Raw genomic sequence first — 68,879 nt, 5'->3', positions numbered from 1 at the left:
TCACTGGAGAAGGAGCACGCAGTGTCCACCAACACCCTCGAGATTTTCAGGGAGAGGTGGGCACCACAGGGAGTGGAGTGTATTATTTCCCCCTCCAACTCTATTTTCATTTAATCCTTACCCTCCCCTTCACTGTTTGATCACACAGCATTGCCCTTTGATGAGAAGGGCACTGCTTGTCACTGGGTCACTCAGTGTTTCCTTTCTTCCAGATGGTGGAATATAAATAAAGATTAAAGCAATTGTTGTGCTTCACAGGTTCTGACACCTGCACGCAGGGGTGCTGGGGAAAAATAAGCACTACCGCGATTGGGTGGTAGTGTGGGGGGGTGAAGAAAGAAAAGGAAATCCCATTGAATTCACCCTCACCCTATTTGCAAAAGCTATCTCATGTCCCATTTTTATTTTCCTGATTTCCCTCATGTACACTTCTACTGCCTTTATATTCTTTTAGAGATTCTCTCGATCCCTGCTGTCTATATTTGACATCCACTTGAACAAAGCCTCATTTTCTCTAGTCATCTATCATTCCCCACACCTACCAGCCTTGCCCTTCACCCTAACAGGAACATCCTGTATCTGGATTCTTATTATCTCATTGTTGAAGGCTTCCAGCTTTCCAGCCGTCCTTTACCTGTGAATACCCACCTCCAATCAACTTTTGAAAGTTCTTGTCTAATGTCATCAAAATTGGCCTTCTTCTAAATTTAGAACTTTAACTTTTAGATCCAGTCTGTCTTTCTCCATTAATATTTTAAAACTGCCTGATTTGGAGGTGCTGGTATTGTACTGGAGTGGACAAAGTTAAAAATCACACAACATCAGGTTATAGTCCAACAGGTTTATTTGGAAGGATGAGCTTTCGGAGCACCGCTCCTTTATTAGGTATAACCACCTGATGAAGGAATGCTGCTCTGAAAGCTACTATTTCCAAATAAACCTATTGGACTATAACCTGGTGTTGTGTTATTTTTAACTTTATTTTAAAACTAATAGAATTATGGTCCCTGGCCCCAAAGTGCTCCCCCACTGATACCTCAGTCACCTGCCCTGCTTTATTTCCCAAGAGTCGGTCAAGTTTTGCTCTTTCTTCAGTAAGTACATCCACATACTGAATCAGAAAAAATTCTTGTACACACTTAACAAATTCCTCTCCAACCAAGTCCTTAACACTATGACAGTCCCAGTCTAAGCTTTGGAAAGTTAAAATCCCCTACCATTACCACCCTATTATTCTTACAGATAACTGAGATCTCCTTACAAGTTTGCTTCACTATTTCCCACTGACCTTTGGGAGTCCACAGTAAAATCCTAATAAGGTGATTATTCCTGTGAGTACATCCAGGGAAATTATTCCCTCCCTACCGGCATTGTGGGTCAACTCACAGCAAGTGGACTGCAGTGATTCAAGAAGGCAGCTCACCACCACCAAGGGCAAATAGGGATGGGCTATCAGTGCTGGCCAGCCAGTGACACCATTGTCCCATAAATGAATAAAAAAGAAGCAATTTGGGTGGAACCGAGGAATAAGAAAGGGATAATCACCTTAAGTACAGCCTTAATATTATCCCTCATCAAAAAAACACTCCACTCCCTCCCCTCTCTTGCCCCCTTTCAATCCTTCCTCTCGCATATATTACCCTGGAACATTAAGCTGCCATGTCCATCCCTGAGCCACATATGTGGAATTGCAATGATATCCTAGTTCCATGTTCCTAATAATGCCCTGATTTGTAATGCCTTATCTATTAGGCCACTTGCATTGAAATAAATGCAGTTTATTTTCTCAGTCCTACCTCGTTCTCTGCTGTGTTCCTGCCTGCCCTGGTGTAATTGACAAGCTCGTCTTCCCAACGATACCAGTCTCAACTGATCTCTTTCCCCACTATCTCCCTGGGTATCAATTCCAAACCCCTCCGCCCCCAACCTAAGCACCTTGAGCAAACCTCCTCAACAGTATATCAGTCCCCTTGCAATTCAGGTGCATCTGTCCCTTTTTATACAGTTCTCTTCTACCCCAGAAGAGACTCCAATGATTCAAAAATGTGAATCCTTTTCCCCTCCACCAGCTCCTCAGGCGTGCATTCATCTGCTCTCCCCTCCTGTTCCTACTCCCACTGGGACATGGCACTGGGAGTAATCCAGATATTACTGCTGTAGGAGTGACCGCTGTCTCTGAGGCAAGAAGACTCTGAAGGCCTGGGCAATTCAGCAGGAACAGCAGTTTATTCCAGCGGGAATCGATTACAGCCAGGAGAGGAACTCCAGATCATCACACAGGACAATCGAGCTCTCTCTGTCAAACACACGCACAATACCAATCTTACACTTTCTGACATCAAAGTTATGTCAGTCTAAAAACTAACTGTTATTGTGCAGTTGATGATATCAAGTCCACAAGTCAACCAACTGGGTGATGATTATGTCAGGTCTGTAAATCAGTTGGCCAGGCAGTTAATTCCATCAGGTCTGTAAATCAGTTGGCCAGGCAGTTAATTCCATCAGGTCTGTCAATTAATTACATCCAATTAATAATCCAATTAACTCGGTTTTTTTGATGACATCAGGTCAGTGTCTATTACATATCTCCCAGTCAGGCTCAAACACACGGGGCCTGTTCGCTGATGTGGTCACTTGTTTATCTTGTAACCTTTGTCCCTGAATACCCTGTGATCTGCTGAGGTTCTGCCCTGCTCCCCCATATCAGTTAATCATTACCAATGTCTCCGTGGGCTAGCTGGCGTGTCATTACGGATACAGAGAGTCAATCACCTTCAAACATCTTATTCTATGGTTTTGTGAGATATTGTACTATATGTTTCTTTATTTTTATATGAAGGCCCTTTATTTGCCAACCCACTCACAATCGCTCGGTATTTACTCCTTCCGCATTTCATTCAGTCATTCATCAAACTGTGGTCTCCCCACTCCCCAGCGCACTATCTCACCCGAAACTATGAAAAGATGAGAATACTAATCCCCCTCAGAACCATCTACCGGGACTTGAACAGCTTGCAGGACACCAAACAAGTTGTCTCCATCAGCACGGGCCTGTTAGATACAGATTGAATGGGGTCTCTGTCCCCTTTAAGAAAGTTATTGTCAAATCGCGCCTCCGTGAAATGGAATGAATGAGGGAGGAGACCGACAATAGGGAGTGAAATCTCCAAACCCAGCCGCGGGAATCCGTTTACTCACCCCTCTGCTTTTAATAAGGACATCTATAATTTCTGATTTGGTTAAATCATATAAGCCTGATATTCTTTCTCATACTCTCTACCCTAAAAGGGCTCACACCCTCATCCCCCTCCTACAACTACCCTCGGGGATTGACTTTTTAAGTTCCTGCCTAAATTCCTATTTTCTCTCCCCAGAACCTCGTCCTTTTCCCATCCTGTATCATGGGTTCCAATGTGTACAGCAACATCCTGCTGGTCCCTCTCCCCTTTGGGAATATTCTGTACCCTCTCTGAGATAGTTCTGAATTGTCTGGAGTGAGGGGATATTTGAATAACTGTCTGGACCCAGTTTGGAAGCTCTCTGGACAGATTTCAGATCCCATCATTGACTCACTCTTTATTGGAGGGACAGTGAGGTGCAGCAGCACTATATTTGAATTCAGGCCTTTCTGAAGCCGTTTTCAATGTATTTGGTCGGGCAGTGTGTTGGGAAGGTGACCCAGCTGGTTACTGCAGTTATTGAATTGAGAAATAATCGGATGTGTACTCTGATTATTGAAGCAAACGAGAACTAAATTATCTTCAACTGAGAAAAACAATTGAGTTCCGTTTGATTTTAAAATTGAAAGAAATCAAGAGGTGTTAACTCTTTCTTGTATAACACTTAAAACTGCCCTACAGTATATTCCTCACAGACTAATCCAGCAACAATCGAAAATAGTCACACTCACAGAATCCCACTTTACAGACAATGTCCCAGACAACACAATGACCATCTCAGGGCAGGTCCTGTCCCACTGGCAGGACAGACCCAGCAGAGGGAACAGCTCCGTGGGATACAGTCAAGAGGGCTGTGCTCTGGAAGTGCTCAGCATTGATGCCAGATCCCATGAAGCCTCATGACATCAGGTTAAACATGAACACGGAAACATTCTGTGTGTCTTAAAAAGTATTCAGATAAATAAGTCCCTGGGTCCTGATGGGATCGATCCCAGAATATTGAGGGAGACAAGAGAACAAATTGCTGCAGCATTGACAGGCATCTCTGTATTCTCTCTGGCTACAGGTGAGGTCCCAGAGGACTGGAGACTAGCTGATGTTGTCCCATTGTTTAAGAAGGGTAGCAGGGATAATCCTGGGAATTACAGACCTGTGAGCATTATGTCAGTGTTAGGGAAATGATTGGAAATGATTCACATGGACAAGATCTATTTGCATTTAGAAGAAAATGAATTTATTAGTGACAGACAGCATGGTTTTGTACGGGAGAGGTCGTGCCTTCCTAACTTGACCACGTTTTTTAAGGAGATGATGAAGATGATTGATGAGGGAAAACCAGTTGATGTTGTCTACATGGACTTCAGTAAAACCTTTGACAAGGTCCCTCATGGCAGACTGGTACAAAAGGTGAAGTCACATGGTATCGGGGGTGAGCTGGCAAGATGGATTTTCCTATTTAGAACTGACTCAATCATAAGAGACAGAGGGGAGTGGTGGAGGATGCTTTTCAGAATGGAGGGCTATGACTAGTGGTGTTCACAGTGATCAGAGCTGGGACCTCTACTGTTCATGGTCTTTATAAATAATTTGGAGAAAAACGTGATGAGTCTAATTAGTACGTTTGTGGATGATACAAAGATTGGGATGATACAAAGATTGGTGGAGTTGCGGAAAATGAGGAAGATTGTTAGAGGAACGTAGATCAGTTGGGCAGAAAAATGGCAGATGGAGTTTAATCTCAGCAAATGTGAGGTGATGCATTTTGAAAGGTCAAATACAGCTGGCAATTATATAGTGAATGGCAGAACCCTTCAGAGCATTAACATGCAGAGGGATCTGGGTGTACACATCCACAGATCACTAAAGGTGGCAGTGTCACAGTATCATAGAGTTGTAGAGATATGCAGCATGGAAACAGTCCCTTCCATCCAACTCATCCATGCCATCCCAAAACAGTCTCGTCCCACCTGCCAGCACATGGCCCATATCCCTTCATTCCTGAAGAAGGGCTCATGCCCGAAACATCGATTCTCCTGCTCCTTGGATGCTGCCTGACCTGCTGCGTTTTTCCAACAACACATTTTCAGCTCTGATCTCCAGCATCTGCAGGCCTCACTTTCTCCTCATATCCTTCCAAACCCTTCCTATTCACATACCCATCCAGATGCCTTTTCAATGTTGCAATTGTACTGGCCACCACCACTTACTCTGGCAGCTCATTCCATTTACCTAAAACCCTCTGAATAAAAAAGTTGCCCCCTAGGTCTCTTTTATATCTTTCTCTTCTCACCCTAAACCTATGCCCTCTAGTTCTGTACTCCCACACCCCAGGGAAAAAGACTTTGTTTATTTTTCCTATCCATGCCCCTCATGATTTTATAAACCTTTATAAGATCACCCCTCTGCCTTCGATGCTCCAGGGAAAGAAGTCCCAGCCTATTCAACCTCTCCCTATAGCTCAAATTCTCCAACCCTGGCAACATCCCTTCAAATCTTTACTTAATCCTTTCAAGTTTCACAACATCTTTCCAATAGGAAGGAGACTGGAATTGCACACAATATTGCAGCAGTGCCTTAACCATTGTCCTGTACTGCCACAACATGACCTCCCAACTCCTGTATTTAATACTCTGACCAATAAAGGAAAGCATACCAAATGCCTTCTTCACTAACCCATCTACTTGAGATTACCCTTTCATAGAACTATGAACCTGCACTCCAAGGTCTCTTTGTTCAGCCAGACTCCCTAAGACCTTACCATGAATCTGTATGTCCGGCTAAGATTTGTTTTCCCAAAATGCAGCACCTTACATTTATCTAAATTAAGCTCCATCTGCCACTCCTCGGGCCATTAGCCTATCTGATCAAGATCCCATTGTAATCTTCGCTGTCCACTACACCTTCAATTTTGGTGTCTTCAGCAAACTTACTAACTATACCTCTTATGCTCACATCCAAATCATTTATATCAATGTTGAAAAGTAGTGGACCCAGCACCGATACTTGTGGGACTCCACTGGACACAGGCCTCCAGTCTGAAAAACAACCCTCATCCACCATCCTCTGTCTTCTACCTTTGAGCCAGTTCTATATCCAAATGGCTAGTATGAGTGGTTTTAGCCATGAAGAAAGTTTGGATAGACTGGATTTGTTTACATTGGAATGGAGAAGTTTATAAGATTGTGAGTGGCATTGGATGAAGTGGAAATATGAGGCTTTTTCACTGGTTGGGGGCATCAATTACAAGGGACACAGGTTCAAACCACAAGGAGGGATGTTTAAAAGAGATGTGCAAGGCCCGTTTTTCACACAAAGGGTGGTGAGTGCCTGGAATGTCCTGCCAGAGGAGGTGGTGGAAGGAGACACATTAGCAGCGTTCAAGGAATACCTGGACAAATACACAAATAGGAAGGGAATAGAGGGAAACGGATCCTGGAATTGAAGACGGTTTTAGTATGGAAGGGTAACATGTGTCAGCGCAGGCTTGGAGGGCCAAAGGGCCTGTTCCTGTGCTGCATTGTTCTTTGTTCTTCTCTGTTCAGTGAGCTCTTCCTGCATTTAAAACACTGTAACAGGGATGCTATGAAACAACTCCAGGTCACTGAGATACAGACCCACCTTGGAGGATACAGTCCCAGATGTGGCTTTCCCAGACTAGTGCACATGGAAGTTTGATTATTGAGTTTTACTTTTAAAAAGACACCTCCGCTGGATACTATTGAGACAAAAATATCAGTGCAATCACATTTTCAGAATTCCAGTGGTTTTCCAGTCAGATCACTACTTCGAATCCCTTGATTAGATTCCAGTCTGTAACTCACTCCGGGGTATTTATTATTCTAGATATAAACCTCTTGGAACACGCCAAAAACAAATCACTGGAGAACCGCAGCAGGTCTGGCAGCATCTGTGGAGGGATAGGAGAGTTAATGTTTCTAATCCAGGTTAATTGGAGTTTTGAAACAAGGATCTCTTCCTCCCATGAACTGAGACTTCTCTGAACTGCTTCCAATACAAGTATATCATTTTCATAAAGGAAACCAAAACTGAGCGCAATACTCGATGTGTGGTCTAAACAGTGACCTTGCAGTTGTAACAAGACCTCCCTCCTTTTATACACTACTCCCTCCCTGAGGGGTAACATTTTCATGCAGAGGGGGTGTGTGTATGGAATGAGCTGCCAGAGAAAGTGGTCCAGGCAGGTACAATTACAACATTTTGAAGACTTTTGGACAGGGACATGAATAGGAAAGATTTAAAGGGATAAATAAATATTGAACCGTTTCCAGAACACTGAAAGTAAATGTAATCTTGAACAACTCTATTGCAATCCTTGTCCAGAAATGCATGTGAGACAATCTATTTTACTGAATTTGCCTGCGCCAAGGATGTGTTTTTGGAAGGTTATGCTATTGGAGCAGTTGCTGTTTATGAGATAAATAACCCATTATCTTGCTAAGTTTTCCAATAGTTATTCCAACTCTTCTTTTTTTTCTCTGTAATTTGATTTTGACTTTATTGTCACGTGTACTCAGTACAAAGGTACAGGAATACAGTGAGAAGTGTAAAATGTCACCACACAATGCACCATCTTAGGGACAAATACCTTGGCACAGAAACTTAAGAAGAAGGTATGAAGAAAGAACAATGTTAAAAATTCAATACTTTTTATTTTTAAAGTAAATTTACTATAACATAAAACATATGATGTAAGTTTAAAAGTTGCAGACATTTTTACTTTTAAGTGGAAAATAAAGGAATAAAGATGCAGGTTCCAACATTACAGTCTTTCTTAAGTGCTTAATCTCAGTTGGACCACACTTCAAAGAATCACCTTGAGATCAGAGGTCCGTGCTAAGGCGACAGCTGGCCAAGAGACTGCACATGCTGGGCCGAGAGATCACCACACTGGACCGAGAGATCATCAGACTGGGCTGAGAGATCATCACACCGGACTGAGAGATCATCAGACTGGGCTGAGAGATCATCACACCGGACTGAGAGATCATCACACCGGGCCAAGAGATCATCCCACCTTGATGAGAGATCACCACAATGAGGCTGGGAGATCGCCACAATGAGGCTGGGAGATCAGCACGCCGGGCCGAGAGATCACCATCCCCCCAGCTGAGAGTTGACCATGCTGGGCCAAGAGATCACCAAACTGGGCTAAGAGATCATCATGCTGGGCTGAGAGATTACCATGGCGGACTGCGAGATCCCCACACCCGGCCAAGAGATCACTACGTCAGGCAGAGAGATCAACACACCTGGCCAAGAGACTGCACATGCTCAGCCATTGAGAGAGCGGCACCTTGGGCCGCTGAGAGATTGCTCAGCTGGGCCGAGAGATTTGTGCACAGTCTGAGGCCAGGAGTCCCATGGCCAGGAGAAGAAAGAAGAGGGGAGAAAGATCAAAAGTGGAAAAGCGAAGAAGGAAAAGAGAAAATTGAAAAGGGAAGGTATGTGTGTGTGGACTGGGCTGCTGGGGGAGGTGGTGGAGGCTGGTACAATTGCAACATTTCAGGGGCATCTGGATGGGTATTTGAGTGGGAGCGGTTTTGAGGGGTGTGGGCCAGGTGCTGGTGAATGGGACTTGATTGATTTTATCTAATACAATTATTCTCTCATTTAGTTTGAAAATCCCCTTTTCAAATGAAGGAATACTCACAGAGCTCCCATCTGCAGCATATGAGACAATGCTGAAGCAAACCAATATTCTGTTCCTCCTTCATTGAGTTTGAATAGTATGTACTACTTCGATAGTCAAGTAATTCTCCTCTTTTGAACAAGGCTGAACTAATCCCACTAATTATCCCTCTAATCTGCAAGGGCACATTGCAATGCTGCAGTTGGGAAGTTGTCACACAGGGGTTGACATTCTTCAGAGACCATAAAGTGCATTAGGCCCGTATTCTATCGGCCAAGAACTCATGGTAAAGCTATGCAAAAATAAATTTTCAGGGAGGTTGTGCAAAAGTTTATCAACTGTAAAGTAGTGATGGTAGGAGCCATTTTGGGAAAGCAAATATTAGGAGGAATTATACACTTAATGGTAAGGTCCTAGGGAGTGTTGCTGAACAAAGAGACCTTGGAGTGCAGGTTCTTGCACCTTGAATGTAGAGTTGCAGGTAGGATATGATAGTGAAGAAGGCGTTTCATATACTTTCCTTTATTAGTCACAGTATTGAACACAGGAGTTAGTTGCAACTGTACAGGACATTGGTTAGGTCACTTTTGGAATATTGTGTGCAATTCTGCTCTCCTTCCTTTTAAAAGGATGTTGTGAGACTTGAAAGGGTTCAGAAAAGATTCACAAGAATGTTGCCAGGGTTGGAGGATTTGAGCTGCAGGGAGAGGTTGAACAGGCTGGGGCTGTTTTCCCTGGAGCGTCGGAGGCTGAGGGGTAACTGTATAGAGGTTTATAAAGTCATGAGGGGCATGGATAGGATAAATAGACAAATGGGGTGGGGAAGTCCAGAATTAGAGGGCATAGGTTTAGGGTAAGAGGGGAAAGATATAAAAGAGACCTAAGGGGTAACGTTTTCACACAGAGGGTGGTATGTGTATGGAATGAGCTGCCAGAGGATGTGGTGGAGGCTGGTACAATTGCAACATTTGAAAAGGCATCTGAATGGGTATATGAATAGGAAGAGTTTGGAGGAAGATGGGCCGGGTGCTGGCAGGTGGGGCTAGATTGGGTTGGGATATCTGGATGAGTTGGACCGAAGGGTCTGTTTCTGTGCTGTACATCTCTATGACCCGATGACCCGATGACTCTAAGTGGGCAGAGTGGACAAGCTCGATCTCAGGTGTCCTACTCCACCTCCATCTTGGAATTGCCGCTATTTTAAAATCACTATTTTAACTGCAGTGTAAGAATAAAGTGCGCTTTGCTTCAAGCAGATCAATTTGTCCAAATGAATTGCCTCTGGAACACAATGACTTATACTTGCCTTTAGAAAATAAGAAAAAAACTATTCTTTCGCTAGTTATTCTTACTCTTTTTTACTTAAAGAACCTCTTTGGATGCATCCTAACCTTCTCAGCCAAGGCCATCCCATGCCCCATTTTGGCTTTCCTGATTTCTTCTTCAGTAAAACCCTGCATCCCCTGTACACATCCAGGGATTCCCTTGGTCCCAGTTGCCGGTACCTCAGCAATACCTCATTCGTTTTCTGGTCAAGGCCTCAATATCTCTTGTCATTCAGGGTTCCCTATTCCTGTCAACCTTGCCTTTCACCTTCATAGGAACATATAGACCTTGAATTCCAGCGAGCTCACTTTTAAAGGCCTCCCACTTGCTGGAGGTCCCTTTACCTGCAAACAAACTACTCCAATCAACCCTTGCAAGCTCCTGGCTAATTCCATCAAAATTCACCTTGCTCCAATTTAGAACTTGAACCTGTGGACCAGTTCCTCTCCATAACTACTTTAAAATTAATAGGACTGTTCCCAAAGTGCTCCCCCACTATCACCTCCATCACCTGTCCTGCCCTATTTCCCATGAGTTGGTCGAGTTTTGTCCCTTCCTGAGTAGGATCCTCTATATACTGCTGGAGGAAACTTTCATGAATGCATTTAACAAATTCATTTGCTCTCTTGAATCTATTCCACTCTTTCATAAGTTTATGGCTAATAAGTCTATGTTTTGAGTTCCCATCTTCCCAGTTTAACCTTAGATTCTTGTTATGCAAGGGAATAAATCTACCCGTGACTTAAAAATATCCATTGTCCTCACCCTTCCCACTTTCTGGGACAGACAATTCCAAAGTTACACACACAAAAAAAGAATTCTCTCCACCTCCGTCCAAAAAGTGTGACCCCTCACTAATTTTATAAACATGGTCCCTAATTCTGAACTCACCCACAAGAAGAAACATCCATTCCATATTCACTGTGTCAACATCATTCAGAGCATCTATACAGTTTGATCAGATCACTCTTAACTCGTCTAAACTCCAGCAGAAACAAACCCAGTCTGAGCACCTATCCCGATTGCACAAGCCACTCATTCAAAATATTCATTGAGTAAACCTCCTCTGAACTGTCCTTAATGCATTTACATCCTCTTTCAAAATAAGGGACTGTTGAAATGAATTATACAGTCAGGGTTAAATTGAATTATTATACCGTAGTAATAGAAAAATAGCAGGTTTCAATTAATGAACCTTGTACCAAGTGAACCTTATGCATCCTCGAGGTTGGTGTCAGTAAGAGTCTACAAACAGCAGTTAGTGCCATCAAGTCATTCCAGATAGGCCTTGGGGCCAGAAGAGGTTTAGAGGCAGGGAGGTGATGGTCACTGACAAGGGATGGGGCAAAACATTGACAGACTAAGTGATCTCTGACTGAGTGAAGTCTAATGAATCTTGGGAAATTCAAAGAATTTGCATTAGTGCATCTACAACCGATTTAACAACCTCTTTTAAGACTCTGGGATGAAGACAGAAGGTGATGAGACCTATTATCAGTTTGCTGAGTCCAGCCTCCTTAGTGACTGTAATTACATTGTGTTCATCCCTCCCTCCTACTTCCTGACTTACAGTTGGGTTGACACTGAGGAGCACATGCAGTATTCTCTAGGGAGATACTTACTCATGCATGGGTGAATGCGATTGGTTGAAGTGTTTCAATCATGCATCTTCGTTCCATGTCTGCTCAGTTTCACTGGATGTTGAGATTTGGAGGGGTAGAATGGGGGTAGGAGAGAAAGTCTGAGGGTGATAGAGAGATTGTGACCTGGAGAAGAGAGAGATTGATGTCCAGTTTGATGGTGGTTGGGGCTGGTGGAGGTGGTGCGGAGAATGGTGGTGATGTTCAGATTCAGAGAGGAGGGGAGAGGGTGAGGGAGATTGGGATGATGATGCAGACAATCTGGGACTGTGCATGTGCTCAGTTCTGAGTCAGCATGCAGACACAGTTAGCCTGAAGTTTAAATGTCAGCAAAACAGTGTCTTACCACTATTATTGAAATGCTTTTTGTATCTTCTATAGTGAAGATAGAAGCAAAATACTTAGTCATTTAATTCACCATTTCCTTAACATCTATGGATGAAGGGTTTATGCCCGAAACATCGATTCGCCTGCTCCTTGGATGCTGTCTGACCTGATGTGCTTTTCCAGCTCTGCACTTTTTGCCCCCTATCATCAATCAATAACTCCCATATTCTCACCCCTTAGAGGATTAGATTCGGTTACTTACAGTGTGGAAGCAGGCCCTATGGCCGAACAAGTCCACACCGACCCACCGAAGTGCATCCACCCAGACCCATTCCCCTACATTTACCCCTGCACCTAACACTACGGGCAATTTTAGCATGGCCAATTTACCTAACTTGCACATTTTTGGACTGTGGGAGGAAACCGGAGCTCCCGGAGGAAACCCACGCAGACACGGGGAGAACGTGCAAACTCCACACAGTCAGTATGAGGTGGGAAATGAACGCGGGTCTCTGGCGCTGTGAGGCAGCAGTGCTAACCACTGTGCCACCGTGCCGCCCAAACATGGCACTCACATTGCATACATGTTTTGTTTTTAAATACCCATGGAAACTCTTACTTTGTTGTTTTTAACATTTTGAGTTGGGTTCTGAGATTCCAATTTCCTCCTTCTAATTAAACTTTTTCTCTGCCATACTTTATTTTCTAATCAATCATCTGACCTGCCACCCATCTTTGCAATATCCTCAAGTTGGACGGTTACTTCATCATTTCAGTCACCCACAGAAAGTGAGTCCTCCCTTTAAAGTCTCTTTTTTCAGTCAGAATATACTTCTTCTGAGGTATCCTCTTAAATCTCTGCCATCACTGTCTCTACTGATCTCTCTCCGAGCCAGTTATGCCATTCACTTCAGCTGGCTTAGTTTACATGCCCGCAGAGTGGACCTTGTTTAAGTTTGAAACACTTACCTCAGAGTCAATCTTCTTCCATTCAAATTGGATGGAAAATTGAATTATATTGTGATGGCTGCTACGTAGGAGTGCCTTTACACTGAGATTGTTTCATAAATCCTGTCACATTACACAGTATCAATAAGATGATAATAACATAACCTTCTGTCTGGTTGCTTCAGAACACACAGCTCTAAGATACTTTCTCGAAGGTCATCAATAACCTCTCATCCACGTTACTGCTGCCAACCTGATTTACACAGTCTTTGTGTAGATTCAAGTCAGCAGTGATGATTGCCATCTAACTATCACAAGCAACCAATATCTCTTCATGTCTAACATCAGGGGGCCTATCGATCAGCCCTTGAGTGGCTGCTTTCCCTTAAATGTCCTCATGCTGTATTTAGTTACATCAATGTGTGCTGTGGATTTATTTAAGTTGACACAAAAGCTGCCCACGTTCAGATACAGAGCTATTATTTTGATTTGTTTAAATACAAACATATTGGACAGGCTCATATGAACAGAAACCATTTATATTTGTATCTTGGGAAAACGGTCTGTCTTTATGTTGCCCATCAAAAAAAGCCAAAGCCTTTTCAACAGGGCAAATGAGAGGGATTTAAATTGCATGGCCATTTCCAAAACACAAACTTTCATGTCTGGAAACTGAGCTGTCTGAGTTGATGTTACTCAGCAAATGAAGATTAAAATATCTGCTCCAAAATGGGGGTGGCAGAGCTGCTTATTGAAGCCAGTGGAGAGAAAGTAGAGTTAACATTTCAAGTCCAATTCTGCAAAAGGGTCAAAATATTAACTCCACGGGTCTAGCAGCATCGGTAGAGAGATTGCAGAGAGAAATATCCAGCAATTTCTATTTGTGTTTCAGATTTCCAACATCCACAGTTCTTTCTTTTATATTATTGAAAACAGTGACTGTCCATTTGATTATCTCCTGTTTGCAATATCTAATTTATCCAGACTGCGTCATAATCCAAACTTTTAGCACCAAATGCCAATGAGCATTCAATGGGCATTCAATACTGTCTCACATGGCTCCTGACTTACTGTCTGTCTGGCCTGTTGCATTAGCCCTTGAGTAAGTCAGTTATGCAGCACAGGGACAAAGAGAGTCAGTATTTCACAAGTTTACAGGTGGACAACTGTTCGTCTCTGTCTCGTAGTAATTGGCTATTTGAACATTTTATATTGGACAAATGCTGAGCATTCAGGTCCTTGATAATCAAATAAAATGGAAGGAACTGCAGAGATGTAAATCAGAAACAAAAACAGAAATTGCTGGAAAAGCTCAGCAGGTCTGGTAGCATCTGTGAAGAGAAATCAGAGTTTACATTTTGAATCCAGTGACCAGAAACCAAACTTTGGTCTCAAGAATTCTCGTTGGAAATCCATCGAATGTGACAATTCTGTCCCCGACCCAGAGTTCTAATCTCTGAAACTCTCCAGAGCAACTTGATGGAATGTGGCTGTGACAGATTCATCGCACATAATCATGGAATTCTGTCGTTCAGCTGGTACAGAGCTGCAATCTTCACAGAAGACTTTTGTCAAATCTATGTGTTTCCTGAGTCACATCCTTCCTTCACATTTCAGAGGATGGCTTTGAGAAATAAACGAAGATTGGATAATGCAGATTGCTGAGCTGGTACAAGGATGGGCTGGTCATTCTGCCTTGAGTGTATCCGGATCATTGGGAAAAGGAGCAGTATAATCAGGCCTGACTCTACTGTGTCAATGCATTTCAATGGGGGTAATTGTGTCTGTTTGGGGGCAAAAGCTGGATGGTTGAGGTTGAATTGCAGAGTCCAGTTGGTGGGAGTAATTAGAATATGTGGGTGGTGGTGTTTTCTGGTCAGTTCTGGGTTGGAAGATGGTTCTAACAGTCAAGGTGTTTGATAGGTCAGATGGGAGGGGGGGGGGGGGGGTGGGCGGTAGAGGGTGGGGCTGGAATTGGATGATCCATGATGTATGTTTGTCATTTCAGCTGACAGGGTTCAGAGGGTCTGCAGGTTTGTGGGGCTGGATCTGGAGGTTAGCTTACTCACTCGGTCACTGAGTATTCAGAAGGTAATGTGTGGGTTTGGACAGTAATCACATGGACAAAGGAACAGACTGATAGATGGGAAAGGGGACTCAGTGTGTGTGATGATGCTATCAGGAGTTTAGTTACCCAAGAGGTGGTTGAAGCCTAGATTTAGCAAACAGCTACCAGGAAACTAACAAGGACTTTGCAATGTCTGTGACTGAAACTCAGTGCAGAAGGCAGAGGATTGTTTTGAAATGTCTAAATAAACCAAGGTACGATATCACAGGCTGGGGAGCTGGTACACAGGGAGCTGGGTGTTAAGCCTTGGGTGTTCTTGATGGTCAGGGAGAAGGGTCGACAGAGGGTCATGGGAATTTGAAATGTGCAAGTCATATCATCAGGATTTCCATATTTATCTTACTTACATCTCTAATCTTTAGTGATCCAGGGGCTATGATAGTTCCAAAATATCCCATTCACTTCCATCTGTGTTTCAAATGTCAGCACAGAGAAAATATTCACTGTCCTGTGTCCTCAGCAAGATTTTATTGCTCACTGTACAAAGTATTTATTGTTGAAATAAAACCAATTCTAGAAACAGGTGCATTGTTCATTGCAGTTTATTATGTTCAGAGGGAAGGGCAGACTAAACTCAATGATGAAACATTCTTGCAATCAATTTATTTTGTTTGTTTGCCTTGTTCTGAGCCAATGGAAATGCATTATTTTCAATTGTAGTTTGATTTGGCTTGGTAGCTGGGCTTTAATTGCAAAACCCTCATATCCATTCCCCAAATTTACACAGGCTTTAACTGCTTAAACTGTAGCCATTTGAATAGGATCTGGCCCTTGTACAAAACTTGAACATGAACATCAGTCCTGAGCCACCAGAACAGAACTAGGGGGAGGTTCTGTCCTTCAGAGGAGACCTTAAATTGTCATGAAAACTGAACATTGAACTCAAAATGTTAACTCTGTCTGTCTGTCTGTCTCTCTTTCCACAGACGCTGCAAACTTGCAGCATTCCCTCAGCACTTACTCTTTTTCCTTGTTTTAAATTGTCTCCCACCTGCACTCTCAAATGTCTTTATTGTTTAATGTATCAGCCATGGATTACTTGTGAACAGTGTGCCCTAAGACACAGATATGAACGGCTTTATCTTCAGATCTGACTAAAGGCAAAAACTGTGGATGTTGGAAATCAAAACAAACATCGAAAATGCTGGAGAAACTCAGCAGGTCTGACAGCATCCGTGGAAAGAGAAACAGAGTTCTGAGGAACAGTCACACTAGACTCAGTGTTAACTGTGTTTCTCTTGCCTCAGATGTTACCAGAGCCTCTGAATTTCTCAGGCATGTTTTGAATTTGGTTCTTTCAGATCTCCAGTTCCATCTGCAGTTCTTTGTTTTCCTTTCTATTTGCAATATATTATAAAATATTTCAAAACACAAAATAAAGCCCCATTTCCGATTCAAAAACTGCAGTCATTCCAAAAACAAAAAAGACTCAGCAGGTCTGGCAGCATCTGTGGAGAGAAATCAGGAGTTAATGTTTTGGGTTTCAGTGATCCTTGCTCAGAACAAAATCTGTCAATGATTTTTCTTACAAACGAGCACAATATAACAAATAACCATTAATATTCCAGGAGGCACATTCCCCCTTTAAGTCAAGGTTCCAAAAAGACACACCTAGATAATTATTAACTGCTTTCAAATAATTAGGACAAAACATTAGTTCAAAATCTCATATGTTTTACACACACATATATTTTACATCGGGTCTTTTGTAGCATCTCCCAGTTGAGGCGACCTGCAAATACATCCAAGCTGTTACTGATGCCTCTTTCTCCAGATTAGACTTGTTTATATCATTCACCCATAACAAGGAGAGCCAAGCAACCTGGGCAGTGGGATTCTCTGCCATCACTACCTTCCCCCTGCTGTCGGGTGCCATAGCCTGTACCCATGTTACTTTCAGACTGCTCAATCACCAACCTGCAGAGCTGGAGAGTGGAAAGGTTTTGTCACTTCAACAATGTTTAACTTATATGGAACCATCGATGCCAGAGTTTGGAGGATTGTTTCAGACCGTCTTGGAGCTGCCGTGATGTTGATGTAGAAGACAAGTCCCGAGATCCTGCCTCCTGCCAAAGGCCTTGGGCGACAGAAGAAGAGCTGCAGGGAATTAAATGAAAAATTCTCTAAATTTGCTTCATAACATGTTTCTTTTCTTGTTATTCTTTCCTGGGATGTGGCTTTTTTGGTAAGGCTGCCATTTGTTTTCCATCCATTATTACCTTTGAACTGAGTGTCTTACTTGACTATTTCAGATGTCAGTTAAGAGCCAACGTAATTGCCATGGATCTGGAATTTCACTAATAAACTGGTAATCTGAGAATCAACATGGTTATATGGTCATCATAGGCTAGTTTTTAAATCCAGATTTTATTGAATTCATATTTCACCATCAGCTGTGGTAGTATTCGACACCATGATTTCCAGAACAGTGGGTTAGTGCTCAGGATGGCCACATGACAATAATGCCATAAGAAACAGGAACAGGAGTAGGCCCTTAAGCTCTTGATCCTGCTCCACTATTCAATAGGATCGTGACTGATCCAACATTCCTCACTTTCACCTTCCTGTGTTTTCCCTGGAAGCCTTGATTCCCTGACTGATCAAGAATCTATCCATCTCAGCCTAAAATATACACAAGGACTCTGCCCCCACAGGCACTGTGACAAGGACTTCCAAAGACACAAAGAGAAGAAATTCTTCCTCGTTTCAGTCTTAAACTGGCAACCCTTGATTCTGAGACCATGCTTTCTGGTCCTCGACTCCCCCATGATGAGAAACCTCCTCCCAGCATTTTCCCTATAAAACCCCTCAAGAATTCCATATTTTTCAATTAGATCATTCTTCTAAGTTCCAGTGAGTAGACTCCCAACCTGTTTAGCATTTGCTATTTAGACAATCCCTGCTCTCTGGGGATTAGCCTAGTAGACGTTCTCTCAACTGCCTCCAATGAAATTTCCCCAAACAAAGGGACCAAACCTGCCCACATTACTCGAGACTGATAGAAGTTTATAAAAGAATGATGGGTATGGATAGAGTTAATGCTCGTTGTCTTTTCCCAAGGGTGGGCATTTCAAGACGAGGGGGCACATTTTTAAAGTGAGAGGAAAGAGATTTTAAAAAGATGAGGAACTTTCTTTATGCATAGGGTGGTTCGCACGTGGAATGAACTTCCTGAGAAAAGGGAGGATGTGGGTACAATTATAAGGTTTAAAAGACATTTGGATAAGTACATGAGTGGGAAAGGGTTGGAGGGCTCTGGGCCATGAGCGGGCAGGTGGAACGTGTTTAGTTTGGGATAATGTTCGGCAAGGCTTTGTTAGACCGGACAGTCTGTTTCCATGTTGTATGGCTCTATGTGGTCTCACCTGTAAGTATTCCCTACTCTTACACTCCAATCTCCTTGAAATAAGGGTCTATGAATGTTATCAAGCTGCTAGTGCGTCCCTGAGGCAACGGCAAAATGAAGATACAACACTGCCCATGCTTCCACCAGGGCCATAGTTGAACAATCATAACTCAACCACTTCAAGATGAGTTGGAAGCTCCAGTGGGGCATTGCAGTATCGATCAGAAATGGGGCACTATGCCTTTCTCAAGTGCAGTCGACAAACAGGGTGTGGACTGTAGACAGGGGAAATAGGGGATCAGCAGTAATCTTCTGAGAGTGAAGATGAAGATAAACACAAGGACATAGAACAGGGTGAACATACATGAGAGCAGACATACCTACATTATAGGGTAATGCACTGTCAAAGACAAGAAAACAGAAAGAACCGAATTGCAACACACGTCTAGGATGAATAAACTGGGTTTAGACTTCCTCATGTATAATTGTTTTTGGTTATATGGTAACAACCATGGTTCAGGCAAAATATATGTGGACCAAGTTATTTTTGTAATCATCCAACATTCCTGTTGTTGAGTAAATGTTTTCTTAATCATATTAATGTATGCTTGGTGAAGGTAAAGGTAAAGTCCACATAGTCTGAGTAGACCATGGGTTGTTCTCATTACAGAGAGATGTGTATGCTCAGTTTGTACTGTTTAGTATCTACACATCATAGACCCTTCAAACTGTTGAGAAGATAGCAGCAGCAGTCAGTGAGAAAGGGACACTAACATAGCTTGCTGCTAAAGTTCGGTAGTTTTATAGCCTGTAGTCAAAATATGTAATTCAGTGTAATGTCATCTCTCACAATAGTAAGTTAAGAGCATTCCTGAGGCATTTTATAAGAATGATCCCAGGAATGAAAGGCTTGTCACATGAGGAGTGGCTGAGAACTCTGGGTCTGGACTCAATGGAGTTCAGAAAAGTGAGGGAGATCTGATTGAAACTTACAGAATACTGAGACCCCATGGTAGACTGGATATGGAAAGGTGTTTCCACGAGTAGGAGAGACTAGAACCAGAGGACATAGCCTCAGAATGAAAAGGTGATGCTTTAAAGCTGAGAGAAGCTATAGACCGGGAAGCCTGACATTGGTGGCTACTTGGGTGCCCATGCGGGTGCCCATGGTCCCCAGCTATGCCTGCCTCTTCGTAGGATATGTGGAACAGTTCATCTTCCGCAGCTACACTGGCACCACCCCCCACCTTTTCCTCCGCTACATCGATGACTGTATCGGCGCTGCCTCGTGCTCCCACAAGGAGGTTGAACAGTTCGTCCACTTTACCAACACCTTCCACCCCGACCTCAAATTCACCTGGACCACCTGAGACTCCTCTCTCCCCTTCCTAGACCATTTCATTTCTATCTCAGGCGACCGAATCAACACGGACATTTACTATAAACCAACCGACTCCCACAGCTACCTAGACTACACCTCCTCCCACCCTGCCCCCTGTAAAAACGCCATTCCATATTCCCAATTCCTTTGTCTCCGGCGCATCTGCTCCTAGGAGGACCAGTTCCAATACCGTGCAACCCAGATGGCCTCCTTCTTCAAAGACTGCAATTTACCCCCAGACATGATCGACGATGCCCTCCACCGCATCTCCTCCATTTCCCGCTCCTCCGCCCTTGAGCCCCACTCCTCCAATCGCCACCAGTACAGAACCCCACTGGTCCTCACCTACCACCCCACCAACCTCCATATACAGCATATCATCTGCCGTCATTTCCGCCACCTCCAAACGGACCCCACCATCAGGGATATAGTTCCCTCCCCTCCCCTATCAGCATTCCAAAAAGACCACTCCCTCTGTGACTCCTTCGTCAGGTCCACACCCCCCACCAACCCAACCTCCACTCCCGGCACCTTCCCCTGCAACCGCAAGAAATGCAAACTTGCGCCCACACCTCTCTCCTTACTTCCCTCTAAGGCCTCAAGGGATCCTTCCATATCCGCCACAAATTCACCTGCATCTCCACACATATCATTTATTGCATCCACTGCACCCGATGTGGCATCCTCTATATTGGGGAGACAGGCTGCCTACTTGCGGAACTTTTCAGAGAACACCTCTGGGACACCCGGACCAACCAACCCAACCACCCCGTGGCTGAACACTTCAACTCACCCTCCCACTCCACCAAGGACATGCAGGTCCTTGGACTCCTCCATCACCAGACCACAGCAACACGACGGTTGGAGGAAGAACACCTTATCTTCCGCCTAGGAACCCTCCAACCACAAGGGGTGAACTCAGATTTCTCCAGTTTCCTCATTTCCCCTTCCCCCACCTTGTCTCAGTCAAATCCCTCGAACTCAGCACCGCCTTCCTAACCTGCAATCTTCTTCCTGACCTCTCCCCCTCCACCCCCACTCCCATTCCAGCCTATCACCCTCACTTTGATCTCCTTCCACCTATCGCATTTCTAACGCCCCTCCCCTATCCCTCCTCCGAACCTTTTATCTTAGCCTGCTGGACACACTTTCCTCATTCCTGAAGAAGGGCTCATGCCCGAAACGTCGATTCTCCTGCTCCTTGGATGCTGCCTGACCTGCTGCGCTTTTCCAGCAACACATTTTCAGCTCTGATCTCCAGCATCTGCAGTCCTCACTTTCTCCTCAATTGAGTCAAGATTAGGTTAGGAGAACTGGTTGGCATGGACAAGTTGGATTGATGGGACTGTTTCTGCATTGTATATCTCTATGACTCTGTAACCCCCTCCACCTAGTTCACTCCTCCCTATCTCTGTAACCTCATCCAGCCCTGACACATTCCCTATCTCCAGAACCTCCTCTACCCCCTACACCCCACCCTATCTCTGAAACCTCCTCCAGTCCCAATAACCCTGTCTTAGCTGTAACATCAATGCTCATTATCACTCCATGATGTCAGCCCTCCTGCGATTCCAGCCTCTTGGCCATCCCCTAATTCCATCACTCCACCGGCCTTCAGCTGCTTGGGCCCTCCATGTTATCATCTCATGAGACTTTGAGCAATTTGCATTTCCCTTCTCTGATGAATCCTGTCCATTTTTTTCCTGGAAACAATGTTATACCTGTTGTGGATTTACTACAGTAATTCAGGAAGGGTCCCTCAACAGCACCTTGTAAACCCAACATCAATATCATCTTGAAGGCAAGGCCAGCAATATGACGCAACACTACTCCTTCTGCAGTTACTCTCCACTCCACCCTTAATCCCAACTTTGAAAATAATCATCCTTCCTTCAGTTTTTCTGGGACAGAATCCTGGAACTCTCTCCCATGTGACTTTCTTAAAACGCAAGGACAGTAGAGTTAAAGAGGAGAGTTTGTTATCATTTATGCCGGAGAGATTAGGGGGATGGGTAACAAGGCTGTCCCAGTCAGTGATGCCCACTTCATGTGAATCCACAAACAAGTATATCATTGTGATGTTCCATGGGAATGCACATTACATTCCTGTTCTGAGGGATACACAAGAACAGTAGGAAATGAGACTTGGTTGAATTAGTCAAAGAGCCAAGATGTTTCACATCAGTGTTTTAGCGAGATGTGGACAGTTACAAGGTGAGTCAGGGTGAAACAATACCTGCTGGAGTGTGATGACCTTCATTGTTCAGCTCTCTGAATATTGGAGTTGGGATGGTGTGCTGAGGTTGGACAGGAAGTTGGTAAGACCAGTTCTGGAAGACTGTGTCCTGTTCTGCTCACGCTGCTGTAGGAAGGATATTATTAAACTGGAGACGGTTCAGAAAAGATTGACCAGGATGATGCCAGGAGTACAGGGTTTGAGATATAAAAATAGACTGGAGAGGCTGGGGACATTTTACAAAGAACATTACAGCACAGGAACAGGCCCTTCAACCCTCCAAGCCTGCACTGACACATTTTGCCTTCCATATTAAAACTGTCTTCACTTACAGGATCCGTATTCCCCTGTTCCCTTCCTATTCATGCCTGCTGCTGGATGCTTCTTGAAAACTCCAATTGTGTCTGCTTCCATTGTCTGTTCTGGCAGTGTGTTCCATGAACTCACCACCCCTTCCATGATAAACATGCCTCACATATCTCTTTTAAACACCCCCCCCCCCCGACCCCTCCACCTTGAACCTGTGTCCCCGAGTAACTGACTCTTCCACCCTGGGAAAAGGCCTCATACTTTCCACCCTATCCATGCCATTCACAATCTTATAAACTTCTATAAGGTCGCCCCTCAACCTCCTGCATTCCAGTGAACACAAACCCAGTCTATCCAATCTTTCTTCACAGGTAAAATCCCCCATTCCAGACAACGTCCTGGTAAACATTTTTTGTCCCCTCTCTGAAGGATCCACATCAGAACTGAATGTGTTTTTCACTGCAGCATAGGAAATTGAGGGGTGACCTTGCTGAGGTTTATAAAATCATGACAGTGATTGATAAGGTGAATGACAAGGATCTTTTCCCTAGTGTGGGGGAGTCCAGACTCAGGGCCATGTTTGTAAGGTCAGAGGAAAAAGATTTAAAGATTGAGGAGCAACTCTTTTCCCAGAGTGGTTTGTGATGGAATGAACTTCCAGGCGAAGTAATGTATGTGGGCACAGTTACAATGTTTAAAAGATGCCATCTCTCGATGCCAGTCGTTTTTTTTCTCCATTCTGTGCTACTGAATGCCAAAATTTCTGTGACATGCATTTCCGGAGGACTAACATGGCAAGGGAGTACACGTTAAATAGGAGGACCCTGGCAAGCACAGAAGATTAGACGGATCCTGGTTTGTGTGTTCCAGCCATCCGTGAAGGCAGCAGGATAGGCAGGTAAGGGAATTAAGAAGGGTCAAAGCCACTGAATACATGAGCAGGGAGGTGTCATGTTGGAGCTTTACAGGATTTTGGTGAGGCCACAGCTGGAATACTGTGTGCAGTTCTGGTCACCACATTATAGGAAGGATGTGATTGTACTGGAGGGGGTGCAAAGGAGAACCACCAGGATGTTGCATTAGATTGAGCATTGCCTAAACCTGCAGTGTGTGTGTGTGTGTGTGTGTGTGTTTGGCTATGGTAACCCACCTAGCCTGCACATCCCTGGACATTATGGGCAATTCAGCATGGCCAATCTACCTAACTTGAACATCTTTGAAATCAGAGCACCTGAAGGGTATCCAAGCAGACAACATGCAAAACTCCACATAGCCACCCAAGGCTGGAATCAAACTCTGGTTCCTGGCACTGTGCTCCAGCAATGCTAACCTCTGAGCCACTCTTGGCCAGGGGATTTTTTTTTGGATTCATATCAACTTGCTGTGCTCAGATTCACAGCTTTATTATGAATGGTCAAATCACCATAATTCCAATTTCGCATGAGAGAGAGAGAGATGACGGGTGGTGAAGTTTGATTTAATTTGACTTACTATTGTCACTTTTTTTCAAATAAATTCATGGGATGGGGGCACCATTGGCCAGGTCAGTGTTTATTGACCATCCCTAATAGCCCAGAGGGCAGTTAAGAGTCACAGTACAAACAGGTCCTTCCCGTCTTCTGGTCCTCTCTTCATCCAAGGGTTACCCCTCCCACATTGTTGTGGGCTCGATGGAAGGTTCCTTCCTGAAAGAGCATCTCAGCCCAGGTTGGGGCGTGGGTTATTGGGCTTGGCTGGCTCTGTGTTCTCTCTGGTTGTCGGTTCTCCGATCGCGATCCTCTCGTTTACTTCACCCGGGCGACATCGGTCCAGGAACGGCCGGAGAGAAGCAGAGACCGGGAAAGGAAACGCCTGTAGCCAAGCAGGCAGACAGGAGCGAGAGGAGCCCGGACTCCGAGAGAGCAACAACGGAACATTGGCTGGGTATCATCCAGAGGAGGGCGGGAGGAGTTACTGAGAGAGACAGAGGGAGAGGAGTTACTGAGAGAGGGAGAGAGTTACCGAGAGAGGGAGAGAGGAGTTACCGAGATAGAGTGTTACCGAGTGAGGGAGGAGAGGAGTTACTGAGGGACAGAGAAAGAGAGAGAGGAGTTAATGTGTGTGTGAGAGAGAGAGGAGTTACAGAGGGAGAGGGGTGAGTTAGTGGAGGAGAGGGATTACGAAAGGGAGAGGGATTATAGAGGGAGAGGGGTTACAAAGGGGTAACGGAGAGAGGGAGAGGTGTTAAAGTGGAGATAAATTCCAGAGGGAGAGCAGTTCCGGGGGAGAGGGAGTGAAAGTCGGAGTCATTCGTTGAATCTTGGGGAAAATGAAAGACAAGAGTCTAACAAGGAGAGGGGACTGGCTGCTGCGACCTCTCCAGCAAATTGCAGTCACTCCTTCCCCACGGCCTGGTGGAGGCAGTGCTGCCCAGCACAGAGAGCATCCATTCTGCATTTGCCTATCGCCTATAGGCTGGGGACACTGCCCTCTGGAAAGCGCTATGCCCAAGCTGAGCCAGCATTGTACCCGCTGGTCCTGCCTCTGTGCGTGTGTGCTCAGTGTGGTCTTGTTGTGCCAATAGCTGCTGGCCCAGAGAGGAGGGGGCCGGCTGACCCTCAGGCTGATGAAACCAGGCGCCAGTCCAATACAGGAACACCTTCTCCAGTCGAGGAGAACTCCACCTGCTGGCAGATCATCCAGGGGGACAGGCAGGAGGTGGAAAGGACCCTCCTCAACTTCATTACTGTCTCCCTCAAGCACCAAGCCGTCACTGAGGGAGATTATCTGAACATGACCCGAAATTGCAGATCGTTTGTGAGGGCCCGCAAGTATATCACTGTCCCCCTGAGCCCTGAGGAGGAACACTTCCCTTTGGCTTACTCCATGGTCATCCACCAGAGCATTGAGATGTTCGAGAGGCTTCTACTGAGCATTTATGCCCCACAGAATGTCTACTGTATCCACGTAGACCGCAAATCCCCGAGTCAATTTCATGCGGCCGTTCGGGCCATCGCTTCGTGTATCCACAATGTCTTTGTCGCAGCCAAGCTGGAGTGGGTCACCTATGCTGGCTGGAGCAGAGTTCAGGCAGATCTCAACTGCATGAAGGAGCTGCTGGAGAGCCCTGTTCCCTGAAGGTACTTCATCAACGTGTGTGGCCAAGACTTCCCCCTGAAGACCAACCGGGAGATAGTCCGCAGCCTCAGAGCTCTGAACGGCTCCAACGTGATTGAGTCGGATCCTGCACCAGGGTTCAAAAATGTAACCGCCTTCCTGTCTGCTGGGCCTCTCTCCATCCAAGTGTTTCCATCCTCCCTCCCTCCAACATCTCTCTCTCTCCCCCCTCCAGTTCTTTACTCCTGCCTGTTACAAAGGGGAAACGGAAGGGTAACCCCTTTGTAACCTCTCTCCTTCTATAACCCCTCTCCCTTTTGTAATCCCTTTCCTCCACTAATTTATCCCTCTCCCTCAGTAACTCTTCTCTCTCCCTCTGTAACAAAAGAGAGACAGGTTTGTTAAAACAGTTCAATTGCATGGAGGGAGGTTCAGCATGTACAAAGGAATATAGAGGAGTTGGAGAGTTGAGCTGCAAACAGAATAGAAGGGCAATTGACGTTTCAGGTCGGAAACTTGCATCAGAACCCAGGGAGAGGAAGGGGCTGCAGAATGGGGGTGTGGGACTGGGGAAAGGTAGGTGGGATGGCGATTGGTGGATGCAGGGAGAAGGTGGCTGTGATTGGACAGTGGGTGGGGTGGAGCAGATGGGTGGAAGGGAACATGGTCAGGTGAAAGGGTTGGGGTAGAAAGAGGGGCTGAGCCTGGGATAAGGAGGGATATAGACTGATTACGAGAGTATACGGGAATGTAGGTAGGTTAAGAGTGTAGGAGAAAGTGAGGACTACAGATACTGGAGATCAGAGTCAAGAGTGTGGCACTGGAAAAGCACAGCGGGTCAGGCAGCATCTGAAGAATCAATGTTTCGGACATAAGCCCTTCATCAGGAATGAGGTTTGTGGACCAGGGGGCCGAGAGATAAGTGGGATGGGTGTGGGGCTGGGGGTGGAAGGTAGCTGGGAATGTGATAGATGAAGGTATGGGGGGGAGGTGGAAGGTCAAGTGGACAGGTGGGAAGGAAGATGGACCAGTCAGGAGGGTGATTCTGAGTTGGAGGCTTGGGACTGCGATAAGGTGGGGTGGGGAAATAATGAAACTAGTGAAATCGACATTGCAACCAGACAGATCAGGGTTCCAAGGTGGAATATCCAGGCGTCAGGACCTGCATTCCCTTGGTGGGAGGGGGAGTTAAAGTGTTCAGCCACGGGGTGGTGGGGTTGGTTGGTGTGGGTGTCCCAGAGATGTTCTCTGAAACAATCCGCAAGTAAGAGTTCTGTCTCCCCGATGTAGAGGACACCACATTGGGTGCAATGGATGCAGTAGATGACATTGGTGGAGGTACAAGTATATTTGTCAGATGTGGAAGGATCCTTTGGAGCCTTGGACGGAGGTGAGGGGGGAGGTGTGGGTGCAGGTTTTGCACTGTTCAGAGGCCAGGGAAGGTGGGTTGGTGAGGGGTGTGGATCTGACAAGGGAGTTGCAGAGGGAATAGTCTCTGAAATGCAGATGGACTGCAGAGGGAAATATGTCCCTAATGGTGCGGTCTGTTTGTAAGTGGCAGAAGTGGTGGAGGATAATGCAATGTATCCAGATGTTGGTGGGGTAGAAGGTGAGGACCAAGGGGTTCTGTCCCTGTTGCGTTGGGAGGGGTGTGGTTCAAGGGTGAAGGTACAGGAAATGGAACAAATGCACTGGAGGGCATTGTCAATCATGTGGGAGAGGAAATTGTAGTTTTTGAGGTAGGACACCATCTGGGATGTTCTGTGGTGGAATTGGTCCTCCTGGGTATAGATGCAGCAGAGGCAGAGAAATTGGGAATAAGGGATAGTGTGGGAGGAGGTGTATTCCAGGTAGCTGTGGGAGTTGGTGGGTTTGTAGTAGATGTCCACAGTTAGTCAGTTGCCAGAGATGGAGATGGAGATGGAGATGGAGAGGTCCAGGAAGGGGAAGGAGGTGTCCGAGATTGTCCGGGTGAATTTGAGGTCAGGTTGGAAGGTGTTGGTAGAATTAGAATTAATGAACTTTTCAACCACCTCATGCAAACACGAGGTAGTGCCAATCCAGTCATCAATGTAGTGGAGGAAAAGGTGAGGAATGGTGCTGATGGATGAAGAGGCAGGCATAGTTGGGGCCCATGTGGGTGATTATGGCTACCCCTTAAGAGTTAAGAGTGAACAAAAAAGAATTTAAGTTTGGTTCAGAGCATGTGAAGGATTGTTCTTAGGTTGATAGTGAAATAGTCTCACAAACTTGATTGAGTTTTTTGAAGTAATAAAGAGGATTGATGAGGGCAGAGCGGTAAATGTGATCTATATGGGTTTCAGTAAGGTATTCAACAAGGTTCCCCATGGGACACTGATTAGCAAGGTTGGATCTCATGGAATACAGGGAGAACGAGCCATTTGGATACAGAACTGGCTCAAAAGGTAGAAGACAGAGGGTGGTGGTGGAGGATTGTTTTTCAGACTGGAGACCTGTGACCAGTGGAGTGCCATAACGATCGGTGCTGGGCCCTCTACTTTTTGTCATTTACATAAATGATTTGGATGAGAGCATAAGAGGTACAGTTAGTAAGTTTGCAGATGACACCAAAATTGAAGGTGTAGTGGACAGCGAAGAGTGTTACCTCAGATTACAACAGGATCTGGACCAGATGGGCCAATGAGCTGAGAAGTGGCAGATGGAGTTTAATTCAGATAAATGCGAGGTGCTGCATTTTGGGAAAGCAAATCTTAGCAGGACTTATACACTTAATGGTAAGGTCCTTGGGAGTGTTGCTGAACAGAGACCTTGGAGTGCAGGTTTATAGCTCCTTGAAAGCGGAGTCGCAGGTAGATAGGATAGTGAAAGCAATGTTTGGTATACGCTCCTTTATTGATCAGACTATGGAGTACAGGAGTTGGGAGGTCATGTTGCGGATGTACAGGACATTGGTAAGGCCACTGTTGTAATATTGCGTGCAATTCTGGTCTCTTTCCTATTGGAAAGATGTTGTGAAACTTGAAAGGATTCCAAAATGATTTACAAGGATGTTGCCAGGGTTGGAGGATTTGAGCTATAGGGAGAGGCGGAACAGGCTGAGGTGGTTTTCCCTGGAGTGTTGGAGGCTGAGGGGTGAGCTTATAGTGGTTTACAAAATTATGAGGGGCATGGATAGGATAAATAGATAAAGTCTTTTCCCTGGGGTCGGGGAGTCCAGAACTAGAGGACATAGGTTTCGGGTGAGAGGGAAAAGATATAAAAGAGACCGAAGGGGCAACATTTTCATGGAGAGTGTGGTACGCGTATGGAATGAGCTGCCAGAGGATGTGGTGGAGGCTGGTACAATTGCAACATTTAAGAGGCATTTGGATGGGTATATTAAGAGGAAGGGTTTGGAGGGATATGGGCCGGGTGCTGGCAGGTGGAACTGGATTGGGTCGGGATATCTGGTCGGACCGAAGGATCTGTTTCCTTGCTGTACATCTCTATGACTGTAAGTGGGTACTGCAGATGCTGGAGATTACAGTCAAGATTAGAACAGTGTTGGAAGAGCATAGCAGGTCAGGCAGCATCCGAGGAGCAGGAAACCCCGACATCAAGAATAACTTCACAGAGACCATTGTCCAGTCACCAACTCACCATTTTGTTTACACATGGAGTCCTTGACACGGATGCAGCTTCCTCAGAGCCAGCTCAGAGTGAACAGAACATCTGATCATCCTGTTTATTTTTTTTTCAGAAGCAGCCTCAGGAGTAGCAGTCGAAGTGGTCCCCAGGTGTAGCTAGGCCCAGGCAGCAGCAGCAGGGGTGCAGGCACGGTCCAGGCTTCAGTAGCAGGAGCAGGACCAGACTGTAGCAGTAGTGTGGTAGTAGCTGCCTGTACAGCTGAGCACAGCTTCAAATTAACAGAAATAAGCAGAAAGAAACCCCAGAAAACAAATCACAACAAACTATGAAAAAAAAATTAAAAATAAACTCCTCCTCAGTAGGAAGAGACCAACAGCAGCACATAAGACACACTGAAGCTGTTTTGAAGTCAGTCTCCTCAAGAGGATTGAAGAGTCCTTCATATGCTGATCCAGCTTCCCGAGAGCCAGCTCTCAGTGAGCAGATCCCTTGACATGCCTGTTTATTTTTCTTCCACTACCACCCGACAGCAGTCATGCTTATTTTTCCCTAGTACCCATGTCATATGTGTGTAGGTGTTTTTCACTGCATCTGACAAGTGTGTAAATCTTAATTTATGTGGGAAATAGAACTCACTCACTTCAGTAATTTCAGTCCAAGACAAGATCTGCTGCAGCAGTATCATCTGATATACTCTTGCAAGAATGGTGTCTACAGGGTAGGCGCACAGTACAAACCCTTGATACAATTCATTTCCCTTTCCCTCCTCCCACGACTCTAAACCCAGTGCCCATTCCTCTTGTTTATCTCTTGCCTTATCTGGCCTTGTGCGTAACAGTACAGGTTTTGCTTGGCCATTTCACCACATCCCTCTGTGGTCTATTGTTAGTGTATATCCTCCTTCACTGCCATCTGCTTCCTTGCTTGCTAAAGCAACATTTCCTCTCATTCTTCGTCCACACTGAGCCTTATGACCTCTTGATTGTGGTTTTTGTTTTTGCAGAAGCGGGAAACAGATGCTTATAACTGTTTGTACAAGTATATCTAGCTTAACCTACACTCCCCTTCCTCTTTCATGATTCAGCTTTGTGATTTTCGCAGACAACATTAATAATTGCTCCTCACAATTTATATTCCTTCACCAGGAAGAAAGGAAACAGACAGTCCTGTTTATTTATATTTTATTAAACAATTCACAGTTTATACAAACAATTACATTTATAGCTGTATACAGAGAAATAGCAATTTTACAAGGGAGGGGAATGACAAGCCCCAAATCCTGACATTCAACCGGTTTTTAGGGAAATGAGGACAAACCTCAAACCCCAGTTTCAATCATTACAAACAGTAACAATGACATTCATACATATAAGACAGTCCACTTGTGTAAGAAACAGTGCATACAATACAGACCCCCAAAAAACCAGCAAGTCTTCCCACCCACCCCCACCCCAATCCCTCCCACCTTCCGGCCGCTCTAAGGCAGCCCGCCCCTACATACCTTCCGGCTCTCGATCCGCCCTGACACACCTTTCGACCACCTCGAGGACAGCCTGCCCCGTTACCCGCCCGGGGCGGCAGCGCTGAGGACTGCTTCTGGCTCTCTGTCTGCCCCTACTTACCACTGGGCTCTCATCACCCCAATGCACCGTCCGGCCAGTGGACTACCCCGACACACCTTCTGGCACCTCTAGGACAGCCCGTCACCTTCCCAGGGACGACAGCGTGCAGGGTAGACCACAAGCCTTCTGGATCTCAGCCTGCCCCTATGCGCCTTCTGGCTCTTGGCTGCTCTGAGAAATCTTCTGACCACCTGCAGGACAGCCCATCCTGATCACCCCTTCTCAGGACAACTGCGCTCAGAATGGCCTACCCACCTACTGGCTCTAGGGGCAACTGGCATCAGGGTGGCCTACCCACCCTCTGGTTCTCGGGGTGACAGCTTTCAGGACGACCCATGAACGTCCCAGCTCACAGTAAGGCCTGCCAGACCCAGAGACACACAAGACAGTGCAGGTGATAAGCCCAACAAGAAACTCAGTAGAGTTAATTGTGAAAAAACAGAGTCTTTTCTGGTACACAGAGATTAAATATAGAGTCTTCAAAAAAATAGAGTTCTCAGGAACAGAGTCCACTCCAGTTTACAACATGTTTTGTCAGAAATCGAGTCCACTGCTAAAAACAGGGTCTCCAACCAAGGGCAGAGTCCACTCCCAAAGGCAGCAAATGCACACCCCACAGCACACAGGTGTTCAGTCTCCATGGAGTCCTGGCACATCCTTGGAGAGCCAGGCCCACTCACAGGAACACAGTACATTGTAAAGGTGGTTAACTCACAGGGGTTTTGGTCCATTCCTGAAGGGAAGGTCTTCTCCCAAACTCCAGGATACAGCAAGTGCTCACCTCCCAGCACACACACAGGTGTTCAATCTTCAGAGGCCCAGTCTGAGGGCTAGGCCTCCCCATAGGAACAGCTCCTCTGATAAAATGTATGTCTTCCACAAGGGCTCAGTCCAAACAGTGAGGACACATACAAAAAACAAAACTAGAGTCCAAGGGCTAAGCCCTACCACAAAATTAACATTGTCCTTTTCTCAAAAGTGAAGAAAAGAGTAACACACAGACTATAACCAGTCAGTGAAACAACAGTCCCCTAATGAGAACTGAGTTACACCCGAAACACAGTATGTGCATCAGGAGTTTAACAATCAGTCCTCCCTAAAGGAATGCCAGTTAACAAACTGGCTAAATAATTCAGCCAGTTCAGGAATCAGGTTTCCGCCATACAAAAAACAAGCAGAAACCAACAGTAACACACTGACTGTGACCCAGCCAGCACAGAGTCAGCCCCTAAATCAAGAAGACCTCTGAATCTCCTGTTTATAAATTTTATTAAACAGTTACAAAACAATTTACAAAAACAGTTAACATTTACAACTGTATACAAGAGACAGAAATTTTACAAGGGAAAGGAGCATTCCCCTGTTTATTTTATTAAACAAGTACAAAAAAGAGGTGACTGCACAACAGTTAACATTTACAGCTGCATACATCAGCAATTTTACAAGGGAGAGGAGCAGCAAAGCTAGGCCCCAAACCTTACCGTTCAACCAGTTTACAGGGAATTGAGGACAAACCACAAATCCCAGTTTCAAATATGAAAAGACAGCAACAATGACATTTATGCATAAGACAATCCTGTTACATTAAAAAGTGCAGATAATACAGACCCAGCAAGCCCCCGTCCCTCCCACCTTCCAACCACTCTCAGGCAGCCCACCCCTACACGCCTTCCGGCTCTCGGTCTGCCCTGACACACCTTTCGACCACCTCTAAGACTGTCCGCCCCAGTACCCACCTGGGGTGACAGCGCTGAGGACGGCTACCCATCTTCTAGCTCTCGGTCTGCCCCTATGTACCATTGGGCTCTCACCCACCCCGATGGGCCATCTGGCCAGTGGGCTATCCTGGCACACCTTCGGCCGCCTCTAGGACAGCCTGTCCCCTTCCCTGGGACGACAGCGTGCAGGGTAGCCCACAAGCCTTCTGGATCTCAGCCCGCCCCCTACGCGCTTTCTGGCTCTCGGCTGCTCTGACACAGCTTTCGACCACCTCTAGGACAGCCCGTCCCGATTACCTCTTTTCGGGACAACAGTGCTCAGAACGGTCTACCCACCACCTAGCTCTCGGGGAGACTGTCATCAGGGTGGCCGACCCACCCTCTGGCTTTTGGGACAGCCTACCAACCTTCAGGTTCACAGGATGGCTTACCCACCCTCCGGCTCTCAGGGTGACAGCTTTCAGGACGACCCATGAGCCTCCCAGCTCACAGTAAGACCTGCCAGACCCAGGGACATGCAAGACAGTGCAGGTGATAAGCCCAACAAACCATATGACACTTAATTACCAACAAACAGAGTCCTTTCTAGTCCAGAGTCCATTAGTACAGACATTTTTCTTCAAAATGTAGAGTCCATTTCCAGGCCAGAGGGGTGGAGAGAGTGCCATACAAGGCCTTGATGAGACCACATCAGAATCAGTCTGTACATTTTTCTCTCATTTAAAACATAAATTAATTACATTGACAGCAAGTTTCACCTGCCTTTTTCCTAGGATGAAGGGTTTATCTTATGAAGGAAGGTTGAACAAATTGGCTTTTACACATTTAAGTTTGGAAATCTGAAAGATCTTTTTGAAATGTATAAGTTTCTCTGAGGGGACATGGTAAGGTGGTTGCTGGGACATTGCTTTCTCTTGTAGGTTTGACAAGATGTTCTGTAGAATAAGATATCGTCAGAGTCCTACAGCACCGAAACATACCCTTTCGTCCAACTCATCCATGCCAACCAGGTATCCTAATTGGAACTAGTCCCCTTATCCTGTGTTTGGTCCATATCCCTCTAAACTTGTCCTATTTATGTCATCTGTTAAATCTTGTGATTGTACCCACTACAACAATTCTTTTTGGCAACTTGCTGTGTATTTGCACCACCCTCAGGTCTCACCTTAAACCTATGCCCTCTGGGTTTGGACTCCCCCATCCTGGGGCTATTCACTTTTATTGATTTCCCCCACAATTTTATAAACCTCTATATGGTCACCCTTCACCCTCCAATACTCCAGTGAGAAACGTCCTAGCCTATCTAGCCTCTCCTTATAACTGCAGTCCTGGCAACATCTTTGTAAATCTATTCTGCATCCTTTGCAGTTTAACAACACCCTTCCAACAGCAGGGCGATCACAAATTTACCCAGTACTCCAAAAGTGACCTCACCAATGCCTTGCAGAATTATTTTCCCCTGAGAGGGCTGTTGCACTGTGTAAATCTCTTCTGTACGAAGTTGTGAAGGCTGAGTTGATGAAGTTATGAAAGGGTGAGCAAGGTGACCTTTTTTTTAAAAAAAGATAAGGACCCCGGGGCAAACGATAGAAATGTGGAATTGAAATTGCAACCAGAAGAGCAGTGATCTTCTTGAATGGTGGAGCAGACTTGAAGGGACGAATGGCTGACTTATGCTATGATATTGGTGGAGACAGGTTATGCCTTAGTTTAAATAAAGAGGAGGGAGTTTTCTGACCACTCAGCTAAGGGCTTTGGTGTCCCTCCTGATAACATGAACCTTGAAGTTAATCTCCCTCTGCGCCAGTCACAGAATTAAAGAATTCTTGCGGAAGGATGCCATTCAGTTCATCGTGTCTGTAATTATTCCACATCTAGTACCAATCTCCTGCATTTCCACATTCAGCTCTGGCAACATCTTGTAAATCTTTTCTGAACCTTTTCAAGTTTCACAACATCCTTCCTATAGCAGGGAGACCAGAATTGCATGCTGTATTCCAGAAATTGCCAAACCAATGTCCTGTTCAGCCACAGCATGACCTCCCAACTCCTACACACAATGCACTGACCAATAATGACAAGTGTAGCAAACGACTTCTTCACTACCCTGTCGATCTGCGACTCCTTTTTCAAGAAACTATGAATCTGCATTCCACGATCCCTTGTTTCATCATCACTCCCCAGACTTTACCATGAAGTGTATTATTCCTGCCTTGATTTGCCTTTCCAAAATGGAGCACCTCACATTTATCGACATTAAACTCCATCTGGCACTCCTCGGCCTATTATCCCATCTGATCAAGATCCCGTTGTACTCTGAGATTGACTTGAAATATTACTCTGGATGTAGGTTTGCTTGTTAAGCTGGAAGGTTCATTTTGAGATGTTTTGTCACCATACTAGGCAACATCATCAGCGAACCTTCCAACTCAGCGAGCAAAACCTACATCTAGAACCTCAACCTGAACTACAAAAATTCTCAAACCTTGCTGAAATATTAATGTCATGTATAATCGAGTTACAGTAAAAAATGTTGTCTTATGTGCTTTACAGTCAGATATTGATAGGTTAAGTTGGCAAAAATGTTGGCAAATGGAGTGCAATGTGGGAAAATGTGAAGTTGTTCATTTGGAAGGGAAATCAAAAGAATAGAATATTATTTAAATGGAGAAAGCTTCAGAAAGCTGCAACACAAAGGGACTTGGGGGAACTAGTGAATGAAACGAGGAAAGCTTGCACACGAGGGCAGCAGGTAATTGGGAAGACTAATGGAATGTTGGACGAAAACAGAAATTTCTGGAGAGACTCAGCAGGTCGGGTAGCATTCATGGAGAGAAAACAGAGTCAATGTTTCGAGTCTGGTGACCTTTCTTTAGAACTGAAGTGGAATGTTTGCCCTTATTTGAAAGGGGGTTGGAGTATAAAAGTCAGGAAGTCTTACTGCAACTGTGCAAGGTGCTTGTGAGAGCACATCCGGAGTACTGTGAGCACTTCTGGTCACCATATTTAAGAAAACATGTTGTTTCATTGGAGGAAGTTAAGAGAATGTTCAGTGGGATGGCCCCATTATGGAGTGATTGTCTTAAAAACAAAAGGCTAAACAGGATTCTACTCACTGGAGTTTAGAAGAATGAGAGGTAACCTCATTGAAATGGACAGGATTAAGGGGTTTGACTGGGTAAATGCTGAAAGGATGTTTCTCCTCATGGGAGAGTCCAGGACCGGGGGGGGTATTGTCTCAGAATAAAGGGGCACCAGTTTAAGACTGAGATGAGGTGGAATTTCCTCTCTCAGAAGGTTGTGAATCTTTGGAATTCCTTGCCACAGAGAGCTGTCCTTGTATATATTTAAGGCTCAGATGGATAGATTCTTGCTCAGTTGGGGAATTAAGCGTTACGGGGATAGGGCAAGAACATGGACTTGAGGAATGTTGAATCAGCCATGATCCTAGTGAAGCTGGCTTGAGGGACCAAATGGCCGACTCCTGTCCTGACTTGCTAATGGTCTTACATTTACTGATGAACCTGTTCAAAGATGTTATCGCACAACTCTGGAACAGAAGCGACTTGAACCTGGGTCTCTGAGGCTCACTCCGCATGGATCCTAGTTTACTTTATATCATGCACTTGACATTCATGCTGGTAGTTATGGCTGCAATTCACACCAACCTGCCTTAGATCAAATTAATGAAGCGAAGCCAGTGCAGGTTTTCAAAAGGTAAGTCTCCAACCTCGCATCATGCATTGATGAAGTAGCTGAGAATTTGAATGCAGAGAATGTTGTCTGAACTGGATTCAATGAAGTGTTTCACTAGGCACTAGATAAAAACGGCTGGACAACAAAATTGACAACACAAGCCCTGATTCATGGATCTTGTTTTGGACGAGAGGTTGGTAGGTTGGTAGGTGGGAATGATCCATCCAGCTGGGACATATAAACATCAAGACCCGGAGCAGGAGAAGATGATTTGGCCCTCCATGAGGCCCACCATACTATATGATCATAGCTAATTCTCTATCTCAACACTTTTTCCCCATGCCTTTGATGCTTTTGAAACCCTAAATATTTGTTAATCACATTCTTGGACATATTCAATGACTCAAACTCCACAGCTTTCCATAACTTCACTATCGTGTCAGTTAAATGTTTCCGTAACTCAGCCCTAAATAGATGACTGCTTTTACTCAATATGTCAGTGATATCAATCTTGGAGTATGTGGCAGAATGCCCATATTCGGGGCAATGATAAACCTGGAGGATTGGCAAATGGTGAGGATGATGTGAATTGTCCAGAGTCACCACAATGAACAGACAGCATCCAGTCAGAGGTGAATACAGAAGAGTGTAAGGTGCTATGTTTTGGGAGAAGGATGTGGAGAGGTAATAGAAATGTAATGGCACAATCGTAAAGAGTGCGCAGGATTAGAGGGATCTGGCGATAAACATTCATCAACATTAGAAGATGGGGGAGGCCATAAGAGGGTAGAAAAGCAGAAGGCTTCATAAATAGAGGCATTGATGCCAATAAATGGTTGAGTTATGCTGCATGTCGAGTTGGTTTAGCCCCAGTTGGATTGTTGTGGTCATTTCCGGTGACTATAAAACGATGTGAGGGCCCTCAGGACAGGGAGGAGATTTCGCAGAATGGTGCCAGGATTTAAGTTGGATGGCACAGTTGGAAAGGTCAACGATGCTCCCATTGGAACAAAGGAGATTGGGGTGAGGTTTATTCAATGGGTACAGGGTGAGCACTCGGTAATGAAGACAAGGAAATATACTTCACTGTTCACCGATTGTACAAGTGCAATGGAATGCAGATGTAAGATTTTGGGTTAGAGGCATGGTGGGGAGATCTGAGGATTTGAAACGTAAAGGAAGCCTAAACTACATTTGTATGAGATGATGGCAAGTTCCGATGTAAGTTGGAAAAAGAAAATCTGCTCCCATACATACAAGGAACAAGAGTAGGCCATTGGCCCTTTTGATCCTGTTCCACCATCCACATTCCTGCATACCATCTATCCTCCCCTTGGTAACCAAGGATCCATATCTCCCATGCATGATGCCACAAGGACCGAGGATAAAAGATATCTTTGATACAATGTAAATAAAGTGTCTTGTGTCTTGCGGAAGGAGAGCACAGTGGCTCAGTGGTTAGCACTGTTGCCTCACAGTGCCAAAGACCTGGGTTCGATTCCAGCCTTGGGCGATTGTCTGTGTGGAGTTTGCACATTCTCCCCGTGTCTGCGTGGGTTTCCTCCGGGTGCGCTGGTTTCCTGCCACAATCCACAAAGATGTGCAGGCCAGGTAGATTTTTCGTGCTAAATTGCCCATAGTGTTCGGGTACATTAGTCAAGGGTAAATATCGGGTAGGATAATGGGTGTGGATGGGTTGCTCTTCAGAGGATTGGTGTGGACTTGTTGGGCCAAATGGCCTGTTTCCATACTGTAGAGAATCTAATGTGTGGTGTCCTTCACTCTGAGGGAGGAGCTTTGGATTCAAGTCCTACTCCAGGAGCTGATGGCCATAGGAAGGTGTCTTCATTGCTTTTGTGAGACACTCAAGGGTATGGGCCAAGTGCTGCAAAATGGGATGAGAATAGTTCGAAGCTTGTCTTTTTGACCAGTGCAGACACGATGGGCTGAAGGGCAACTTATTATTTTGGTGCTCTAAACCTCAATAACCAGAGAGCATGGAGTCACAGCATCATCCAGTATGGAACAGACCCTTCAGTTCAACCTGTCTGCGCTGACCAGTCATCCCAATCTGACCTAGTCCCATTTGCCAGCCTTTGGCACATATCTCTCTCACCTATTCCTATTCATGTCCACATCTAGATGCCTTTTAAATATAGTCATTGTACCAGCCACCTCCACCACCTCTTGGTAGCTCATTCCAGGCACACATCACCCACTGCATGAAAAAGTAACCCCTCAGGTCTTTCCCCTCTCACCTTAAACCTATGCTTCTAGTTTTGGACTCCCCCACCGTTGGGAAAAGACCTTTCGCTATAGAGCCGACCTGGAAGGAATCAAAATGGGGCAAGAACAGAAAAGGAGGTCAGCTAAACAATTTTGAGCAGCAACAGAGAAGTGCAGCCAAGCACGTAAGCAAGCTAGCTAGCTTACTGAAACTGGCTCCCATTAAGTGAGAAGGCAGGAAGACCGAAACAACACTCAACAGGTGTTGTAGAAGTTTAAGGTCAATGATCTAATGCTAAACGTCATGTACCTAGATCAGGATCTGATTGATCAGTTGTGTTGCTAAGGCTTGAAATCAAAATGTGATTCGTGAAAAGGGAACACTGATTTGTGTGTAAAAGTGTGATTGCAACTGCCTGATTCAGACTCTCCAGGCAAGGGTGGGCTTTGACCCGGCTGGTTGAGTCTTCTTGCATGTATGTGATAAAGGAAGCTGTGTGAAGTGTACTATCATCTGGCTGATTATTTCAACATCTATCCATGCTCCTCCTGATTTTATGAACTTCTGTACGGATACCCCTCAGCTTCTGACACTCCAGGGAAAATAGCCCTAGCCTATTCAACCTCTTACTGTAGCTCAAGCCCTCCAAGCTCGGCAACATCCTGGTAAATCTTTTCTGCACCCTCTCAAGTTTAACAACATCCTTTCTTTCGAAGGGCGACCAGAATTGTATGCAGTATTTTAAAAGTGGCCTCACCAACGTCCTCTACAGACAATAGATCACACTTGATAATGGCAAAGGCATATCAGAGATAATCAAAGATACTCCTACTTATAGACAATAGGTGCAGGAGTAGGCCATCAGCCCTTCGAGCCAGTATCACCATTCATTATGATCATGGCTAATCATCCACAATCAGTATCCTGTTCCTGCCTTATCCCCGTAACCCTTGATTCCACTATCTTTCAGAGCTCTATCCATCTCTGTTACAGCTGCAACATTACATCCCAACTCCTATACTCAATACACTGACCAATGAAGGTAAAGGTATCAAACACCTACTTCACCACCCTGTCTATCTGCAATGCAACTTTCAAAGAACTATATCCCTGCACACCATGTCCTTCTCTCTAAGGCAAAAGCTCTGTGTTCAAGTCCCACTCCAGGAGTTGATGACCACAGGACAGTGTCTCCATTGCACTGGTGAGGCATGAAAGGTGATGTTCCCAGTGCTGGAAAATGAGACTGGAGTAGCAAGGAGCCTGTTTTGCCAGCGCAGACACGATGGGCTGAAGGATCTATTTTTCTGGTGCTCTCAACCTTTATGACCAGAGGGCACAGCTTGAAGTGTATTTTTGGAGCGAGATCCACTGGGAGAGTTTGAGGATGAGTTTTATGTTTGCTCAGGGAATGAGCATTGGGAGATGGTTTGGGAGGCAGGGATATGGGGAAATTGGCAGGTGACTGGCACTAGGCAATAGGAGTGAGAAAGGCCTGAGGGGCTGAATGGCCTTGTTCTCCACTGTAAGGTGAGTAACTGAGAGAAGGAGTGTGCATGGATCTTGCTGGAGCTGGGGGCGAGGAGAGTGCAGAGGAGTTGGGGAGGGAAAAAGCCACAGGTGAAGTTGAAAAGCTATCATTTCTGCTTTCTCGTCTCTCTCAGTCTCTCTTGCACTTGCCTTTTAGAAATGTTGGCAATACCACCACGATACCCTCGACCAAGTCGTCTTGACCGCGCAACTGAAAGACCAGCCGAACATCAGCCCCTCCATCTTCGTGGGCAGCGCCTACTTCATGGCCTCCAGAGAGTTTGTTGGCCATGTGTTTGACAGTGCCGAGATCCAGGCCTTCCTTAAGTGGTCGGAGGACACCTACAGCCCAGACGAGCATGTGTGGGCTATCCTGCACAGAATGCCCAATGTACCAGGCTCCATCCCGTACACCCAAGCAGCCACCAGGACACTTGGCCAGGCAGTAAAGTGGTCCTTTGAGGCTGGTGACGTTGCGAGGGGTGCCCTATACCCTCCCTGCACGGGAAGGTATCGCCACTTGGTTTGTGTGTATGGGGCAGGAGATCTACATTGGGTGGTCCATCAGAGATGTTTCTTTGCAAATAAGTTTGACCCCAACATGGACAACACGGCAGTACAGTGCATGGAGGAATATCTCCGAAACAGGACACTTGGTAAAACTGGGGCTGGGTTAGAGGTTGGTGCAGAGTAAACCTCGGTGATGGTGGTAGGGGTGGTGGGTGAGACATCGGAAACACTGAGAGACTGGGCACTGTGAAACTGGGCACTGTGAGATTGTATAGTATAACACTGGCTGCTGTGGAGGCCAGGCACAGTGAGACTGCATGCTGTAACATGGCCACTGTAACACGAGACAGTGTGAGGCTGGGCACGATAGTGTTGGGCACTGTGGAGATTGGATACCTTAATACTATCCACTGTAACACTGGGTGCTGTGAGACTTAGCACTGTAACATTAGTCACTGTAAGAGTCAAAATGTGTGGTGCTGGAAAAGCACAGCAGGTTAGGCAGCATCCGAGGAGCAGGAGAACCGATATTTCAGGTATAAGCCCTTCATCAGGAATGTGGGGGAGTAAGGGGGTTGAGAGATAAATAGAGTGAGGGTGGGGCTTTTGGGGAAGGTAGCTGGGAAGGTGCTCAGTAAATCCAGCTGGCGGGGGGTGATTGTGATTGGTCGGTGGGGAAGATCGAACCAAAAGTTAGGAAGGAAGATGGACAGGTCAAGAGGGGAGAGCCGACTTGGAGGGTTGGATCTGGGATGAGGTGGGGGGGAGAGGAGAGATTTGGAACCTAGTGATGTCAATGTTGATGCCATGTGGTTGAGGGTCCCAAGGCAGAAGATGAGGTGTTCTTCCTCCAGTCGTCAGATAACTTGGATTTGGTGGTGCAGCAAGTGTCATTGTGGAGTGGGAGGGGGAGTTGAAGCGGTTGGCCACAGGTCGATGGGGTTACTTGTGCCCAGTCTCACAGGGACACATCCACCAATAATACTCAACACTGCACGAGTGGACACTGCATTACTGGAACACTGCACGAGTGGGCACTGCATTACTGGAACACTGCACGAGTGGACACCTCATTACTGGAACACTGCATGAGTAAGCATTGCATTACTGAACACTGCACTAGTGGGCACTGCATTACTGGAACACTGCACTAGTGGGCACTGTACAGCTGGACACTGCAAGACCAGTGTTGTGACCATCACTATTTTTTTATTTTTCTCATTTTGGTTTGGAACTGAGTCCAAATTGAGAATTGAACTTTGAACAGTGGCTAGTTCTTCTTATAAAAAAAAACTGGAGAGCGAAAAGACTGATGCTTGCTGTTAGAATCTGGCCAGGAAAGATAATGCAGGTGAATTACTGCTCTCTGAACACAGCAGACGCTTCAGCACCGAGGTGTAGTTCTGCTCAGGGACTGACAGCTGGATGGATATTGAATGGGTCAGTCAGTAAGAGGAATGCTGCCAGGCAGGTAACCACAGAGAATGGTGAGAAAGAAAACAAAAACCATGAGTGACCTCGCTCTGACTGGACTTTGGGCTTTGAGGAAGTGCTTCTTTGGAAGTTGCTGGACTGGTCTGATCTTCTTTTTGGTTTGACTTTGTCTAGTTATTTCCCCAGTTGTTAACTTGTTAAAAGATCTGAGATGAGAATGTGAGTCGTCGGGAATGAGTATTAGTCTCCACAGTTCTGCAGAATTTGTTCGCATTGACTGGTGACTTTAAGTTCAAACATGGTGTACAGTTCTTGTGCCTGTAATACAACCCAGCATCAAAGGATTTCATGATGGCCTATTATTTATCATTGAAACTGTTATCAACTGGCAAATTAAAATTTTAAACAAGTTTATCTCTTAACTGTCTGCTGGTGTGCGAATTGGGGGGGGGGGGGGGGGGGGTGCATGGGTTTATGATCATCTGTGTTCTGCATAGTGACATAAACAGAAATTAACAATTAAAGTTATAAATTTGACATCCAAGATCTGTTATTTGTAAATTCTGGTTAGGAACAATTGAACGATTTTGAGGGTCATTGAATGGTTAAATGTCACTGTGTTGCAAATCCAGTGATTGAGAGGCTGGTTTTGGTTCAGCTTCATTTTTCTGTATCACTCCGGACACCATACCTCCAGGCACAATAACTCTGGACACTGTCACTCTGGTTACAACACTGTCACTCTGGACACTATCACTAGATACTTTGAGATCAGACTGTGACATTGGACAGTGTAATGCTGGACATTGCGATGTCAGATGTTTTAACGATAGACACGAACACTGGAAATAGTGACACTGGATATCATTTGGATGCAGATAAAAAAGGAAAACAGTCAAAAAGAAAACAAATGAGATAGAATCTACTTGTAGAAATGGGAACTAAATGGGACTGAGTGAGAATGATTATGGCTGTTTAATGAACAGAAATCAGAACACTGCAATGATGTCCACATCTAATTGAGGGTCTCGGGGTGGATTGTATAAAGAATACCAGATATGCAGGAGTGCGTTTCAGACTGGAATCTAATCGAGGGGTTCAGGGTGGTTTCTGTACAAATGACGGAAGCTGACCTATGTGTGTGAATGTCCCGTGTTAGTCTAACATCCAGGGATTGTTTAATGGAGCTTCCTTCATACTTCAAGGACTCAGACATCTCCATTTTATCCATCTCCCACCAAAATTGACAGGGCAATGACAGCAGAAGCTATACAAAGAGAAATGTTGTCTCTGTAATGCCACATGTAATGCCATCTGTATACATCCAGGGTAGGAACAATCCTGGGATTGATAAGAGTAAATCTCCCTCCACTCCATCCTCATCAAACACTCCCAGGACAGGGACAGAATGGTGTTAGGTACAGAGGAAGAACTCACCATGACATTGTTCCCATCATTGTTCCTTTGGCTATGGGTTTGAAATGCCATCCCCACACTGTCAATGACTATAGATCTGTCTCTGAATTTTGTTTCATCATTTAGGATGTATTCAGCCAGGTGAGCCCTCACAGATCTCTCTCCCTCAGAGGCATAGACAGTGTGTCTGTCTCTCCTCTTCTGTCTCCCTATTTCTCTCCCTGTGTGTCTCTCTCCCTCTCTTTGCCTCTCACTTCTCTGCCTCCCTCCCTCATCTCTGTTTTCTGTGGGTTTTCTGTGGGTTCGTGACACCATTGCGATGTTAAGAGAGACTGTGCCATGAATGTCACAGTGTTTGCTGTGCCCTGGAGGGTGGAGGACTAGCTGGTGGGCAGTAAACAAGGTCATCTCCAGCTTGGTGAGCTAGTACCACCCCAGCCTCAAATTTACCTGGACCGTCTCAGAATCCTTCCTCCCCTTCCGAGACCTCTCCATTTCTATCACGGGCGACCGACTCAACATAGACATTTACTACAAACCGACCGACTCCCACAGCTACCTAGACTACACCTCCTCCCACCCTGCCCCCTGTAAAAATGCCATCCCATATTCCCAATTCCTTCGCCTCCACCTCATCTGCTCCCAGGAGGACCAATTCCACTACCGAACAGCCCAAATGGCCTCCTTCTTCAAAGACGCAATTTCCCCTCCGACGTTGTCGACGATGCTCTACATCGCATCTCCTCCACTTCCCGCACCTCCACCCTTGAACCCTGTCCCTCCAATCGCCACCAAGACAGAACCCCACTGGTCCTCACCTTCCACCCCACCAACCTCCGGATACATCGTCATTTCCGCCACCTCCAAACAGACCCCACCACCAGGGATATATTTCCCTCCCACCCCTATCAGCGTTCTGGAGAGACCACTCCCTCCACAACTCCCTCGTCAGGTCCACACCCCCCACCAACCCAACCTCCACTCCCGGCACCTTCCCCTGCAACTGCAAGAAGTGCAAAACTTGCGCCCATATCTGCCCCCTCACTTCCCTCCAAGACCTCAATGGATCCTTCCATATCCATTGCAAATTCACCTGCACCTCCACACACATCATTTACTGTATCCGCTGCACCCGATGTGGTCTCCTCTACATTGGGGAGATAGGCTGCCTACTTGCGGAATGTTTCAGAGAACACCTCTGGGACACCCGCATCAACCAACCCAACCACCCCGTGACTGATCACTTTAACTCCCCCTCCCACTCCGTGAAGGACATGCAGGTCCTTGGCCTCCTCCATCGCCAGACCTTGGCCACACGACGCCTGGAGGAAGAGCGCCTCATCTTCCGCCTAGGAACCCTCCAACCACATGGGATGAATGTAGATTTATCCAGCTTCCTCATTTCCCTCCCCGCACCTTATCTCAGTCCCAACCCCCGGATTCAGCACCACCCTCTTGAACTGCAATCTTCTTCCCGACTTCTCCGCCCCCACCCCTTCTCCGGCCTATCACCCTCACCCTCACCTCCTTCCACCTATCGTATTCCCAGCGCCCTTCCACCAAATTCCCCCCCACCTTTTATCTCAGCCCGCTTGGCACACTAGCCTCATTCCTGAAGAAGGGCTTATGCCCAAAACGTCGATTCTTCTGCTCCTCAGATGCTGCCTGGCCTGCTGCGCTTTTCCAACACCACACTTTTCAACTCTGGTCTCCAGCATCTGCAGTCCTCACTTTCTCCGAGTTAGTACCCAGTGGGGCTGCCTGAAGGGTCACTGCTAAAGACACAGACACTTACAATTGATAGCAATGAGTAGCTGAAGGGAACAATGTTTCCAGGTTCACTGAAAAGAACTACAGTGGGTGGGAGAGAAAGCTGTGGGGACGACCAAAGATATGGGCAACTTCATTGAGTGAGGAAGGAATTAGCAGATGGAATATAATGTGCAGCAGATATTTCCAAGCTAACTTAGTGACCGATTAAAATTCCCATTCCTTGCCCAGTCCATCCTTCTGCACCCAAAGGTGATTTGTCCCTGTGGGACAGCAGTGTAGGTCAAACTGCGGGATATGAAGATGGGAACTGTGAAGTGTTCCCAGTCTGAGCCACAACATGAGGAGCACAAGGATTGAGATGATTATTCTGTCGTGGAAGGTGAATGAGTTTTGGAAACAGGGTCCCTGTGATTGACAACACTATAAACCTGGCAGCATCCAGAACCAAAGTAAGGCATCAGAGGAATCACAGATGGAAGTGGGAAGGGACTGGGCAAGGGCAGAAAATAAAATCGAGTCAATGTTCTGGGGACATGAGTTTGAATCCTATCGTGACAGATGGTGGGAATTGAATTCAATTTCAGGGGAAAAGGATGGAGTCTCCCCATTAAAACATTGTTGTGAAAACCCGTCTGATACATGAATGTGCTTTAGGTAAGGAAATTTGCCATTTGACCTGGTCTGGCTTACATGTGACTCCAGACCCACAGCAATGTGCTTGACCTTTAACTACCCTTTAGGCAATTGGGGATGGAAAATAATGCCGGCCCAACCATGATGTTCCCATTTGTGAACAAATTTAAATAAAGTTCTCCAGCTCTGGTACCCTCCTGGTAATCTTCCTGTGCCAACTCTCCAAAATTGATGAATTCTTTGACAATGCAGTTCAGTTCAGTTCCCAGTTCAACATTTAGCTCAATTAACAGGGTTTGTGTAGCTCTAATTTTAATGTTTGCTTTCATGATTAATTGCATTAGGTACTTATCTGTGATCGTCACTCAACTTGTCGAAGATCATAGAATCCCTACACTGCAGAAAGAGACCATTTGGCCCATTCAGTTTGCATCGACCCTCCACAACCCAGGCCCTGGTCATGACACGGGCTGCTTCAGGCACAGCCAAACTCCATTTTCAGCTTGTCTTTCTCCCTGCCTCACAATTATTCATCCCTTTGTCTGCCAGACTGCTCTTCTCTCTCTTTCTGGGCTCCATCTATTGGAGGAGTGGGACCCAAGTAAGTTGTTCTCTCTTACTGGTTCCCTTCATGCGAGTTTCAGGTCTCGTCTGGTTGACAATGTCCTCACAAAGTGACGAATTTGGTCCCTAGTGCTGCTACTGCGAATCTGATGCTCCCCAGTCAGAATCTGTTGTCCGTCCTTGCCATTTGAAGCACGTCTTTGAGGTGGTGTTTAAAGGGCAATCAACATTTAGGAGTGAAGTGATGTAATCATCAGCAAAAACAACCTAGACCATGTCTGTCTTGCTACCAGTTGTTAGGAAGAAGTACTTTATTGTGTTGCCAATTTCAATGTCGAAGCTGAAACCGAATAGTATTCCTGTTTTCATTCCTCACTCATGTCTGAAACATACATCTTTAACCCTACATTATATATCAGTCAGAACTATTTAATGTCTTCTGAAAACACTTCTGGGCCAGACCAGATAAGATTCCCAGATTCCCTTTGGTGAAGGACATGAGTGAAGCAGATGTGTATTTACAGCAATTGGTGTTTGGTTCTGCAATGGGACTATGAAACTAACTTTCAATTCCAGATGGATTAATTATTTGAGATTAAATTCTGCCAATTGCTGGTATTTATATCCTGGGTCACTGCAGCACAAGTCCAATGAGGTTCCCCCAGTCCAACTACATCACAATTTACATTATTCCCCAAATATCAACACCTTAGTTTCCTACAGCACAGTCTGTGTGTGCAGCAGCTCATTTGATTCTCTCTCCCCCACCACGTACACCCATTTATTACTGTGTAGCTGCTACAGTTTGATTTCAAAATGTGTGCATTTCAGTTGGAAAAATACAAATGATTCTGTAATTTTAACTTTATTAATTGGTTGGTTATTAATCATTTATTTCATTCTTAGATTATGGATTAATCAGTTCATTTCAGATGGAAAGAGGGAGCTGTGATCACTGAGATAATGCAGGGCTGGTGTCTGAGTATTTGTGTGATCAAAGGATCAAGAAGTTGCCAACTATTTGGACTCTATATTACAGTGTGAGAATATGGATAAAGAGGACTCCGTAATAGCAATGCCACTGAATTTCATGATAAAATGGTGAAACTTAACAATAAGTCTCTATACAGAAAGTAATCCTTCATGTCGAGGAAAGAGCAGTAATGAGGTGAGGTGATGTAATGCACATGTGCAGGACAAACAAGACAAGGAAATACACAATGAACAATAGGACCCTGGGAAGCATTGACAATTACAGAGATTTGGGGGGAATGTACACCAGTCTCTGAAGGTAGATAAAGAATGGAGATAATATACTTGCTTTTATTAGCCTGACATCTTGTTTCTGTCCTTGGGATTTTCACTTGCGATCTCTTCCTCTCTTGAACTCTCTTTCACTCATTCCCTCCATCTGACTGTCACTATCTCATTCTCTGTCTGTTGGTTCTTCTCTTTTTCTCTCAATGTATTTTCTCTCCCTCTTTCTCCCTGGGCCCTCTGCGCTGTCCCAGTGGCAAGGAAGGGGGATTGGGAAGATTTGGACTTAGTGCCACAAGTTGCTGTACAGTTAATGCAGTAGGATACACATTTCCCCTGTCTCTCCCTGGTTTTACCCTCATGGCTGTCCAAACCGGGCCAGGGGGTGGAGGGATGAGTGGAAGGGGCATAAAGTACCTTTCTCATTGAGTGTGTGATCAGTTGGCTGCAGACTGGAATCTTGCTGTGCATTACAGCAGTCAGTCAAAAGACCAGTTAGTCTCTGAACATACTCACCATGTCCTTCAGCCCAGGGGTTGTGAGTCTGTGAGGGGAGGCGGAGTAGCCATGCCCCTGAGTTCTTTAGCGGAGGAATGGGAAGCAAGGAGATGGTGAGAGAGAGCCAGGGAGAGGGGGAGTGTTTGATGGGGCTTGAGGGGGGAAGGGGCTGTTGTAGGAGACAGAGAGATGGAGGGGTGAGAGGACAAAGAGGCAGAGAATGAGACAGGGTGGAAGAGCGGTCTCCCCAGGTAGGGGAGTAACAATGCCATTCGGGGCAATGCCTGAGTAGCTGGACAGCACCAGGATCATTTAATGGGGGGGTGTGGGAGGAGGATGGGGGGTTGTTGGTGGTTGTGTTGGTAGGGAGGCATAATAGGCTTAAAGGATTATCTGTGTGATGTGAAGCTTCCATAGTTCTGGGACTGGGATCTTGCTGTGCACAAAAGCAGTCAGCTACAGGTCAGTTAGTCCAGGCAAACTCATTAATCTCTGCGCCAGGGAGTGGGCTCAGCATGATATGGGGGACAGCAAAATATTTGTGAGGGTACACATTTGGTTAGGAATATATTTGTGAGGGCAAAATAATTGGGGAAGGGCAAACATTTGGGAGGGGAGTAAAATGAGAACAGAATAGGGGGATGCAATATTGTGTGGGCACTTTCAGATCGAAGAGAAAAAGACAGGGTGAAAGAGAAAATGAGAGAAAGAGACAGAGGGATTAAGTGACAGAGAGAAGAGAGGAAGAGTGGGGATGAAGAAACAGGAACAGAGAGAGAACAGAGAGATCGAGGAGGAGGAAAGCAAGCGAAGAACAGAGACAGAGAGAGCTAGAGAATCTCAGAGAGGGAGAGAGAGAAGGGTAGAGGGAGAGATAGGGAAGAGAGAGAGAAAGAGAAAGATGGAGACAGAGAGAAAGAGAAGGACAGTGAGAGGGAGATAGAAAGAGGGAGGCAGATAAAAGGACACAGAGAGAGAGAAGAGAAAAGATCAGACAGGGACAAACAGAAGTTAAGACATGGACAGACTGAAGTGGTGGTACTCATATTCCAGTTAGTCCCAGCTCTCTTGGTGGTGTCTCATATTCCCTCTCTCCCATGAGGTTTGCTTCAGCCTGGGAATGTATCAGTGTGTTGTATATTTGTGAGTAATCTCGGTGTCTGTGTCTCTGGCCAATGGAGTGTCTTTTGTTTTGGGGGTTAATTCCCTCTTTCTCTTGTGTTTAAAATGATACCCTCTGCTGAACACCCCATCAACAGCATTTCCTTCGAGTGAACGTTTTTGGAATTGAAGTAACAGGTTGTTATTCCATCAAAAAGTCTGATCCACTGCATTACTCCCTTGATGTAAAACATGCTGTGCCAGCAGCTGCCCTGACATATACAATGTACTGGGGGAATGTTCAGCTCAGTGTTGTTGTTACTGCAAACATTTATAAACTTTCAATTGTTAGCTGGCAACAACAAGTCCCTTCAATATTACCTTACTCCCACCCTAATATACTTTCCAACCATCAATAACCACAAAGCAATCTGAGGTTATTCAGCACCGAAATGTGATCTTCAATGAATCACCTCACTTTCACACAGTGATTCAAACAACATGAAAAATGACAAATAAAAACTGGAAGAACTGCGGATGTTGTAAATCAAAAACAAAAGCTCAGCAGGTCTGGCAGCATTGGCAGAGAGAAATCAGAGGTAGTATTTCAATTTACGTGGCCCTACCTCAGAACTGTCATCCAAACAGGAGCTGAACATACTAAACTGCCCTATGTGAGGTCAGTTCCCTGAATAGCCATCCCCAACCAGCAAAAGTTCTCCTCACGTACAACTACCCATAAAGTGAACACAGGCGAGTAGTCATTCCCACTCACCTCCTTTCCAATCATCCAGAATGCAAGAAAGATGCAATAAAAATTCTAAGAAGCAGATTGGCTAAAATTGCCCAGCAAGATCTTGAACTGACTTGTACTACGGCAATTATAACGGTTGGAATTTATATATCTATATAAATCTGCCTCTGTGGTGTGAATCACCATCACTGCTTGGACAGACATCCCATGTGACAATCGGTGCAATGATGTCCCACACCATGAAGCAAAGAGCATCTTGTAAATCACAGTTGACAGATGATTCATATTCTTTTAGCAGTGTGCTGCTGATGGACTATGAATCAACTGGTGATCCATTTACAGTTTCCAACCCACGAGTCTCTCAATGTTGAATTTCAGTTCAACTGGAGGGCACAACAGAGAGAAAGCACTGCAGATGCTGGAGATTAAAATTAAAGAGTGTGGTGCTGGAAAAGCACAGCAGGTCAGGCAGCATCCGAGGAGCAGGAGAATCGACATTTTGAGCATAAGCTCTTCATCAGGAATACACAATAGCAGCACTGACTTTCAATCTGTCGGGCCAAATGTTCTTGATCCTGATTGGAGCCTTGGAGCAGCACAAAAATATCAAATATCCTAAATCACACGTCAGTCACCACAAACCAACTTGGCTTTCATCTGTGAAAAATCCTTTTGGACCAACCAATTTCCACAGTGGTGAGGCCTCTGGACCAGGTCCAATAACAGAGATTTCACAAAGTTGATGGAGTACTGCATCAAGGTGTAACACTATGGCCTCACAATGAATTGGTCTAAAAATATATTCAGGCATTTATCTCTAAAATGTCAGTACCAACAAAATAATAATAACAATAATAAATACTTACGCAAATAAATACTTACGGGCGGCACGGTGGCACAGTGGTTAGCACTGCTGCCTCACAGCGCCAGAGACCTGGGTTCAATTCCCGCCTCAGGCGACTGTCTGTGTGGAGTTTGCACATTCTCCCCGTGTCTGCGTGGGTTTCCTCCGGGTGCTCCGGTTTCCTCCCACAGTCCAAAGAGGTGCAGGTCAGGTGAATTGGCCAATCTAAATTGCCTGTATTGTTAGGTAAGGGGTAAATGTAGGGGTATGGGTGGGTTGCGCTTCGGCGGGGCGGTGTGGACTTGTTGGGCCGAAGGGCCTGTTTCCACACTGTAAGTAATCTAATATAAAATTAATAGCCTAAAATGAAATAACAATCCCAAGCAAATGTACATGGGGAGTATCTTCACATAGACCATTATCGTTTGGGGAACATCAAAGGAGAACAGCAACAAAGGGCAAGATGGGAAACGTTCTGTTTGACAAAGTTGTTTGATCCCCTGTGGAACAGCTGCTACCATAACACTCCAGATCTCAGTGTTTGTCCTGTTAAACTGTGCACCACAGCACTATGCCTCTTTCTACAAATAGCATAACTCACATGTCTTTTGACATACAAATAATTCAACAATACACATCATAAATAGAACCCTGCGCTTAACACCACTCCCAGTGAGCTGTCCTCACAAATATCTGTCCCCACACATCCATTGATTGATGAAAACACGCAGATAGTCAATGCCATCCGTGCTCACCATCAGTTATCACTCCATAATGACTTGCTCAACTCACCTTTTGCTAATATTGTAGCTGGGCTCCCATTTGGAGCAAGCTGCCTGAGCAAGATCCACTCACAACATCTCTTTCCATCAAGGAATGGGAAACACCAGGTGTCACTGAGAAGCGGGTCATTACAAAACCCATCTGAGAAATAGCAGGCTTTAAACTACGACAGGAAAGACTGTCTTGCTGAACACTTTCTGAACCAGATCGGGTCAGTGCTCAGCCAAATTCCATCAATGTAGCCTCAGTGTATACACATTCTGGACAGCATAGAGAAACCCACAATGATGTGATATCATTGAGATTTTTGTTTGTACTTCAATACTCCAAAGACTGGATTAATCTGATCCTATTAGGTCTCAAATGCTAATTCCAACTTGTATTCAAACAATAAGACTTGCAGATTTCACGCACTATCAGTCCCATCAATATTGAAATATCTTTCAATATTCTTTTCAGCGATGACCTTCATTTTGCTGAGGCTAGTCAGGCAATCAATACCTCATGTTGTAGAACACCCTGAAAGCTGTCTTACTAAGTACTGTTATCCCACTGCTTTTCTTGTTAATTCAGTTTTGCACTAGGAGAAAGTGAGGACTGCAGGTGCTGGAGATCAGAGCTTAAAAACGTGTTGCTGGAAAAGCGGCAGGTCAGGCAGCATCAAAGGAGAAGGAGAATCGACGTTTCGGGCATAAGCCCTTCTTCAGGAATGAGGAGGGTGTGCCAAGCAGGACTGAGAAAAGGGGGAGGGGAAATGAGGAAGCTGGAGAAACCCTCCAACCACCAGGGATGAATGCAGATTTCTCCAGCTTCCTCATTTCCCCTCCCCCCACCTTTTCTCAGTCCCAACCCTCAGACTCAGCACCGCCTTCTTCACCTGCAATCTCCTTCCCGACCTCTCCGCCCCCACCCCCTCTCCAGCCTATCAGCCTCACCTTAACCTCCTTCCACCTATCGCATTCCCAACGCCCCGTCCCCCAAGTTCCTCCTCCCTACCTTTTATCTTAGCCTGCTTTGCACACCCTCCTCATTCCTGAAGAAGGGCTTATGCCCGAAACGTCGAATCTTCTTCTCCTTTGATGCTGCCTGACCTGCTGCGCTTTTCCAGCAACAGAATTTTAAATTCAGTTTTGCAACCCATTTAGGAAATTCTATCTGTGAATGAGCACTCTGGTACAGAACCAAAAGCTGATGTGGACCACAACAACTGCTAGAACTCACACTAGGTAATACTTTCTTAAAACAAATACAAAGAAAAACAGGAACAAATTCAGATCCTTATCCTCAGAATTCTCAAATGACAGAATCACATCGAACAGAAGAGGCGCTTTGGACCATCATGTTTATCCCACCAAAATGACACTAAATCTACAACAGTCCCACTTTCCAGCACTTGGCCCATAGCCTTGAATGTTATGACATTTCAAGTGCTCTTCCAAGTACTTTTCTGAGGTCTCCGATTTCAATTTCAGGTCCCTTACCAACCTCTAGGTGGGAAGAATTTTGCTCATGTGCCCTTTAAACCTCCTGCCTTTCAGCTTAAAATTACACCACCCTATTATAGGCCCTTTGACTAAGGGGAACAACTGCTTTCTATTCAACCTGTCTATGGTCTTCATAGATACTCCAATCTCTGTTAGTGAAGCAACCCGAGCTTATCCAGCCTCCCTCTTCACAGCTAAGTTGCTACAGCCTAAGCAACATTCTGCTGAACCTCCTTTGCACTCCCTCCAATGCAAACACATCCTTCCCATGCTGCGGTGACTAGAACTACACACAATGGTCCAACTATGGCCTAAACAAAGTCCAACAGCACTTCCCTGCTCTTATAACCTATGTCTTGACTAGTAAAGGCACATATCATGTACACCTTCTTAACTACCCTATTAGCCAGTCCTGCCATCTTCAGAGATGTGTTAACAAGCACCTTAAGATCTTTTGGTTGCTTTATGCAGCCTGGGTGTCCTCCCATTCACTGACTACTGCCTTGCTTTGCAACTTCTGGCAAAATGTATCACGTCAGGGTTTATCAGGATTAAATTTTATCTGCCGTTGATCTGCCTGTTTGACCAATCTACCTATTTTTGTTTGTAGCCTAAGAATATTTTCCTCACTGCCAACCACCCAGTCAATATTTGTGTCATCACTAACTTACTTAGTATCCCCAACCACCCCCACTCCCACCCCCCAACGACACACACATTCACCCACATACATGAACAAACACACATGCAGACATACACACACTCACTCACATACACCACACACACACACACACACACACACACACTCTTTACTATCATTTACGAATATCACAAACAATGAAAGATCCAAAATTGATCCCACCGGATACCAGTCTCCAATTACACTAACAGCCTTCTTTCAGCTTTGCCTCTGCTTCCTCTGACTGAGTCAATTTGCTAATTTATTCTGAATTCCATGTGTTTTTACATTTGTTGTTAATCTCCTAAATGTGGCTTTGGGACAGTTCAGTGACTCAGTGCTTAGTACTGCTGCCTCACAGCACCAGGGCCCTGGGTTCGATTCCAGACTTGGGTGACTGTCTGTGTGGAGTTTACACATTCTCCCTGTGTCTGTGCAGGTTTCCTCTGGGTGCTTGTTTTACTCCCACAGTCCGAAGGTGTGCACGTTAGGTGAATTGGCCGTGCTAAATTGCCCATAGAGATAGGTGCATTAGGCAGGGGTTAAGGTAGGGGAATGCGTCCGGATGGATTAACCTTTGGAGGGTGAGTGTGGACTTATTGGCCTGCATGGCCTGTTTCTATACTGTAGGGAATTGAATATAATCTTGTCAAAGGTTTTGCTAAATCCATATAAACTACAACAATTGCCCTACTCTCATTCAAAGACCTGGTCACTTCCTCGAAAAATTTCACCACACTTGTGATGCATTTTGTCCCTCTGACAAAACCACGCTAACAAAAAAGAACAAAGAAAATTACAGCACAGGAACAGGCCTTTCAGCCCTCCATGCCTCTGCTGATCCGGATCCTCAATTAAAACCCGTTGCCTATTTTTCAATGATCTGTATCCCTCTGTCCCCTGGCCATTCATGTAGCTGTCTAGATACATCTTAAGCAACGCTATCATATCCATCTCTACCTCCTCCCTGTGTAAAGAACTTTCCACGCATATTTCACTTAACCCTTTCCCATCTCACCTTGAACTTGTGACGCCTAGTAATTAAGTCCCCCACCCTGGTAAAAAAAAAGCTTCTTGCTATCCACCCTGTCTATACCTCTCATGGTTTTGTTGACCTCAGTCAGGATCCCCCGCTCAAACTCCATCTTTTTAATAAAAATAATCTTATTCTACTCAACCTCTCTTAATAGCTAGCACCCTCCATACCAGGCAACATCCTCCTGAATCTCCTCTGCACCCTCTCCAAAGCATCCACATCCTTCTGGGAATATAGCAACCAAAACTGTCTGCTGTATTCCAAATGTGGCCAAACCAAAATCCTATACAACTGTAACATGACCTGACAAATCTTGTACTCGATACAAACCTTGTCCGACGTAGGAAAGCATGTTATATGCCTTCTTGACCATTCTATTAAGACCATAAGACATAGGAGTGGAAGTAAGGCCATTCGGCCCATCGAGTCCACTCCGCCATTCAATCATGGCTGATGCGCATTTCAGCTCCACTTACCAGCATTCTCCCCGTAGCCCTTAATTCCTCTAGATAACAAGAACCTATCAATCTTGGCCTTGAAGACATTTAGCGTCCCGGCTTCCACTGCACTCTGTGGCAATGAATTCCACAGGCCCACCACTCTCTGGCTGAAGAAATGTCTCCGCATTTCTGTTCTGAAATGACTCCCTCTAATTCTAAGGCTGTGTCCACGGGTCCTAGTCTCCTCGCCTAACAGAAACAATTTCCTAGCATCCACCTTTTCAAAGCCATGTATTATTTTGTACGTCTCTATTAGATCTCCCCTTAATCTTCTAAACTCCAACGAATACAATCCCTGTATCCTCAGCCGTTCCTCATATGCTAGACCTGTCATTCCAGGGATCATCCGTGTGAATCTCCGCTGGACACGTTCCAGTGCCAGTATGTCCTTCCTGAGGTGTGGGGACCAAAACTGGACACAGTACTCCAAATGGGGCCTAACCAGAGCTTTATAAAGTCTTAGTAGTACATCTCTGCTTTTATATTCCAACCCTCTTGAGATAAGAGACAACATTGCATTTGCTTTCTTAATCACAGACTCAACCTGCATGTTTACCTTTAGACAATCCTCGACTAGCACTCCCAGATCCCTTTGTGCTTTGGCTTTATTAATTTTCTCACCATTTAGAAAGTAGTCCATGCTTTTATTCTTTTTGCCAAAGTGCAAGACCTCGCACTTGCTCACGTTAAATTCCATCAGCCATTTCCTGGACCACTCTCCCAACCTGTCTAGATCCTTCTGTAGCCTCCCCACTTCCTCAGTACTACCTGCCTGTCCACCTAACTTCGTATCATCGGCAAACTTCGCTAGAATGCCCCCAGTTCCCTCATCCAAATCATTAATATATAATGCGAACAGCTGTGGCCCCAGCACCGAACCCTGTGGGACACCGCTCGTCACCGGCTGCCATTCTGAAAAAGAACCTTTTATCCCAACTCTCTGCCTTCTGTTAGACAGCCAATCCTCAATCCATCCCAGCAGCTCACCTCGAACACCATGGGCCCTCACCTTGCTCAGCAGCCTCCCGTGTGGCACCTTATCAAAGGCCTTTTGAAAGTCTAGATAGACCACATCCACTGGGTTTCCCTGGTCTAACCTACTTGTTACCTCTTCAAAAAATTCCAACAGGTTTGTCAGGCATGACCTCCCTTTACTAAATCCATGTTGACTTGTTCTAATCAGACTCTGCTCTTCCAAGAATTTAGAAACCTCATCCTTAATGATGGATTCTAGAATTTTACCAACAACCGAGGTTAAGCTGATTGGCCTATAATTTTCCATCTTTTGCCTTGATCCTTTCTTGAACAAGGGGGTTACTACAGCCATCTTCCAATCATCCGGGACCTTTCCTGACTCCAGTGACTCTTGAAAGATCTCAACCAATGCCTCTGCTATTTCCTCAGCCACCTCTCTCAGAACTCTAGGGTGTATCCCATCGGGGCCAGGAGATTTATCAATTTTAAGACTTTTTAACTTTTCTAGCACTATCTCTTTCGTAATGGCAACCATACTCAACTCAGCCCCGTGACACCCTTTAATTTTTGGGATATTACTCATGTCTTCCACTGTGAAAACTGACGCAAAGTACTTGTTAAGTTCTCCTGCTATTTCCTGATCTCCCATCACTAGGCTCCCTGCATCAGTTTGAAGTGGCCCAATGTCTACTTTTGCCTGTCGTTTGTTTCTTATGTACTGAAAGAAACTTTTACTATTATTTCTAATATTACTGGCTAGCCTACCTTCATATTTGATCCTCTCATTTCTTATTACACTCTTTGTTATCCTCTGTTTGCTTTTGTATCCTTCCCAATCTTCTGATTTCCCACTGTTCTTAGCCACTTTATAGGATCTCTCTTTTTCTTTAATACATTTCCTGACTTCCTTTGTCAGCCAAGGTTGTCTAATCCCTCCCCGGTTAATCTTTCTTTTCTTGGGAATGAACCTCTGTACAGTGTCCTCAATTATATCTACAAACTCCTTCCATTTTTGCTCTACTGTCTTCCCGGTTAGCCTCTGCTTCCAGTCTATTTTAGTCAGTTCCTCTCTCATGCCTTCATAGTTACCTTTATTCAACTGTAACATCATTACATCAGATTTTGCCTTCTCCCTTTCAAACTCCAGACTGAACTCTACCTTTAGATTCTCTAAAGGTAAACATGCAGGTTGAGTCTGTGATTAAGAAAGCGAATGCAATGTTGTCTCTTATCTCAAGAGGGTTGGAATATAAAAGCAGAGATGTACTACTAAGATTTTATAAAGCTCTGGTTAGGCCCCATTTGGAGTACTGTGTCCAGTTTTGGTCCCCACACCTCAGGAAGGACATACTGGCACTGGAACGTGTCCAGCGGAGATTCACATGGATGATCCCTGGAATGACAGGTCTAGCATATGAGGAACGGCTGAGGATACAGGGATTGTATTCGTTGGAGTTTAGAAGATTAAGGGGAGATCTAATAGAGACGTACAAAATAATACATGGCTTTGAAAAGGTGGATGCTAGGAAATTGTTTCTGTTAGGCGAGGAGACTAGGACCCGTGGACACAGCCTTAGAATTAGAGGGGGTCATTTCAGAACAGAAATGCGGAGACATTTCTTCAGCCAGAGAGTGGTGGGCCTGTGGAATTCATTGCCACGGAGTGCAGTGGAAGCCGGGACGCTAAATGTCTTCAAGGCCAAGATTGATAGGTTCTTGTTGTCTAGAGGAATTAAGGGCTACGGGGAGAATGCTGGTAAGTGGAGCTGAAATGCGCATCAGCCATGATTGAATGGCGGAGTGGACTCGATGGGCCGAATGGCCTTACTTCCACTCCTATGTCTTATGGTCTTATGGTCTTACCATATTATGATCGCTACTTCCTAAGGGTTCCCTTACTTTAAGATCTTTTATAGAATCTGGTTCATTGCAAAGCACTAGGTCCAGAATAGCCTGCTCTCTTGTGGGCTCCATGACAAGCTGTTCCAAAAAGCCATCCTGTAAGCATTCCATGAATTCCCTTTCTTTAGATCCACTAGCAACATTATTTACCCAGTCCACCTGCATATTGAAGTCTCCCATGATCAATGTAACCTTGCCTTTCTGACATGCCTTCTTTATTTCCCGGTACATGTTGCGTCCCTGGTCCTGACCACTGTTAGGAGGTCTGTACACAACTCCAATTATGGTTTTTTTGCCTTTGTGGTTCCTCAATTCCACCCACACAGACTCCATATCATCCGACGCTATGTCATTCAATACCATAGATTTAATTTTGTTCTTAACTAATAAGGCAACCCCTCCCCCTCTGCCCACCTCTCTGTCTTTTCGATAAGTTGAAAAACCATGGAGGTTGAACTGCCAGTCCTGACCCCCCTGTAACCAAGTCTCTGTGATGCCTACTACATCATAATCATTCACTATTATCTGTGCCATTAGTTCAGGGAAATATGAGCCTGAACACTCAGATCTCTCCGTATGTCAATTTCCCCAGGGCTTAAGTCCAAAGATGTACAGATTAGGTGAATTGACCTTGCTAAATTATCCATTGTGTTCGGGGATATGTAAGCAAGGTGCATTAGATAGGGGAAGTCTAGACTAATTGGTGTAGGGGACTGGGTTGGTGTGGACTTGTTGGGCCAAATGGCCTGTTTCTACACTGTTGGGATTCTAATTTACTGTATAGTTTGCTGGAGAACTGGGTCTTCCAAAATGCATCACCTCGCATTTGCCTAGACTGAACTCCATCTGCCATTTCTCTGCCCAACTCTCCAATCTATCCATATTCTGCTGCATTCTCGGACAGTCCCCTTCACTAACTGCTACTCCACCACTGGTCACAGTTCTTCATTTTGAGAAACTCCGTTCCACTATTACTCACAGTCTCCTGTTGTCCAGCCAATTCTCTAGTCATCTAGCTCGTCCAGCCTGGATCCCATGCAACTTCACTTTCTCCATCAGCCTGCCTTGGGGAGCCTTATCAAACGCCTTACTGAAGTCCACGTAAATGACATCTACAGCCCTTGTCTCATCAATCAACTTCGTCACTTCCTCAAATAATTCTATTAAGTTGGTATTATCTCAGAGAACAGATAAGGGAGATCTAGTGGACGTGGGTATTTGGATTTTCAGAAATCTTTTGACAAAGTCCCACATAAAAAGTTAGTTTGCAACATCAAAGCAAATGGGATCAGGATAATATACTGACTTGAATTGAGAATTCATAGCAAACAGAACCTGTATTGTTTGGAGTGGAAGATAATGACACTGGGTATTATAAGGATCAATGCTTGGGTTCCAGTTATTCGCAATAGCCTTCGTGAGTTTTTTTTTCATTCATGCGATGTATATACTGGGTTCTCGAGACTACTCTCAGATATGTTGTTTATTTATTAATTGGATAATTAATATGACAGGATACTTCATCTTTTCTTTGACTTGCCGTCTGAACTTGAACTGAGTGTTTATGCAGCAATTTAAATTCACCAGTGAAACGCCAACCATTGCAAATATAAATTCTGAAATGTTGTAATATCTCAGGTATGTTCCCTGAATGTTAGAATAAAAGAATTCTATAATTCTTGCACCGATCACAGAATGATGAAAATGACGGATAATGACACAGACTTTCTTCTGCTTTCCATCTCTGGGTAACAGGGATTCTCTCCTTTGCTCTGGCCCTTCAGTCTCTGATGGGCCCGACTTGTCACAGAAATATGTCTCACTGTCAGTACTGAGCGACAGAATTAAAGTGTATGGAACCAAGGGCATTAAAACCCAATCAAAACAGTCAAATCCCACCCAACCGGCACAGAAAAATAATTCTGCTTTGGATAACAGAAACAATTGGCAATTACCTCTGTCGGTTCATATCTATAGTAAAAGGGGATGTTTTTAAAAATAGACCAGAATGCATGTTATTCAGAGGACGACAGCTGCATTTTTCTTGGCGCATTACTGTGTATCCACGTTCTGGAAACAGATGACAATTAAATCGATCAAAGGAGGAGGTAACTGTCAACCAGACAGAACAATTTTTGGCTGAATGAATGAGAACATTGTGAACACTACACAGTGGTGAGATCCAGGAAAGACAGGGGAAATTAATACATTTAATCTGCCACAGAATAACCTCTGTGATTATAATAAATAGATCTGCTGTCACCACAGCCATGAGGTAACGGCTGGTGCAGGTTGAAAGGCTGCACTTTCCTTCGGCCAATCTCATAATTCTGAGTGAACAGGTCCTTCCCCTGTTTAAGATACCCCTTAAAATTCATGTCCTTGAATGAGTTATTGTCATCTTACATAATATAGACAATAGGTGCAGGAGTACGCCATTCTGCCCTTCGAGCCAGCGCCACCATTCATTATGATCATGGCTGATGATCCTCAATCAGTATCCTGTTCCTGCCTTATCCCCAAAACCCTTGATTCCACTATCCTGAAGTGCTCTATCCAACTCTTTCTTGAAAGTATCCAGAGACTTGGCCTCCACAGCCTTCTGGGGCAGAGCATTCCACACACCCACCACTCTCAGGGTGAAGACGTTTCTCCTCAACTCTTTTCTAAATGTCCTACCCCTTATTTTTAAACTGTGTCCTCTGGTTTGGGACTCACCCATCAGCGGAAACATGCTTCCTGCCTCCAGATCCCCTCTCAGCCTTCTAAACTCAAGGGTATACAAGCCCAGTCGCTCCAATCTTTCAAGTAAGATAGTCCCGCCATTCCAGGAATTGACCTCGTAAATCCAAGCTGCACCCCCTCAATAGCCAGAATGTCCTTCCTCAAATTTGGAGACCTAAACTGCACACAATATTCCATTTGCGGTCTCACCAGGGCCCTACACAGCTGCAGAAGAACCTCTTTGCTTCTATACTCAATTCCTCTCGTTATGAAGGCCAGCAAGCTATTAGCTTTCTTCACTGCCTGCTGTACCTGCATGCTTGATGGGTCAAAATTAACTTCATTTAATTTGTCATGATAAAAGTGGGTGACATCGGCATCAGGCCAGGATGAACTGAATGGAAACAGACCAAGTAAAGTATTGCTGAAAATACATTTGCAATCAAAAGACACAGATTTTTAAAAAGTATGTGATTTAATCTTTATAATGGAGCATGTTGTCCTCTAAATTGTCAAAGTCAGATTACATTACAGTGTGGAAACAGGCCCTTCGGCCCAACAAGTCCACACCGACCCGCCGAAGCGCAACCCACCCATACCCCTACATTTACCCCTTACCTAACACTACAGGCAATTTAGCATGGCCAATTCACCTGACCTGCACATCTTTGGACTGTGGGAGGAAACCAGATCATCTGGAGGAAACCCACGCAGACACAGGGAGAACGTGCAAATTCCACACAGTCAGTCGCCTGAGGCGGGAATTGAACCCAGGTCTCCAGCGCTATGAGGCAGCAGTGCTAACCACTGTGCCACCGTGCCACCCAATTCTCACCTGTTTACCTGTATTCAAAATCTTCCATGTTCATCATTAATTTATTTGCTTTCTTGGACAGGTGTGAATCACGTTTTGTAAAATCTCTATGAAAGTGTTAGCTGTTCTGTTGTGATGTAAATGTTACCAGCTGGTGTGATTGTGAAAGAAATGACCGATTTCATAGAATTAAGTGAAATGAAATGCAGGTAAGAATGCCAGAAACAACAGTAAGTTTGACAATTGGGAACAATCCTGTGTCACTGCGCTTCCCAAACTTCTCGATTCCTCTCTAAATCCTTCTGATTATCCAACACCGTCTCCTAAAACTATACTTTCTAGGTTTGCACTCCTCTCCCCTGGGCTGCGCCAAACCTACCAACGTCAGAGCTGTATAACTCACCGGTAGACCCACCTCGTCGATGTTGCCATCGTGCCTTTCCACCACTGCACTGGTGCTAGTGCTGGACCTAACCAACAATAAAGTCGCAAAACCTCAAACACGATCTTTTGCCTCTGGGTTGATCTCGCTGATGTCGTCTCCAATATGACAGACACTGATTTTAGGTCCTGTGCATGCTCTGGAAAAGTAAGTAGCGGCACACTCGAGGTGTGTCCTGGGCCCACTCTTCCCTGTGTTGGACACTTGCTGCCATGATACTGTCCAAGCTCAGGACAAGGTCAAGAAGAGAAATATAAAACAGAGAAGCAAAAGAAAGAAAGAGAAAAGCGGTCGGAGCAAATGAGTTCTGGCACAAGAGCCGTTCTGCCATATGGTGCAGTCATCTTAGGACGAAGCAAACTTGTTGCAATCTTACTAACCATACCTCCTATATTTACATCCAAATCATTTATGTAAAATGATAAAAAGTAGTGGACCTAGCACCAAATTCTGTGGAGCACCGCTGGTCAGAGGCCTCCAGTCTGATAAACAACCCTCCACCACCATCCTCTGTCTCCTATTCCAAAGCCAATTTTGTAACGAATTGGCAAACCCACCCTGAATCCCGTGTGATCTAACTTTACTAACCAGTCAACTTCTGCTCTGCCCTCAATCTTACTGATTACTTCCTCAAAAAAACTCAAGCAAGTTTGTGAGGTACGATTTTCCTTGCAAAAAATCCATGCTATCTCTACTCAATCCTTGGCTGTCTAAAAGCATATAAAGCCTATCTTTCAGAATCATCACCAACAACTTACCCACCACTAAAGTTAGACCCACAGGTCTATAGTTCCCAAGCTTCTCCTCACATCTTTTCTTAAACAATAGCACAACATTAGCCAAACCCCAGTCCTTTCGTTCTTCACCCATGTTCATAGATATACAAATATTTCTACTAGGTTCCCCGCAATTTCCTACCCAACTTCCCACAACATCCTGGGACACATAAAATCAGGCACTGGAGGGTTACCTATCTTTACATTTTCTAAGACCTCCAGTTCTTCCTCATAAACTGTTTTTAAAAAATCAATATTTATTTCCTGGAGTTCTCGAGCCCCCATTTCTTTTTCAACAGTAAAAATTGATGTGAAATATTCAGTTACCATCTCTCCCACCTCCTGAGGTTCAACACAAAGACAACATTGTTGATCTTTAAAGGGTCCTACTCTCTCTCTCTCTCTCTCCCATTGCTCTCCTGCTCTTGAAGTGCTAATAGAATCTTTTTTGGGTTATCTTAAATCTTACTTGCCAGGCTATCTAATTTTCCATTTTTGCCTTTCTGATTTCCTTTTTAAGCATGTTCATACCCTCTTTACACCCTTCAACCAACAGGACCATATGCTTCTGAACTCTCATTATCACACTTTTAAAGACTCCCACTTGTCAGTCATACTTTTACCTGTAAACGGTCTGCTCTAATCAACTTTTGAAAGTTATTGCATCATTCCCTTAAATTTTGCCTTATTCCAATTAAGAGCTTTAACTTTTTTGGAAGATTTATCCTTTTCCATAGATATTTTAAAACTAACAGCATTACAATCACTAGTTCCAGTCACTTGCTCTGCCTTATTTTGCAAAAAATATTCAAGTTTTGCTCGTTCTCTACAGGAACATTTATATATTGATAAAGAAAATTTTCTTGAACACATTTAACAAATTCTTCACCAACCAAAACTTTAACACTACGACAGTCCCTGAGAAATATCTATTCTAATTGCAGTAGTAATGTATTCCTTAATTAAATATGCCATTTAATTAAGGAATTAATTACTCTCTTACTATCCCTCCTATAACACCTAAAGCCTGAAATGTTGAGCTGCCTCTCGTGTCAATTCCTCAGCCAAGCTCCTGTAGTAGCTTTGACATCCCAAACCCACATTCCCATACATGCGCTGAGCTCATCAGCCTTACCTGAGAGTTAAATCATTCTCTGACCGCTCATGTCTGTCTTTTCGAATTAACTTGCTCTTTTCTGATTCAGAACCATCCTCATATTTCTGTCTATTCACTGTTACTTAGAAGCTCCCAACTCACCACTCTAAAGATGTTGACAGGATCCGAAACTAGAACTAGCAAATCTCCCCAGTCGGATATTGGTCCCTTTCCAGTTCAGGTGAAACCCATCCTTTTTGAACAGATCTTTTATGTCCCAGAAGAGATCCCAATGATCCAAGAAACTGAATCCCTGCACATTGCACCACCTTTTCAGCCACTGATTTATCAATCCTATCCTTCCCTCAAGCGAAACCTCAAAAACGCAGAAATGTTGTGCCGTCCACATTTCGGAAATAAGCCCTTCATCAGGAGTGTGACTTGTTTTCAATAGATTCCAGTATCTGCAGTAATCTGCTCCTACATTTTCCCCAGTATCAGCTTTTATTTCTCCCTGTCTCACAATTATCCATCCCCTTTATCAGTGTCTCTTCTCTCTCTTTCTGGGCTCCATCTCCACCTATTGCAGGAGGGAGAGCCACTAACTGCACTTTTTTCCGAGCTACTTTCAGTACTGATGAAGGGTCACTGAATCTGAAACGTTACCTTTGTTTTAACTCCACAGAAGCTGCCAAACCTGCCGAGTTTCTCCAGCGATTTCTCTTTTCATCCACATTCACTTCCAGATGACGTTCCTAACGCGGGACCGCACTTCTATTGGCTATAAGCACAAGATTGACAGATGTTCTGATCAATCAGAGCTGGATGAGAGTAAAGGCCCGCCCTGAGGGCTCACGCGGGGTCTCGAGGCGCGGCCGTTTAACCGACTCTGTGCGAGCTCGCGGACTGGGGCCTCGCGCTGGAGAGAAATAAGAGTTTATTTTTAAGTCTTTCCAGTGAAGGTGAGAAAACATCTATGATACTAATCAGTAAACTGTTAATGTGCGGATACACTGAGGAGGAAAGTTTTTCTATCCAATTACCTGTCCAAATGATGTTGGCACTCGGGGTTAACAGGACACCAGATCAGGATGAGATCCATCCAAGGATCCTGATTGAAGTGAGAGGGGGCACTGGACACAACATTACAGTCTCCTCTGGACTGAGAGGAGGTGTCAGGAGACTGGAGGGTTATCAACATTATGACCTTGTTCTGTGAAGATTTGTAAGTTAATCCTGGAATTGACAGCCTTGTCAGTTTAACACTGCTGTTGGGAGAGCTTCTGGAAACAACTATTGTGATTAAACTGATAATCACATGTGTGGGATATAGGTAAAGTAGTGTTACTTCTGCAAGCATAATTGCTTATACAATGTGAATGAACTAACCTACACCAGTATATAATGGTTTCAGCAAAGAGCTGAGTTAGCTAAAATGTGCATACAAGAAAGGAACATGCATGCAAACACTGGAAGAGGTTACAGACAAGTCGATAAGTTGAAAAAGAACATCAAGATGTTCTAAGCTCAGCAAATTTCCCTCATGCCAGCACTGAGGCGAGCCAAGTCACTTATAGGGTGGAGGGTCGCCCGGCTTGGAGTAGGGGGAGAAGTAAACAAGGGCGGAGCGCAGCTGGGCAGGGGCAGAACACAGTAAGGAATATTGATAGGTTTGAAGGCCAATGAGGTAAACGGGGAAGTACCGAGAATTAAACTGTATAAATTGTGGAGTAATTTCTGGATCGGGGTGGCTATCTGCTACTCACCCCTTCTTGCAAGAATGTTTCAATAAAATTCGCTGCTTCAGAATTTGACTCCGACTGAAATTTATTATATTGTGGGCTCTGTTTCTCACACATCAAAAAAGGAGAGTTGGTAAAAAAATGTCAAGGGGAAATTGTGTAAAACTATCTTGCTGAAGTTTTCTGATGACTTAACAGAAAGGATCGATGAGGGCAATGTTACTGATGTATGCTATCTTCTGGAAATCCATGTTAATCACAAGAAATTGTGCGGAAGATTATAAGTCCTGGTACAAGAGGCACGGGCAACATGGATACAACATTAACTGAGTGATAGGAAAGAGAGAGTCAATGGTCAGTGGATATTTTTCTGGCTGGAGGAAGATTTGGAGTGGAGTTCCCAATGGGTCAATATTGGGACCGGCATGTTCCAGTAAGGAGAAAGGATAAGGATAGCAAGGTAAGGCAACCTTGGATAAAGAGGGAGGTTGTGAATTTACTCAAAAAGAAAAAAAGCAAATGGAGGGTTTAGGAAGCTAAAATTGGACAAAGACTGTAAAGAATATAAAGAAAGCAAGAAAGAATTCAAGCAGGGAATTAGTAGAGCAAGACATTTGTATGTTCACTAGCCACTGGAGAGGTACTGGAGGACTGGCAAGAACCTAATGTTGTTCCTCTGTTCAAGACTGCAATTAGGGATAATCCAGGAAGTTATAAACTGGTGAGTCTTTCATCAGTTGTTGGGAAGCTATTGACAGAATTCTCCAGGATCGGATTTAAGCACATTTGGAAAAGCACTGCCTAATTAGGGGCAGTGAGCGTGGCTTTGTGTAGGGCAGGTCGTGTCGTACTAACTTGATTGAATTGTTTGAGGAGGTGATCGATGAGGGTAGAGCGGGTGGATATTGTCTGCATGGATTTTAATAAGGTTTTTGACAAGGTCCCTCATGGTAGGCTCATCCAGAAGAGTACAATGCAGGGGATCCACAGTAACTTGGCCACATGGATTCAGAATTGGTTTGCCCATAGAAGGCAGAGAGTAGTTGTGGAATGGTGTTTTTCTGGCTGGAGAATGGTGACTACTGGTGTTCCGCAGGGAATCATACTGGGACCTCTGCTTTTGTAACAGATATAAATGACTTGGATGAAGTTGTAGATGGGTGGGTTAGTGAGTTTGTAGATGATGCAAAAATCAGTAGAGTTGTGGATATTGTAGAAGGTTGTGAGAGGATGCAGCGGCATATAGATCAGTTGCAGATATGGGCGGAGAAATGGCAGATGGCGTTTAATCTGTCTAAGTGTGAGGTGCTACTCTTTAGGAGATCAAATGTTAAGGAAAAGTATATAGTTAAGGGCAGAAACCTGAACATATCGATGTACAGCGGGATATTAGGGTTCAAGTTTGTAGCTCCCTGAAAGTGGCCACGCATGTAGATAGCGTGTTAAGAAGGTGTGTGTCATACTTCCAGTATTGGTCAGGACATTGAGTCCAAGAGTCAGGAAATCATGTTGCAGCTTTATATTATGTTGGTTAAGCATACTTAGAATATTGCATTCGGTTTGAAGTTAAAAATCACACAACACCAGGTTATAGTCCAACAGGTTTATTTAGAAGCACTAGCCTTCGCAGTGCTTTCGATGGTCATAGAATATAAGATCGTAAGACACAGAATTTATAACAAAAGTTTACAGTGCAATGTAACTGAAATGATATATTAAAAAAGACCTGTGTCTTATAATCTTATACTCCACAACCACCTGATGAAGGAGCAGCACTCCAAAAGCTAGTGCTTCCAAATAAACCTGGTGTTGTCTGATTTTTAACTTTCTCTTCCATCATTGTATAATTTGCTCTAGAAATAGACTTGCCTTACCTATGAGATAGTATGCTTTCTCGCATGACTCATGAACTGCCTTATCTGGAGACTGTCGCTAATCAGCATTTGAATACAGAGTATTGACACAAATCCTGAGAACAATGCACCATTAATACCCACTCTTGGCAAGGTCTCAACTCTGCTGCATGCAAGTGTAAATCAGCTATCTAGTGGCTAATTGTGGTACTGAGTCTAGTTAAGCAAATTGTCGTTGGGCCATTTATAAATCCCCACTGAACTGGAGATTTTCGACGCAGTCACGATCCATTTGTTTTATGGGCTGGCTGCTACCCATGACATGTTATGAGATGCAATAAGCTTGGTCAATTCCCAAAGTCTGCATCTGAGATTTTCAACACCGTCCAATGAAGGAAAACATACCGTACGCCTTCTTGATCACTCGGTTGACCTGCATTGCTACCTTCAGGGCCAGAACACTCTGTACGTCAATTTTCCCAAGGGCATTTCCATTTACCGTGTAGTTCGCTCACAAATTGGATCTTCCAAAATGCATCATCTCACATTTGCCCGGATTGAACTACATCTGCCATTTCTCTGCCCAACTCTCCAATATATTCCTATATTCTGCTGCATTCTCTGACAGTCCCTTTCATCATCTGCTAACCCACCAATCTCAATGTCATCTGCAAATCAGACCACCTGTACATCACTCCAGATCATTGATGTATATAACAAACAATAGTGGTCTCAACACAGATCCCTGTGGAACACCACTGGTCACAGTTCTCCATTTTGAGAAACTCCCTTCATTGCTATTCTCTGTGTCCTGTTGCCAAGCCAGATCTCCATCCATCTAGCTAGTACACCCTGGAGCCCCAACAACTTCACTTTCTCCATCAGCCTACCATGGGGAACCTTATCAAATGGGAAAAAGTGAGGACTGCAGATGCTGGAGATATGTGTTGTTGGAAAAGCGCAGCAGGCCAGGCAGCATCCAAGGAGCAGGAGAATCGACGTTTCGGGCATGAGCCCGAAGATTCCTGAAGAAGGGCTCATGCCCGAAACGTCGATTCTGCTGCTCCTTTGATGCTGCCTGACCTGCTGCGTTTTTCCAGCAACACATTTTCAGCTCGAACCTTATCAAATGCCTTACTGAAGTCCATGAGTATGACATCTACAGCCCTTCCCTCATCAATCAGCTTTGTCACTTTATTTTTAGATTAGATTAGATTTCTCAAAGAATTGTCTTCACTTTTTAAAAAAAGCCAAGCATTAAAATCCCTGTCACTCTTTCTTTCGTCAAAGCTTCCAATGGAAGTATTTCACAATACGAACT

At 44.9% G+C, this 68,879-nt stretch overlaps 1 pseudogene; it reads left to right on the top strand.

Annotated features, from left to right (window-relative positions):
• The first annotated feature begins 24,140 nt into the window (after positions 1–24,140).
• On the top strand, positions 24,141–40,662 carry LOC140454383 (beta-1,3-galactosyl-O-glycosyl-glycoprotein beta-1,6-N-acetylglucosaminyltransferase 3-like; annotated as a pseudogene).
• Positions 40,663–68,879: the final 28,217 nt, after the last annotated feature.

This window comes from Chiloscyllium punctatum, chromosome 29, assembly GCF_047496795.1.
Source record: "Chiloscyllium punctatum isolate Juve2018m chromosome 29, sChiPun1.3, whole genome shotgun sequence".
Classification (NCBI taxonomy): domain Eukaryota; kingdom Metazoa; phylum Chordata; class Chondrichthyes; order Orectolobiformes; family Hemiscylliidae; genus Chiloscyllium; species Chiloscyllium punctatum.
This window is presented reverse-complemented; position numbering and strand designations above follow the sequence as displayed.